The following is a 70687-nucleotide window of genomic DNA, read 5'->3' on the forward strand; positions in this document are numbered from 1 at the left end:
AAAAGAACCAGGATCTGCAATTTGAGGAGATGAATTGAGAAAAGAAGGGGTGGAAGGAGAAACCCTGGGTGAGAGGAAGCCAAGGAGTCAGGAGCTGAGCAGCCAGGTGGAAGAAGTGGAGCTGAGTGGTGGCTCCAGGGACTCAGACCAGGTACTGGAGGCCTGTTTGCATCTGGAGTGTCTGGGGTGCCGTGGGGATGGGGTGCGGGACCATGGCCAGACAAAAGTCTCCTTCCAGGAGGATGTCCCCAAGCCAGGGCTGTCACTCTGGAAGGCAGCTCTTTCCCAGCCACTGGGCAAGTGGGAAGAACTGGGTTAAAAGCGTTTTGATTTCAGAGTTGTGCAGCTCTTGAAGCTGTGAGCTGTCTTAAGTGAGGACGGACCGCCCTCTGCAGGGGAGCTGATAAAAGTGGGGTGCCTGGCCTTATTCACTGCCTGGAGGAAACCCTACAGTTCAGCCTCACAGGAGACTCAAACTGATGACACCACACAGGGGCGAGAGCCCCACCGTGACCTTACATCCTGCAGTAGACTTTCATTTTTAGTACCAGTGATGTGCAGAACAGCTGCAGGGTGAGGGTGTACCAGCGATCGGTGATTTGACATCAAGCTTTTCCCCCTGCAGAGAGAAATAATGGGCTCACACCTATTCGGCATACGTGTGAGCAGCGAGGAGCGGCTGTAGGTCTGGGGGGCAGTGTTCCTTGCTCCTGTGAGTGAAGCCAGGAGGTGCTTTGTCTTGCTGAATCGCTTCAGGTAGGTTTTCTCCAGTGAAGTATTTAAGCACGTCATCATCAAGCAGGTCAGCAAAGTCATTTAAGTCAATGGGGATTACTCTTGCGCATTGTTGTGTTGCATGCATGTCGCTAAGCTCTTAGTTTGCCTGGGTTGGTATTTAAGTAACAGAGTTTAGAATGTAAAAGGTAATTATGCTGTTTCTGGTGACCTGAGCACACTGCGCAGGCGCTGAGGCCACCTAGATTGTATCAGTGCATCTAAAAGATAAAAATTCCCGTCTTCAGCTTTCACAGTACATTCAGTGCAGCCGCTGACAAAGAAGGCAGGGAGGAACCTCTTCCCATATGGAACTGAACTGATAGGCGTACCCGCTAAATTAGGCGGCTTTTAAAACCCAAGAGGCCCATGCAATATTTGAAAAATTATGTTGGAGACTGCTTTTTCTCTCACAGAGTGAAGCATGTGATCTACTGGGGGAGCTCAAAATAAGAAGTCCAGATCTTTCTGATCAGTAACCTGGTGCTGCAGTTTGGTTGTTAACTCTGCACCTCCCACAGATATTTGGGACAGGGCTAACGTACAGCTTACATTCACACGAGTTCATCAGCAGTTGAGAAAGCACAATGTCTTGTTGTTCAGGCCTTTGTATGCACTGCTAGAAAGTAAAGTATCCAAAACACAACACGTACCACTGCTATCCCTGTGAGTATTTCCTGATGGCTGCAATTTTCAGTCTGCAGGAGCTGTGGGGAGTGACCGCGGGTGAGAGAGAATAATGAACTGACTCTCCTGGGCTCAATCACGCAGAAAATACACACTGAGTGCAGTCCCGCGTGCCCGCTTCCAGGCCTGGCCGCACGCTTTCCCTGGGGACTCAGGGGACTGCTGTGGTGAGAGTTGGCATCTGGAGGCTTTTGCTTCTGACAGAGTCTAACAGCTTCTGCTGGCAGTTTCCTGATTAGGGGCTTCCAGCACCTTTTGTCTTCAACCAACTTGCGGAGTGGTGGAGGAGCAGCCCCAGGAGTGCATTAAATGAGGGCAGGGGTGCAAAGGGACCCCAAAACTCTCCTCGGGACAGAAGGGACTGCTCGAGCCTGCAGGTCAGGCACCCTAACCTCAGGTCCTGCAAGGAAAAGGAAGCAAATCCTCCTGGAAGCCATTTCCAAGCACCTGAAGTGGATAAAGGTGGTGAGGAACAACCTACATAGGTTTACCGAGGGTGAATGATTCCTAACAGCTTTCTGTGATGGCTGCCTGATAGCTTCTTTCAGCACGCTGCCTTTAGACCTCTGGCTAGCAGGCTCAGAGCAGAGGTAAGATCTGTGGCTTCTGCAGCTCTGTATCATGCCATCCTCAAGTGCCTTTCGGTAGTGGCTTCATTCAGCCTCAGTCCACCTGATCCTCGGATTGAGGAAAATAAGCCAAAACTGGAAAAAAACTTGCTAGCTAAACAGGACAGAATTTTCAAGAGACTCAAGTTCCCTTGCTCTCAGAGAAGAGAAAAATCTTATTTGTGAAAGCTGTCAAGAATCAGGGGCTTCCACTCACACCAGTGCTGATGAAATCTTGACGGAGCCAGGTTCTCTGTAATTTAAACTACAGAAGAGCTTCTGAATAAGTGCCAAAGCTCCCTTTAAAGCAGAGGTTTTGTAGCTGGCTCGTAACTCTCTATTCGAGTATCTCATAACTAAGATGTTTAACACTGTTCCAAATCCAGGTGTCTGTGCATTCTGGAAAGTGATACGATGCACAATTGATGCACAAAGGATTTATGTTTTTTATTGTTTGCATGAGATGTAAAAACCCATCATGTAATTGTTTCTCCTCAATCATGTTTTTAATACCAACCTTCTCCTGCAGGAGGAGTTAGATTTTATGATTCAGCTAGCAATATGTGGCCAGTGGGAGTACATGTGGAGTGACTTGAAATGCAAAGGAGGCCAAGCAGGAAGTAGATGTAACGTTGTGGGTCAGCAGCTTCAACAGAGCTTTAGCAGAGTCCCATGGATTGCTTTGCCTTCAGCAACATTCAGCAGGTTGTACGGTAGTTCCAAAAGCAAAAGCCGTTTCTCTTTAGTGCCAAGCTGGTGCTCCGCTTATCAGCTCACAGTCTCTTTTTCTCACCTCTTTTGTGGGAAACTGAGTTGATTTGCACTGGTTAGGATGCCATCCTTTGCTAGCCTCCGAGAGAAGTCAGACTGGAGATGATGATGATATTGTGCTAACAAGTACAGAAAATTCACCCTCTGGCCTCTCAAGCCAGTGCAATTTGGAGACCTATGAAGGTCAATGGATACTTTTGGGCAGGTGTCTCTATTATTTTTGTCTGTCACTGCCATATGGAGACAAAAGCGCACTATTCTCATTAGAGATGTTTCAGGTCTGAGACACCAGTGTAATTGTCTGGGATCCCTGGCTGAGAGCGCAGTGTCCATCAGTTAAAGCAGAAACAAGAGTCATCGAGTGCATGTATGCAGAGGACTCATCCTTTAAGTTGTTCCTTTCAAGTCTCACCACTGGCACTGATCAACCCCTGTGAGGTCTGTTCCCATTCTTCAGCACACATACACACCATATTAGATGAGTGAGAGACAGAAAAGCACTGTATGCTGATTTCAAGATCTTAAACCCAGATGCAACATCACCAAACCCTTACTAATGGGGTTAGATTCTCCCCTGCAGTGTCTGAGTGACACCTCTTTCCAGTTTAACAGAAGTCAGTGGGACTTTAGGACTTCTAAACTCGTAGTGAGTTTAGTGTTAAGTTTTTGGTGCTTTTTATACCCACTTTGGTCAAATAAAGGCAGGACAATGCTAACTTGATATATACTGAGCAATCAGAAGAGGGCAGTCCTTTCCCTCTGTACTTGCTCTACTTTATGCTTGAATTAAGTCTCAAAGCCACAAGCTGATGCTGCAGACTTGTGCAGATATAGTTACACTGGTTGGGGATGTGGATAGATCCAACCCCTGAATGACATCACTGCGCTGGAGTAGGGCCCACCGCCAACACAATTCTATCAACAAAGCTGTGCTTTCACCTTACTTGCTATTTTTACTGTGGAGCTGCAAGTATGGAATATCTGTGAGGATTACATTAGTCCCCTCCTGGATAATCACACAAAAAGGACACAGAGCAATAAACCATTCAAGCCTTGTGATAAAAATTAATTGGTTACTTCTGCGGTTAAAGTAGACACATTAAGGACACAAGGTTTCTCTCCTGAGCCTAAATTGCCCGCCTCACTTCAGGCCTCGCATCCTTCTGTCCTTCCATCAAGACAGTTAAGGAGCCCAGCCCCTTGGGAAGAAATATAACAAATGTGATGTCAAGGAAGATGACTCAGAAGGGCAGAGGTAGGGTGCTGTAAATGATCTCTGGAAGAAAGCTCACAGCAGTAAGAATGGTGCAGAAAAAGGTCACTGAGTGTCTGCACCAGACCTGAGAGCTGTGACCACAGCACACATAAATCTACCTGGGTTTAATGCAACTAATACAACTAACAGCAGGGGAGGAAGGGGTTTACCCTGTTTCCCAGCCAAAATGTAGATTTGTTAGGGGATGAAGGCACCAAAAAGGTTGTGGCCTCCCCCTGCGAAGGCTGCTCTGTGTGGTACCTGTTGTCTCTGCCCCAGGTGGTAAGGCAGGAGCTGAGCCTTTCCTTCACAGTGCACTTGCTTCTGCCTCCCACCACGGCAGACAGATTAATTCAATACAGTTAAGTCTGTGCAAATTGCAACCGTACCTTCTACGTGCTGTGTCGCTGTATTAATGGTGCAAAAAGGAGGAGGGAGGAGACGGTCATTGGTCAGGATAAGTGAAGTAGTGTGAAGCAGTGTTGAAGGTGGACCGCAGAAACTGCAAATTGAAGGAAGTGAAGGAAGAGCCAGCAAAGCAAGATGAAATGCTACCTGGTTAGACCATCTTGGGTTTCATCACCATGTCCCTTGGCTGTTCAGGAGCTCAGCAGAGTAGAAGCAACTGATGATCTGAGGTGAAATGGGTCACCAGCCTAAAAAGAGGCTCTAGATCAAAAGCAGAGAAAGTAAAACATAAATTAAAAAGCAGCAAATGCCAGACCTGTTAACATACAATGATAGTTATATGAGTCACCAACAAAGGAATTCATCAGAACTAGGGAGGGGAGGGACTTGTATCCATGTACGCCAAAGCTCCCTAACTGGGACCACTTACAGACACGTATGGATATATGTTTAAGCAATGTCATTCCTAATCAAGGCAGATTTAACAGTGCTGCAAAATGTCCCCAGGAGCTGGAGCTTTATAATCTACGCTGTTAAATTGTTAGCACAATCCCAGGCATAGCTCTGGCTCTGGCCAACTAGCTTTTTCCCAAACAATTGCTGGAGACAGTGTGGGAATTAGCACACTATTCCCAAAATACAGTCTGCATGTGTTTGGATGGTAAAACACTTTAATAGCATGGATGTGGGCTGTTCCCCTGCGAGCTGATCTCAGAGCCAGAGAATAGTCTGGACGCATTTGATTGCAAAAATACTGCCTGAGAAATTTTAAGCAGAATAAATGTAAAAGATGATAGAAGAAAATTACTAGGCAGAAGTAGAATCAAAGTAATGGAGACAGCGTAAAGGTAATTAGCAGTGTTGCTGCTCTAAAGGTGTAAAAGAGGTAAGGTTTGTGGAGAGAAGTAATGTCTTTCAGTGGAATCGGTCTAATCAAAGATACTATTTTTTCACAAACCTTGCCTTGAGGGAAGGTTCTTTACTGCCTAGTTGTTGCTATAGTCTCATAATGTAAATGAGAAGGGTCAGTAGGCTCATCTCTCTGCACGAGGATTAGTCTAACCATATAGTTAACCCTCAGTGCTTTTTAACAGAAATAAAGAGGGGAAGGTGAAGGTGCCAGTTTTTATCAAGCTGCAAAAACTTTCATCCCGAGAGATGGCTCATCTGCCAGTCTGTACTGTAAAAATTTCTGAGATTGGAGGAGGGTAAAAACTAACATGACTGCTTGAATAATTATTTGTATAATATAGCTGCATATATAGCTACATTATCAGTGTATTTATCGGAGTGACAGCAGAGGTGTTGAGGCAGCTCTGTGGAGGGAAGGACAAGAGCCCTGGATCTAGGTGAGTAGAGCAGAGAAGTGATTTATATATTTTTTTAAAATTTATATTAAGAATCAGGGATATAAAAAGCAAGAACACCCAGTCCAGCTCTGGTGGTGTGCCTTTAAATAGGATATTTGAAAAACTGGAAATGTTACAGAAAGGAGAGACAAAATTACCTCAAGAAGGGGGGGGGGGGAGGGGAAAGTCTTCTGTTTGATTTATCAGACAGACTCAGTACAATCTGTAAGGTTTATCATGAGAAAGATGACACAGGAAGTATCTGACTGATTTAGCAAAGAGCAGAACAAGCAGCAAATGATCAAACGTCGAGGAAAAGTCATATGTGAAATACAGCATGGATTTAGAAGAGTGGAAGTGACTTAAGAAAACCATCTTGTTGAATATCTTCAAACTGCGATTGGATGGCTTTTGGGAGATGTGTTTAACTTCAGTACAACCCACTGGCTTCCTCTGCAGGGGAACCCCGGTAAAGGTCAATGGCCTGTACGTGTGGGAAGTCTGCTACAATAATCGAATACTCTCCTGTTGTATTAAAAATTTCTGAATGAATTTGCACCCTGTAGTGAGCGAGCTGTGACACTGCCCGAGGCTGGTCCTGTGCAGCCATGAGAGAGAGCAGAGCCGGGACAGTTGGCTTTACGGAGCTGAGGAATGCCAAGGGCTCCCAGTTGTTCTCTTGGCAACAGCAAAGCAACAACATGGTGTATGCCAAAAGAAACTCTTCTGTGTTGAGCACCAAATATGGTGATAAAAGTCCTCAGGAGGAAGAAGAAACAACTGCATCTCTTGTTCTGTAGCACAGGCGGTTGCATGAATTAGCTATAAATGTAACAGTCACTCAGTGGCTGTATAGTAGCATGAGATGAAGAACAGGCTTGAGAAAGCAGGGTCCCACGCTATATGGGACTGCTGTCCATACAGATCAGACATAAAGCCCCCCTCCTTATCTTAGGATGAGCCAAATTTAGGTTATCAGGTAGAAAGCATCGCTCCCGGATGCTGCTGCCCAGCTGTACGAGACCAGGGTTGTATTAAGGCATGAAACAGGGCCCAGACCTTGTCTCCACAACGACCTGTCGCTTCAAGAAGGTTTGGTGGATTGAAGAACAAATGGAACTGATACCAAAGAGCTGCTGGGAGAAAACACTGGTGCAGAAGGAGCAGGTGTACTGTCTGGAAATAAAAGCTCTCCCTCCCATCAAAAAGCATTGCTGGGAGTTTTACACCTTGCAGCCCTGCCAAACCCCATTCCCTGGGCTGGAGGTTTTTCTCTTCTGGGATTAATTACAACACATCTTTCAACCCAGTCACTCTTTCACAAGGAAGCGTTTTGCAGTATATTTCAGTAAGGCGTTAACTGTTCATTAGATACGTTGGGCAAGATGTCTAAAAACCAGTCTAAAATGACATGGGTTTACAGTGATGCTGATTTATGCCATTCGGGTATGAAGTCTGGCATTTTTAAATGCCTTTAATTTGGGTTATTTTTAGCCAGGCACAAAGCCATGACCTTGCATGTTATTTTAGCAATCTCCTTTGTTTATAGGTGCAGCGGCACATTATTCAGAGATGTTTCAAAGCCATCACAGTCGTGCTGACGGGGGGCAAAGCAGCAGAATATGCACTTCATGACAGGCCTCAAAATCATTATTAGAAGAGGAGGTTTTGATTAAGTGGGCTTATATATTTATTGTTGCAGTTACTATAGCAACTCTGCTTCTTTTAGCTGCACAGTGCTCATTCGTACATCTAACAATTTAAATTGTGTTAAGTGCCAGCAGAGAATTAACAGCCTCACAATTTGCAACACTGCAAAGCATATCAGCGTTTGGGCTAGAGAGGAGTCGAACGAAGTCTCAGATGAGCTGAGCGGTCCCGTTTCATACCATCCCACCTTCCCTCCCCAAACACGGCAAAAGCTTAGCTGGGGAAGAGTATCGTTTCTATTAAGAAGGTGAGACCAGTGTTAGGACAGACAGCCCTACGTTATTTTGAAAAGTGATGCTTTTTCAGACCCCGATTCTTTTCTGGGCCTGGTAGTTTTAGTGCTGACCTGCAGCATTAGCTGCCTCGACGTCTTCTGCCCTTCAGGCTCTGTATGGCAACACACGAGACAGAGGTTAACTCCTCAGTGGTGTTACTCAGCGTGTTTTGAGGAGCCCTAATCGGTGTAGAGGATCCAGCCCCAGCCATTGGGAAGCAGCATCTATCCTGTGTCAACTAGCTATACCCAGGGGGGACCCTGTCCCCCTGCCACCAAGAGACCTGCTCTCTGCTGTCTTCCTCCATCTTTGTCCTCCTCCCCAGTGTGCCGCCCCTCAGGAGCCGCGGCCCCCTGCCATCCTGGGTGCCACCTGGCCACCCTCACGGTCCCCATCCCCTCACGGTTCTCAACCCCTCATGGCCCCAGCCACCATCACAGTCCCTGTCCTTTCATGGCCCCAGCCACCTTCAAAGTCCCCATCCCCTCAGGAGCCCCGGACACCCTCATGGCCCCCATCCCCTCATGGCTCCGTCCCCTCACACTGCCCATCTCCTCACACTCCCATCCCCCTCATGCTCCTGGTCCCCTCACGCTCCCTGTCGCCTCAGACTTCCGATCCCCTCAAGGCCCTGGTCCCCTCACACTCCTTGTCCCCTTATGCTCCCTGTGGCCTCACACTTCTAATCCCCTCAAGGCCCCAATCCCCTCACGCTCCCCGATACCCTCAAGGCCCTGATCCCCTCACACTCCCGTCCCCTCACACGCTCCGATCCCCTCATAGACCCTGGTCCCCTCATGCTGCCCGATCCCCTCATGTTCCCCAATTCCCTCACAGGCACCAATCCCCTCGCACTCCCCAATCCCCTCAAGGCTCCGATCCTCTCACGCTGCCCAATCCCCTCACGCTGCCTGATCCCCTCAAGGCCCCGATTCCCTCACACTCCCCGTTCCCTCAAACTCTCCGGTCCCCTCAAGGCCCCGATCCCTTCACGCCCCGATCCCCTCAAGGCTCCGATGCCCTCGCACTGCCCGATCCCCTCACACAATCCATCGCCCCGCCCCCTTTCTCCAGCCCCGCTCCCCGGCGCCAGGCTCCGCGCCCCGCCCCTCCACGCTGATTCGCTGTCGCCCCTGGCCTAATTAACATATAACAGGCCGCGCCCTGCCGCGTCTGGCCCGGTTTCACCTCTGTCAGGGCGGGGAGCCGCGGGGAAGAAAGCTCATTGGCCTAGCGCGGCCGTCGGCCGGCGAGGAGGCTTCCCTTTCATTGGATGCGTCGGTTGTCAGTCATGGGAAACGCCCCGCCCTCCGGGGTGTCCCTCCCTGGTGCCTCCTTGTTTGCTCCATTCAGTGGTGGGTTTCTAGGCGGACGGAGCTCCGGCGGATGGGAGCTGCTGTTGCACAATAGAAACAGGTCCTCGGCCAGCATCACTCAGAGGGCAGCAGCCGCAAGAGGAGGTAGATCCCGTTCTGGTAACAATTTTACAATTGCAATGGCGTGCGAAAGGCCTCTGTCTCTTTACAAACCCGTATCTTGGGGGCGTTTTCTCCAGAGCCTCGACCCTTGCCGCCTTTCCTCCTCGAGTGCCTCCCCCCTTTGAAACCTCTCCCCCCGCCCCGGCCCTGCCGCCCGCGTGTTGGCCGGCGGAGGAGGGGGCGTTCTCTCCGTGCCCGGGCCGGCTGTGCCACCCAGCCGTGCGGTGGGCACCGGCGGGGCCGGCCGGGCCCGTCCTGCCGTGAGGGGGCACGAGGCCCTCCCGGCAGCGGGGAGGGGGATGGCGGCAGCTCTGTGTCCCTCGCTCCGGTCCCCTGAGCCTGATTGAAGCCGCACCAAAGCGGCAGCTCTCCCCCTTGCCTTGTATGTGGGGAAGCCCCGGGGCTCGGCCTGCTGCCGGGAGATCCCCCTCTACCTCCCCGGGGGCCGCCCGCCCGCCTCGGCCCTCGGCCCCGGCGGCAGGTGGAAAACACCCCGGGCGGCTGTTTTGCTTCGGAGGAAACAGGACGTGGGGTGCCCAAGCCCTGCCAGGGGCGCGTGTTTACCAGCTGTCAAAATGGGTGACAAATTCAGCCGTCACCCTGCAAGGACAGCCCCCCCCCTCCTCGGGCCGAGCTTGGGAGGATGCTTCTCTCCCCACCCCCCCCCCCCCAACTCCCCAAATTCAGGGTGCAGCGGCTGCTCCAGCTCCTCAGCGTTGGCCGATGGTCCCCATGCCGGCATTCAACCTGCGGTGAACTTTCATGGCGTGGCCCTAAGAGTAAAAGTTGGGAAGTAGCAGAGCTGCCGGTGCGGCGTTGGAAGAGGAAACACCGTCAGGCTGCCTGGTATTTTTAGAGCAAGTCTCTGTGGTCCTTGGGGTTTTGCCTCTCGGCTATTTGTTACAAGGAGTGGCTGTTTGAAATGCCGCCATCGCAGGTCCCGCGCTCCTCTCGGCCTCGCTGCACCATAACGTTAAATGGTACAAGAGACGCGTACCAAGTCTGAGGCACTTGGTGTGTGTTGTGTCATGGCACAAATCTCTTAACTGCTTGAAGAAACCCCGAAACTTAACAGCAGCGTTGATAAAGGGCTGATAAAAAAGGACAGTTTGCAGCCAAGCAAGCAATTAATTATTTGGTATCTTTGCGTTCTTAATTTCAAAAAGTTAGTAGTGAACGGCAAAGGCAAATTTTCTGTACATGTGTGTAAGCACGCGGGTTATACAAAGAGCTAGGCAGAATATGAAACTCTGCAAGTAATCCGTGTGTGTGTGCAGCTGGCAGTGTCTAACGTGACATTGGCTCTATTAGATGTGGTCAGGTCTATAGAATTTTAGCCTGAGCGTGTATCTTAAGGAAAAGTGTGTGTTACAGTCCCAGGACAAAACTTCTGATAATCCTGTGTGGTAACGTTGTGAGTCAGCAGTGTGAATGCAGACAAGATTGCAAGCTTTTTCTTCTGCAAACTAAGGAAGAAGCTGTCAAAATGCGTGGTAGTGTGCCGTGCCTGAGTGAGTACTAATTGAATGTTCATCTTCACTACCGGTGGCAGCACCTTTATTGCAACAGAAGGAGCACTTTGATGTTACTTCGGCTGGTAGCTAATTGCATATGGATAGTTTTTCAGATTCTTATGTAATTTAAGCAGTTTTGTTTTCTTTTAAAGTCCTAACTGTAGTGCACTCCAAGGTTTATAAGTGGTTGACAGGCTTATACTTCACCTGATCAGTGCTAAATTAGCAAGCAGCTCAGTTTCAGCACTTGTTGAGAACATCCTTGTTTCTCTCTCAGCTTATAGCCAAAAAAGTCCATATTTTTGAACTGAAGAAAACAGCTCTAATACAGAGATATACCAGTTCTCCAGCATAAAGCAGCAGTGGCTTTCTGTTTATTTCTGCAATCTTGATTCTGCAGGATAAGGCAGCCTCCCCAGTAAGACAAATGGGGTAAAATCAAGAATGTGAATATGTCTTGTCAGAGTAGGCAGAAAATACTGCTGCTGTGGTTTCCACATTACAAGGTAATGGACTTCCTGATGCTTAAGAGAAATATTTAGGTCGGATCCATTAATGTATAAGAAAAAATATTGTGTGGTAAGAGCTTTTATGAACCAAGACTCCAACACCAAACAGTTTAGTCCTACTTCCTAGTTGTGCTGTGAGAAGTTTTCTAATATTGTAAGTTAAAGTAATTCAGAGACCATACACTCTTTTTACAAAGCTGTTCTGAAATTGTCCTCATTTGAACTCACCTAAGCATGCTTTATTTGCTGAATGTTTCAAGCCTCAAGTTGTGAACTTACTCTACCTAAGTACATAACATCTAACTTTTCTCCTTGGTTGCCTCAGAATAAGAGGAAAGAAAAGTAGTTTCTATATGTTAAAGATCTGCTTCCAAAATGACCCGCTTACCACTGCCAAACACGTTATTAGTAACACCTCCCTGTATGATTGTTCCTTTTAATCTGCAGATCTCAAGGTACCCTAGAAATGTACTTTAAAATGACGGCTCAGGAATTTGCTGGAAGGAACCTGAAACTTTATTACCAATATTTCTATTAACTTCCCTCAACAGCATTTGGTCAGCTCGGGGAGTCGGAGGTGCTGAGTTGCTGTGCAGAACTGCATCTCCCAGCCTCGTCTCTCCGCTCCTTCTTCCGCATACATATGCGCTGGGGTGCTCCCAATGTAAAATGGAAGTGCCCCCTTTCCGCCTTCCTCTGCAAAGCACCGGCTGCAGGGGGGTGGGTGCAGGGCAAGCTTGCTTTCTTTAAGCAAAAGTCTCATTGGGAGACACATTTATAGCTGGTACTTGCCTAATGTAATAATTTTAGACTGTTTTATCATTACTGAAGTGATGAAGCCAGCTAGTGTGTGCCTGGTTTGTGTCACGCTTGGGTAGGCAAGGTTTGTCTGTTTATTTAAAAAAAAAAAATAGAGTGCAATGGTGCATCCATCTACACCAGACTGGGGATAGTGCAGACTCACCGGATAGATTGCTGTGGGTATATAAGAGAAAACATTTGTTCGCCCTAGAGCAGTAGTGCTTAAAAAAAAGCAGAACTGAGTGAGGCCAGAAAGATTGGAAACTGCGAGGACTGTATGGTCTTGAATTAAGAATGCCAGCTTGTGTTATCAAAACCAAGTTTCTGTTAGCACACAGGTCTTGGTAAATTCTGTACGTGAAAGACTGGAGCTGTTCATTTATGCAGTATTTCAGGAATACTTGAAATATATTTATGTTTAGCCATCCTTCAAACTGAAGGAAGACTGCAGAGTCGTCAAGTGTAAGTTGCTGGCCACTAAGAGATACTCCTCCTTAGTATTAAGGTATAATCCACAAGTCAGCCAGCCTGTGCAGTAATTGAAGCAGACCTTGCTTTAAGTGACACTGAGCTTCCTGACTCTCTGAGCAATGTAATTGTACCTTTTAAAAGTATGATGAAACTTTCCCTTGAAAGTAGCTTTTGCAATTTAACAAATCCATAATTGCAGCAGCAAAACATTTGCTCCTAGATAAGGACACTTGTGCAGTATTGGTAATTAGTTTGACCTGGCCAGATGCCTCCTGATAAGGCACAGCAGAGAGCTGTCATCTGGTATGCTGAAGAATTTAATTCTCCTAAATTGTGACACAGCATGTATATGGTAATTAATCAAAAGTTACCACTTGTATTGGATTAAGTCTAGTGGTGCGTCACAGTCTTGTTTAGTCCTTACCTTTGTCAAGTACTAAAAGAAGGAAAGAAATCCTTGTTCTGGTTGCGCTGACACATGTTTTAGCAGGAATTTTATTCCTCTTTCAATTCCTCTGCTTTCTTCCTAATTCCTCCTCACAGGACATTGCGCAACCTCAGTCCTCTCTGTATCTGTTTTCACATCACTGCAACCCCCCATCTTTCCCTCAGTTGACATCTTTCCCCCTTCTCTATCAGCTTTTACTGTCAAAATCAGCTCTCCTTTTTCTTATGGTTAAAGTACCACCATCTCAAGACGGACCTCTCTTTAGATACCACTTCTACAAAATCCATCAGAACCATTTTAAAACCTTCCCATAAAGCAGCACAACCCAACCTTTTCGTGTCCTTGAAACCAGGTATGGGTTTGGGGACCTTTCTTGCAGACCTGTCCTTGCAGCTTGCTCCCTGCCCGAAACAGGGCTGGTAAATACGAGCCAGTGGGCACATCCCTTCTTCCTTTCCCTGGACCATGCTGCATTTAAAGTATTTTTATTGTCTGTTGGTATCCTGTATCTGGGAAGCCGTTAGCTGTAATCCCAAACTCTTGGTGTGAGCTGATTTTATGGGTACCCCAGTGCTGCATCTGGCTCAAGCCATCCCGTGAGCCTCAGCTGGGGATGAGCATTAAACTAGTGGCACGTATAGACATAGCCTTGATTTTTAATCCTAAGGGTTACTGGATTGTCATGTGCATGTATTCTCAAGGAGGAATTAGGACTTCTAAAGCAAAAAGCCCTGGGCGGATGGGTGGCTTGTCCTTGCCGTGTTGGTGGCCAGCAGAGCCAGTAGGAGAGGGTAGGTGAGTCCTGGGGGGCCATAGCCACATGGGCAAAGCACAGAGCTCTTGGCACTCCTGCAGAGGAGTATGGACAGGGGATGGGGAAGGACGATTGCTTTGTGGTTTCAGAGTAAGTTATGTTGAGTTCTGGAGGCAGATTCTTGCTAAAAAGGGTTTAAAAGTCTGTGACAGGAGGAGTTAGAGATGTGCAACATGGGAGATGAAACAGAAATAGGAAACAATTAGAAGAACAGGGGAAGGAGAGCTCAGGACTGAGTAGCCAGTCAGGTTTTATGCTGGATCATATCATATATAGTATCATATCATATATCACATAGTAACTGGGATCATGTCTCTTGACTCTGAAGAGAAGGACTGAGTGGAAAACAAAGCCCGATTACTCCCACGTGCTGCATGTGTCTGAGATACCTCCACCAAGAGAATCATTTCAGGTGCCGGTATGGCACCTCAGAGGAGACGAGCAAGTTTCCTCTCTCACAGCGGAGAGAAGAAAGTAAGATTTGAATCACACCCCTGAACAGTCTGTGTCTGTCTGTGTCTCTGGTTGATTAGAGAGTTAATTGACAAAGTTAGAAGAAATCTGGGCCACAATCTTGTTTGGTTCTTAAATGCTCGTTAATTGCAACAAAGTAATTTAAGTTTAATTAGAGTGAGATAAGGTGTGGTGTTTGGCCTGGTTTTTAATTCCTTGTGTAAGGTATTTGCTCATGACAGATGGAAGCCGCCCTAACACCAGACTGATGGGATGCGGGTTGAGGTTTGCTGCAACCCTGTAATATCAGATGGTTTTTAGCTTCACGTGCATGAGGAGATGTACTCACAATCATGTAAGGATGGCAAATGAGCAGTCAGAATTAAAAACAGTTAAGACTGAATTTGCCATTCCTAAAGGCTGGTTGTTTTGCAGCACAAATTTAATTTTGCTTATCTGATCCTGATTTTCAGCTGCCCTTAGTTCTGGCAGACCAGCTGTTTAGTCCACTGCTAGCTGGTTTAGGGAGGAATTACCATGTTAAAAGCAACATTTGTTTGTAGTGCTGGCAAGGCTTCCATTGGCCCTGTCTCCACACAGTAAATTTATGTTCTTTACCACGAAACAACTAAACACATAGGGTTTGAGTGGGACTTTTTTCAATTGCAAGGCCTAAACAAACAAATAAAGGATGAGAGAAAGGGATCCTGCTGAATGTCAGTGCTGCTTTCCTCTACGCTTTACAATGGGTAGAAGAGAAATTCCAATATAGCTGATGATAAAAAAAATATTAAATGTTTGCATGTTCTTCTAATGCTTGGAAAGATTTTGAAGAAAATTCTCAGATTGTAACTTATAAGATCAGTCTACCATCTTAAAAGTTGATTATGTGTAAATTTGATTATAGAATGGTCTTCTAAAGTGTTCAGGCTATATTTAAGATAATGAAGTTTTGTTCCTTAATCTAATTTTGGCTGCCATCTGGAAGAAATTAAAAATCCAAACCATGCATCATTTCAGTCCTTAAAAATGTCTCATACCTGCTTTACTGTCCTTGCCTGTGGCTTGGATGTGAACATACAGCCGGTCTGGGGGATGATGGAGCACCAGCTTCACGGGTTCCCTGCCATGCTGACCCTGGATCTCTGCCTTCCTCCACTGGCCTGTTGCTAAAGGGATCAATTTTTTCCTCTCCCCGTGTCAGGATTCTGCACCCGAGCTATGTACCCTGCCACCTTAACGTGTCTTCATAGAGGCCGTGGTCCTGTGTAAGGTCTTGCTGTGATTGCTGTTGTCTCTCTGTGTTGGTGAAATCATGTTTAGAGATGAGTCCAGTACACATTCCCTGCTGGTACTGCATTCTACAAGCATGTAATAAACAATAATTTCTGCTCCAAAGAGCTTGCAGTTAATAGTTGAATAAAAAGAGTTTAAGAATGTTTATCACCTGGTGAGATTAAGAACTAAGCTTTTGAGTGGTACTAACAATTTTTTTATTTTGTTAGGGAAACATACTCTGTATTGAAAAAGATATATTCTCTCTGAAAATAACCTTTATTTTAGGTTTGGAGTTTTAAAAACCTAAGCATGGAATCTAGAGTTAGGTGAATTTTTGACCGGTTTAATTCTACATTTTGTTCTAATCTAGTTTTAACATGCTAATAGACATAGTTTCTTTCCTTTCTGTTGCCCAGCCCACAAGATTTCATTGTCAGAAAGTTATTGGAGAAACTCGGCTTAAATTTTTCGTGCTGCGCTAGCCCCAAGTCATTCTGTCCTCCCTGGTATTTGCACTGGTGCCAGTTGCATGGGTCACCCCAGAAGGTTAATATTTGCTAATGGCAATTCTGCTCTGGGTTTATGGTGCAGCTGTAAGACAATACCTGATGAATGCTGGCTGACTGCAGCCCACAGCACAATGCCAGCTTACAGTGGTGTCCCCGTGTGCTCTCTCCACTCATTCATGCACTCCTGTTGTTGTAAAGCCTTCCTCCTTCTTCTTCCTTTTCTCTGCCACAAGGCAATTTTGAGTTGTTATCACGGTGTTAGAGCAGAGAGTCATGTACCTATTTCTTTCACAACAGATGGCCTACAAATATGAACATGCGTTCCACTGCCTCTGTATCTGAATTATTTTCTTTTCCTCTTCCCAGGTGCGGTACAAAAGAACCCACCATGTTCTCCCGACTACGAGTAGCTGCCACTCCCTGTGCGATGGCATGTCGCAGTGCACACACGAAAGAAAAAGGCAAACCACTGATGTTAAACCCACGAACAAACAAGGTTGGTAGTGTGTGATTATCAAATATCTTATCTTCATCCGGTAATCATCCAATGGACCTTGTTCCAGGGTTAAACCACCTCCAGGAGGTGTACTGGGCCACAGCCAAAAAAGGGCACAGAAGATGGAGGAGTCAGTGATCATTTCAAGTTTACTACCTGGACACCTACAGTACAAGGACTTCCAATAACACCTCCTGCTTCTATCAGCCTGTGCTTCTCCTGGTTTGCTGTGGTTTACACAATCAATACTGCTGCTTCCTTGTGCCAAATAGAGTCGCTGATTCTTGCTGTTTGCTGGCTTAGTTTTTGGGCTGGCTGAATTGAAGTAAAGCTTTAGCAGATAAAGAGTCTTATTTTGTAGTTTGCAACAGTTAATTCTGAATTCAACTTGCTAGTGATAGAAGGTGTTAGCCTCTCTATCCTAGTCCTGGCTTTTTCCTGCAAGACTGTGAATTGGGACCGAGCCATATCAGTAAGAAACGTCCCTCTGCAGAGCCGGACAGAGAGTATCTAAAAATAAGCCTTGAATGGAGCTAGCTGGGAGATAGAGACATTATATTAATTCCGTGATTGGGAGGAACTTCTCCTAAGAAAGTAGGGTGGTTTTTTTTTTCCTTCACAAACATGTTCCTATTTCCATAACCCCAACCCTGATCTCTTTTTTTTTTTTTTTTTTTTTTTTTTTTTTTGTTTCCCAGAGTAGTAACAGCCTTCAGGAATATTGAAGCAATTAATGTGTAAACTAAAACTAGTAAGAAATGAGGTGAGGGCTTTTGGTAGCTGATCCAGGATGTCTAAAATGGCCAAGAAAGGTGACAAATCTAGATGCCTTTGACAGGGTATTTCCTGAGCAATGAAGCTATGGAAGTTGGACTTCCATAGTTTTATACTATGTATTTAATGTCTGGCTTTTCTCCTCTTCCCCATTCTCTGATTTTACTTTATTTTTCTCTTCCTGTAATGCCAAATATCCCCCCTTCATTATATATTTCCTTCCCTTCCTTTTCTGCCTGTGGCCCTGACTCCTTCTCTCTCTCCCCCTGTATTCTTAGCTCCTTCCCATGTCCCCTACTGCTTCCTAGATACAAATGAGCACGTGCTGTTATAAATTGGCCAGCTGGCAGGCCAGACACATAACCCCGAGCCTTTCTCTCAGCAGAAGGGCTAGACTGTCTCTTTCCTCTGCACAGCAAAATCTTTTTTTCCTTCTTCCTCTCTTTTCTTTGTCCCTCTCTTTTTGTCAGAATTAGAAGTTGACCAGTGGGCTTAAAATATCTGGGGAGGATATCAAGCTAAGAACTGCAAGCTGCATCTCCTTGTGTCCTGCCCATAACTTCAGGGGGAATTGCTCCAGTGTGTCTTTTGGCAAAAGTGATTCCTGAGTGTCCTGAAAAGAAAGGAAGAAGACAAAATACAGACCTGCAGTCATGTTTCTTACTGTTTCTTGTACAGTATAGTGTAGTGTGAGATGCCTTGATACTGCATGAATGCAGGTTGCGTATATAGCGAGAGATCTGTAGAAGTTAGAGACTGGCTGACTGCAAAAATAAAATTGGGATTGCCATGTTGGGGAAGGACAAAAGAATAGATTGGGGTGATTTGTCAAGATCAGATTATCTTGAGACTTTTCTGAGCTATAAACACTTTGGCGTGCCAGTGGAAATTATTTCAAGCCCTGTAAGCTTTTCCAAGTGCTGATTATGCAACTGTGTTCAGAAACAAAAACAATAGGTCATTTCTTATTGTTTTTCTAGCAGTAATATTCTAATTTTTAATTTTTTTAAGCCTGGATTTCTCTGGTGGGCTGAGCACAATGCAATATTTTTTATGAGTTTTTTTTTGAGGAGGAGGAAAGAGGAGAGAGCTGCTTATTAGTAGCAGTTTATTTTTTTATTATTATTTTTTAATGTCTCCAAGAAATTATACTTGTGAGAGGGAAAAACTTTCCATGTTTGTTTGGCTCTGTTGTTAAGGCTGGCACCTGTTTGAATGGATCTGTAAGCAAGTTAGGTGATACTGCTTGATGTTGGATGCAGTATCTGTATAGAAATGTATTTTGGAAATTCAGCAGAGAAAGAAGTGGTTCACTAGATATGCAAGGTACTTTACCCTTTGTGCTTTTCTTGCCCACAGTGTCTCATATGCGCATACATACCATATACAGGCACAGATAAAGGGCTTTATCTCTTGCTGACAGCTTGTTGAGATCAGCATTTTGACTTGTGTTTTAGTTATTTATGTTTAGTTTTTACAGTCCCTATCAACTCCACAGAATATTTGGTTTCCTCTAATACACGTGGGCCCTAAAATAAGAACTGCAAGGTGGCAGCATCACGAACAGAAAACCAGCCCTTCCCCTTGTGCAAATTACTCTGCTCCTGTTCTATGCCATTGGAGTATTTTTTTTCTCTTACCATTTGTTTTTTTTTTTTTCCTTTTCTTTTGCATCCTTACCTGTCCCCTGCAGGTATGTACTACACCTACATCAACTGGTTTGGGTTTTTATATTTGAAGGCCAGCTTTCAAGTGTTTATTGTCATGGCAGCTCGGAAAAGGTCGTGTGCTATATCAGTAATGCCCTTGCTGTTGCAGCCAAACAACTGCAGAACATATTGTAACTGCATTGCTGGCATCCATGTATATTTACAGTCCTCCATGATGTTTGATTTCTGCTCTGTGACAGGGATTCAAATTACAGTTAATTGTCTTCAGGACCTTTTATTCTGCTGGAGATCCTTGCTGTGCCAAAGCAGCATTTTAAGCTTGTTTAGCACTTAGAACGCTGTTAGGACAATCTCATTTGTTTAGTACTGGCAATTAAACTGTTATTTATATTGTGGTAATGCTTCGTATTCTCACTCAAGGGCCAGAATTTCTTCTTCCAGCACAGAACAGATGATGCATGAGTAGATGATCCCTGACCTTGGCAATGTCCATTCTGCCATGCAGAGTGGCATCAGTGTGCCTTAATCTTCACTGGAAATACATGACCTGTAACATTATTTGTATGTTTGCTTTCTGTGTGCTTGCAGCAAATTCATGACTCTGAATAATTTATGACTCTTTCTGTATTTTAGTTGGTGATTTTTCTACCTTGTGGCATCAGTTCTTCTTGTTACTCTCTAACAGCGCAACTGTGTGTTTTACAGTTGCTTCCATTACCCCTTTTTCTGTCACTCTGTTCCTCAATATTGTTTGGTTATTTCATTCTTGAATGTCGTTCCCCTGTACTGACAATGCCTCCCAAATTTTTAGCTTCGGCAAATATCTTTAGGACATTGCATTAAACACACACATGCATGCACACGTATTTGTATGTATGTATACGCCTGGGCACATCTGCATGGGAATACATGACAAATTTTAAAAAAGAATTCATTGACAGTGTCACAAGTGGCAGTTTAATCCCAGATTGATCCCTGCGGAACTGCCCCGGTGTCTTATGTTCCATATGGGTGGTCGTCTTCTCATATATTGTATTTAGCTACACCATTAATCACAGTTTCATCTGTATTCATTCCAAACTTTTTCAGCCCAATTTATTTGCATCTATGCCTCAGTGAATTCTTCCAGAAACTCTGGAACCTTTGTTTCAAAAATCAGTTCTCTTAACAAAGATGTACCCGACCTCACTGACTTCTGGCAAATATACCAACTGTGTGTTTTCAATTCAGAATAAAAAAAAAAAAACAAACAAAAAACCCCAACTCAAAATTAAAGCTAGTTGGACAAAATAAATAGGATAGGACAAGAGAATGTGAAGAAAGATAGTATGAACTTGAAGATCTAAAAGCAGATGCTCCCTTCCCCTTCCGCTGCCTTTTCTCACCGTGCTGAGACATTTGGTTTCTTTTATTTTAATACTTTTTAGACTGTGTCAGTTGAGTTCAGCAGCCCAGGGTGTGGAATACTCAATGCTTGTCTGCCTTCCTGGGGAAACCAGGATAAACAGGATGTGGAGATGTACTGCAAATGGTAATTGTCATGTCATTGAAAAAGGCAGTGCTTGAAATACCACCAACAGTTTCTGATCACTTGGGAAGAAAGATCCTAGAAGACAGGAAAATGATAGAAACTGGTAGTTTCCTTATGCACACACCCAGCCCATAAGTCCCACCGCAGGTTTTGTGTCCTGCCCAACTGGTTTGGAGATGGAGGGATTGTTGGAGGTTGTGTGGCTGTGCTTCTGCAGCTTTCATCAGCTTCCTTGATATCTGTATGCTTTTAAAAGGAATTAAATGTGGAAAGATGGCACTGTTTAATCTATAACCAGCTTTTATCATCTGTCTGAAAAGGTGCTGTAAGTGCCAAAGGTGGTAGGTAGTATTGCACCTCATTTAACTTAGATCAGCTATTCTGCTCAGGACTCGTGAGCTGCTGGGATGGTGGGTGGAGGAAGGAAGGAAGCTGTCTTGGTTTTTTATTTTTTTCAGTTTCTTTTTTTTTATTGTAGGATTAATGCCATTGAAGGAGAACAAAAGCAATGGCATCTGCTCAGTTAGAAAAATAGCAGTTTAATGAAATCTTTCTGAGGTGTTCAGTGATGCTATGTGGTGTAGATGAAACATTTCAGCCATCGTGGCCACAATTTGCAATGTACAGCTTTACCATAACCATTAATGCTTGGAAAGAAACCCTAGAGAGGCTGGATGACTTTCTTACTGGTGTGTAAAGGCTTTCTGTTTCTGACTTTCTCCCATTTTATGCAGGGTAATGCGTTCAGTTGAAGCCACATCACTGGTAAAGGAGAGCTACTGCAGGTTACCTAAGTATGGTTCAGCAGCCGAAGTGATTTACATCTGGTTCCGCGCTTACAGAGGCGGTACAAGAACTGGTGGCATCTTTGCCTGCAGAGAGACTAAGGTCTTTGAAGGCTTAATAACCTGGGGAAGGTCTGGGTCATTTCACAGTTCAGCAGGGAGTAGATCTCTGTGCTGTGTCAGCCGTACCCTCCAGTATATGTACTATGCTGTTCTAGAAGAATAAAGATATGAAATTGAGTTAAAAAATGAAGGAGGAAAGAAATCAAAGGAGATTTCCTTATTCTACACTATTCTTGTAAACACAGAGAAACTTTGAATCTATGGTTGAGATAGCAACTACATCTTTGATTCATATGAGTGAACTTTATTAATTTGCAGCAGAGACATGTTGTGCAACACTGAACTTTGTGATTTAGCAAAAGAAAGCAGAGTTAAGAGAAGCAGCCCACAATCCAATGTAAAATTACTTTATTTTAAAAACATTTATGATGCTACTTCAAAGCCTACAATATATGGCTGAATATGTTATAATGATTAGAAGTTACATGAAAACCACTTGATTACATCTTCCCTGTGAAGTAGACTAACTCATTTTCCAAAGAGTGCCATGTTTGGATATATTTTGCATTTACATCTTTATCAGGGGCTTTAAATGGGTTATTTGTTATAAACTGTACAGGTTTTCAGAATGCTTGATAGTATTTATGACATCAGGTAAAAGTATCCCCTCCGATATATATGCCTGCAAGATTTTGCAGGTGAGGAAAAAATTATCATCACTAGTATTTCTCTGCTTAGAAACCTCTCAGTATTACTTGCTCAGTGGTGCTATAAAAATCAGGCTTGCAGGATTCAAGTCTCCTGTTCACCTTCATGCAAAGTAGGCAACTAGAATTTTTATATGTTGGTATTTATAGCACCGCTCGCTTTGTGTAGTAGAACTCAGTTGTTAGGGCTAAAGTGAGGACCCAGTGCCAGATAATTTGTGGATTAAAGGCACAGTATGTAGTGATTCAATGTGAGCTTGTCTTAACTAAAAAAACTGTCAACACTTCATTTTACTTGCCTTCCCCCCCCCCCCCCCCCAGCAGTACGTTAGTTTTGTTGCAATAAATTTTTCCATGTGTGTTAATTAATTCATTTGTGGTCTTTGAAATGCGCTGGGTTTTCTCCTGGATGCGCTCCCTGCTTTGCCTGTATTATCTTAGAAAGGGCACTTGTTTTTTCTGAGCTGTAAAGAGGATTAAGGAGACTAATCTAAGTGAAAGTCAGTGGATAACACTCGGAGAAAGGACACCTAGCGCTGTGGGTCAGAGGAAACCAAAAAGTGATTCCTGTGACTTAAGCCCAAATCATTACGGTATTTAGGCATTTAATCCCAGTGGACACCGGAGGGAATTTGGCCCTTAAGTAGTCGCTGGGATCTTAAGGCCTTTGGGAACATCAGTCCCAGTGCTGCAAATTGTTGAGTGTCTCCTGATTCACTGGGAACTGATCGCTGGTTCTGTCAAACCACACTGGGGCTTACAAAATGAGGGAAAAGGGTAGGAAATCTGTAATACTGCAGCTCCAAGGCACGTTAGTTTAAGGCAAATCTCCGTCCTGTGCGGTGCTGTATTGGGAACAAGCTGCAATCCCAAATCCAAAACAAAGAGGCGGCTGATGGTCATGGACAAAGATAATGAATGGGAACACAGCAAGTGTTGGAAGGGCTCTGAGGTTTTTATAGTGCTGCTCTGGACTAAACTTGTTCTCTTCCAGTTGGAATGAGGATTGAATGTCTGTATAGAGGTTGATGGCATTCAGATTCCTGAGTTAGGCCTGGGCAAAAATTAAAGCATCTTTTAATGTGGTGAGATCTAATTGTCACATAAATAAACAGCTGGAAGTACTTTGTACCACTTAAAGAATTCACTGTGTTTAATGTCATTGTAACTCCAGATATACTGAAAAAAACAGGTTGCCTATAGACTGGAAAAAATGTGAATAAACTGAATGAAGATGGGTTGCTGTTCTGCTTAGTACTAACCTGAGGGCTCGTTTGATGTTATTAAGGACCCAGATAGTTTAAGGTCACTGGTTTCACTGTACAAGGAAATTAAGGAAAAGCCATGTCCCAGTGTCATGCTAATAGTGGAAATTAGGAATTAGGTAGGCTTTATTTTTAAGGGACTTGAGAGTTTCTCATGGGGAGGATGTGAGTTTTGCTAGTGAGATATTTCAGCTAGTTTAGAGTAAAATGTCAGTGTAGCCAGTATGGTACCACTGAAGGGATTCTGGCCTTTGACGTGCCTTAAACTAGTGACATTAGTGACTTTACTGACCAGTGTTTATATATCTTCTGAAAAGAGACTAAGCTGTTTTTTGGTTGGTTTTTTTTTTTGTTTTTTGTTTTTTTTTTCTTCTTAATATCTTAAGTCTTTTGGCATGACTTGTTTTTGTAGTGCCTAAAGTAATAGTCAAAATACTACAGATGTTTACCAGCTGTACTCAGTTTCCTCTCCTAAATCACTTGTGCTGCAAGTACAGTTTGTGTTGAGAAAGGGTTGCTTAAAAAAGGCATAAACTGCTGATGGTAACAAATTTTGGGGTAATTAAGGAAAAGGGGAAGATAGCCGAGATGTGTGTTTGTGTGGTTCACTTCCATGCAGCTTTGGAAGATGCATTTACATTCCCAGAGAATCTTTCAGTATTTCTTGTGAAGTATGTAGAAGTGAAGCTAAAGGAGATTCTTTGCAATATATATAGGAAAAAAATAATCAGGCATTCGGTGCTGCTTACATGATTGTGTTCTCAGTGGAAGTTTTGGATTATTCAAATAATTTTTTAGAAAAATTACCACGTGGCTAAAGTGACTGTTACACCCAGCAAAAGACCAGCAGCAAGGGTAAAAAGTTCAGGAATAAGCCGTCATCTAAAATTTATTTACAGGCAATATTGGAAGAATAGTTGAGAATAACAATGGTTGGAGAAAAAAAAAGGTTTGCAAATGACTCTTAGATAATAGAAAAAGGATAAATTAGGTTCAGTATTTTATGTCAAATCTGTGACATGGAAGGTTGTCAGAAAACATCAGTCTATTTTAGGGGTAAGTACTTACATTTTTTTGCAAACCCTGAAGTTTTTAATTCTTTTTTTTCTTGAAGTAGAGTAGCTTGCTTTTTAACTCTTCAAATATTTTATTACTTTAGAACAGTGTAGAATTAGTACAGAAAAGCAGGTGGACTGCTTAAATCTGTGTAGCCAAAGCAACTGATATTAAATGTGATTTAAATAAGCGAAGAGAAGAAAGTATGTAAAAATATTAATTACTTTAATTATGTTTTTTTCCTAAGGAGTAGTCATATTGGTTATAAACCATTCAAGTGTGCTGAATTACACTAAGCATAGACTCTAAATTAGAGGGTTTTGGTTAATGGGTATGTTTTCTACAAATACCTGTGAAAGTCTCATCAAACATAAGCAGAGGTGAAAATATATACATTCTGATCTGAATTATGTCTTTTATTTGAAAGTGGGAAAATACTAATTTTTTTCTTGTGATTTTTCTGATTGCAGGAGGAATTTGGAGTGTACTTGCAAGGAATAAAACGAACCCTAGAAAGCTTTTTTTAAAACCTTTTTTTTTTTTTTTAATTTAGCAGTAAGAATCTGCTTCCAGCGTGGGGAAATTTGAGAAAAATGTGCTCTTGTTTTTTAATCTAGCTGCTTTAGTAAACAAAGGAAGTGGTGTTTGTGAGCACAACTGATGTTTCTTGTTTCTCTTTCAAACATTGCAACTAGCAGACCTTTCCTTTTCAGATTCTGCTTTCACTCACACGAAACTCACGCTTAGCACGGCAAAGGCTTTCCTGGGATTTCAGCTCCTGCATTCGCAAATACTGATTTAATCATTCACTGAACTGACCCAGTTGGATAAACTGGAATAAGGAAAGTTTATCATTGCTCTTTTGGAAGTGGCAAACGTAAAAGTGGGGTCGGTTGTCAGAAATGGGGTCAGTGCTTTGAGCCAGGTTGGCTGTGAATCTGAACTCAGATCAGTTAAAGTTTTGAAACGTTACGCCTCGAGTTAACTGCCCTGTGAAGATGTCTCCAGTAGCAGGTAGCTCACAGCAGGCTGTTACATGTACTAAGTGAAAAGCCAGTTTTATTGGATGTCATTGTTAAATAATTCAAATTAGTATTTAAATAACAATAAATTAAACTCTTCATCCACCTTGGAACAGTGAAGAATGGAAATGGTGGGATATTTTTCTGGTTTAACTCTTCTGAAACTTAATTTATTATCAATGTGCTTTTTGGTAGTAGACCGTTACAGTTTTCTACAGGATGTAGAAAAAAGCAGCAAGTGGAGCAATTTAGAGAAAGCTCTTTGGACTAAATGTGATGTGATGTCTGTGATTGTAGGGACCAGACTGGGTGACCCACGTGTTCTTGATCCACCTTATGTTCCTGTGAAACAATTCAAGAAGCAGCTGTTATTTTACTTTTAAACCTTAGCCTGTCCGCAGTGGGATCTCTTAGCCGTTCTCCAGTTTCACAGAGGAAAATGAAATCTGGCAAAAGGTTTAAGGACTGAGCACTGTGGAAAAGCGGTGGTCAAAAGCGATACCCTCAGAGGATGAGGAGAACCCCAGCAGAGGCAAATATATACAAACCCTGCCTGCTGTGGCACCTGCCGTGAGAAAAGGATGCAGTGGATAGTCTGAAATGGCCAATAGACATTATAAATATAAATGCTAGAGAAAGAACTGCTAATTATTTCTCACCTCTCTTGTTTTCAGGGTATGGCCTTTACATTACATGAACGACAGATGCTTGGGCTGCAAGGACTTCTACCTCCTAAAATAGAGACACAAGACATTCAAGCCTTACGCTTCCATAAGAATTTGGCAAAAATGACTGACCCCTTGGAAAAGTAAGGAGTGCTCTGGCCTTGTTTTGTCATGCAAGTAAATGGAAATTGCTGTAAACTATTTCATGGGGATAACAAAACAAGGTTTCTATGCCTCCTCTGAGTCTTTCAGTTGTTGGAGGCTATTTTCACTTTTGCACAGAAAACAGCTTTCATCAATCATGTATTCATCGTGCTGCTAAATGATGTTGGGGAGCTTTTTTCTTATATTCTGTAGTCATAAGGTCATGAAAAAGAATGTGCACAAAATAGCTAGTAAGAACGCTGCAAGCCTTGCTGTAATATATATTTCTCTAATATGTGAGATTTGGGTGGCAGGTTGTTAGAGCACAGAACTATTGGAGGGGGGAAGGGGCAGCTAGCGCATGCTAGAAAAATACATGAGAGTGAAGGTAAATTGAGGGTTTGATAATTAGGTATGAAAAACAGTGTTTATCATACATACAGTAGTTACTGCTAGAAAGGAAATGCAAGGTTAGAATTTTGAGTCTCATAAAGGGTAATTTTTTTTATATCAATCTTTTTTTTTGTTTAATCCCCTGGTTTGGTGAAAAAAACATGCAGGATTTTGATTAGGGTTTTTTTTTAAATAGCATGTTTTTAGCATCCTGTTACTGTTTTCCTATAAGCTTCTGTCTATCTGCACGTAAAAATATGCAGTCCCCTAAAGGCGAGAGGAGCATTGGAATGGTTTGAGGCTTACTGGACCACATCAAAACTCTTTTGTTCTCGTGAAAACCGAAAGATCCACATCATGTCACTCGCTGATCTGAAACAGTCATGTCATCTGTATTGGCAAAGTGCCTGGTTGCTGTAGCCTAAGATGAATTGTTAATTCATCTAATTCATTATCTTTATGTTGTGGGGCCAACGAGACTGAATATGAATTGATACACAGTGGATTGGTGGGTAAATTTGCAAAAATGCAGGTTTAATTTGCACACCTAGGTAAGTCCTTCAAAATGAACTTTTTGTTAGGAGTTAATTTGTTTTACAACTGTGTTAATGTTAGGATTAACAAGACCTTACTGTCAGGATCTTACTTTTTTGGATGAAAAATTCTTTCACTGGTAATTTATTTTTTTTTTTAACAGTAATGAGACTCTCAGCTGCATCCTGTAATAAATCCATGGGTTATCTTTTATTGCAATGCATGTTTGTGCATTAACTTGTCAGCAAGCGTAGTATGTCATATCCAGTATTTTTACTTCAGCTTTTTAAGTACTGCTACTCTCTCTTTTCCAACTTTTATTTAGCGCTTAAAGCCCACTTGAGTGGAAGCAGAAATTTCATTAAGGAGTAATACGAAGCAAGTTTGGTTTTTGCTTTTACATTTTTCACATTGTTTTAAATAACTGTAAATGTGAAACGATAAGTGATATTATTTTTTTTTTCATTCGCTTGATTTCAGGTATATCTACATAATGGGAATCCAAGAGAGAAATGAGAAGTTATTCTATAGGGTATTACAAGATGATATTGAGCGGTTAATGCCAATTGTATACACACCAACTGTAGGCCTTGCCTGCACTCAGTATGGACACATCTTCAGGAGACCAAAGTAAGAACAATAGATATATATTGTTGCTACTTTTATCATAATTTTCTTTGTATACTTGCTTGAGGTTTGGAAATAGTTTATCTCATTTTCATTTGGATTCAGCTATACAAGAGTTGTGCCAATTCAGGGCAGTAAAGTTACCCCTCTGCTCGGGAGGGGTAAATCACCATTAAACGTACCCCTGCCTGTGCCGAGAAGCAGGAACGTGAGTGCACGCACAACCCCACAGCAGATTTGCTGGAGGAAGCTCCGGCAAACCGCAGCGCTGGCAGAATCGAAGCTGTGACCAACATGTTCCTGCTGGTGGCAAAGTGTGACAGAGCTGGAGAGATTCTCACAATGCTCCCAACGTAAGAAGGACATGGACCTGTTGGAGTGGGAACAGAGGAGGCCATGGAGATGCTGCGAGGGCTGTAGCACCTCTGCTGGGAGGACAGGCTGAGAGAGTCGGGGGTGTTCAGCCTGGAGAAGAGAAGGCTCCGGGGAAACCTTAGATCCCCTTCCAGTCCCTAAAGGGGCTCCAGGAGAGCTGGGGAGGGACTCTTGATCAGGGAGGGGAGCAACAGGACGAGGGGGAATGGCTTTAAACTGGAAGAGGGGAGATTTAGATGAGATATTAGGAAGAAATTCTTCCCTGTGAGATTGGTGAGGCACTGGCCCAGGTTGTTCAGAAAAGCTGTGGCTGCCCCATCCCTGGAGGTGTTCAAGGCCAGGTTGGACGGGGCTTGGAGCAACCTGGGCTGGGGGGAGGTGTCCCTGCCCATGGCATGGGGACTGTAACTAGATGATCTTTAAGGTCCCTTCCAGCCCAAACGTTTCTCCAATACTATGATTCTATGCTCTGCAGAGCAGCACAGCATGACATCTTGGGTGCAGGAGCAGAGGCCAGCGAGCAGTGTGTGAAAAGAGATGTTGGCAAAGCAGGAAGGGAGAGGCTTGACTCATGGTAGCTCAGCAGACTCCGTTGGGTGCAGATAGTCCCTGTGTTAAAGCTGTGCTACCAGGAGTCAGCTTTCAGTTACTCTGAGACAGTGAATGCACTTGGCTGAGATCTGGTTTGGGGTCAGCAGTGACTTCAAAACGACCATTCAGGTTATTAGCTGTGTGTTGAGGAAACCAGTTCAGACTGGCAGTCATTTCAGCTCATTTCCCTGATACTCTCAGCTGCAATTCAGAGAGTATTATTTCTAGAGCCCTCTCGCTTGAAGGTCTTAGTGCTGTGTGGAGGAAGGGCTAAGCCTTTGCTGCAGTGAGCACTCCAATGTGCAGTGCAGCTGCTGTGATAGAGACAGTAAGAAACTCGTGATTTTGCTTCTCATCTGGGACAGGGGATGTGAGAGATGTACTCTTAATTCTCACATCCTTTTCCACTTCACTGTATGTATTAGAGACGAGTTTGTAAACTGTCCCTCGCTAGAAGTTGTCTGTACGAGAAAGAGCAGCATGGGCAGGAACTCATGCTGTGCTCCTTTCTTTCCCAGAACCAGCACTTCCCAAGTGTTAGTAACTTCTCTGTTACCACCTCTGCTAAGCTTTTCGTGCCCCCTTTCCTCCTAACCACAGAGGGCTTGCTCGAGCAGAAGAAATACAGACACTTCACCTCTGCTCCTTTCTGCTCCTTTCCCTCCCCTCCCACGTTCCCACGGAGAAGCACTCAGCAGTGGGAAGCACTATACTCCTCCTGGTCTTGGAGAAGACAGCTTCCTTTCTTTCCCTTCCCCTCACCTTGTGTAATGTCATGAACGGCGATTCACTAAGGTAAAGACAGGCTTAGGATCATGTTCCCTTCTCATGTCCTTACAGGAGAGCGTAGATCCTGTCATGTCTGACGCTAACACCAGAGGTGTTTTGTCCTAGAGCAGTATTAAAGGTGAATATCTGTACCGATGTAAAATCCAGGTAGCATCACGAAAAGCAATTTCACTGTGTTCTCATTTTAGAGTGTCAAAGTAGACGAAGAGACTTGTGATTGATCTCTAATAGAGATTGGCCTTTGAGTGATTTATGCCAGTGATTGCAGCGCTTTCAATTTTAAGAAATTTTACTGTTTGACGTTTAGTTTTACAAAGCGAGGTGAAAATTCTAATTGCCACCTGTAAAATATTTCTGCTTTGTTTTTTCTTTCAGAGGATTATTTATTTCTATCTCAGATAGAGGCCACATAAGGTCAATTGTGAACAACTGGCCAGAGAATGACGTTAAGGTACTACCACTGTATAAACTTTTATCTAGTTGTTATTTAATCTCAGTTGAGCTTCTTAAAATTCGTTAGTATTTGATGGAAATGTAAATGCTAAATAATGCATCTTTGGCAGTTTTTTGACAATGGTGGCAAAATACAGCTGAAGAAGATAATACGTATCTTGAAGAGAAGTGTTTTATCCTAAACAGGAGGTTTATGGTTTGCATAAACAGTGACAATGAGAACTGGACTTGCCAAACTTCTTGTTTTACTTCATTGTTCTGCCTTTTGGGGAGGTGTTGGGGGATGTGCCTCTGGGTCTTACTTATTGTGTTACAAAGCAGTAGGAGAGGTGGTCTTGTCCTCAGGTTAGGACACAGAAGTGGTAGTTGGGAGACCCAGATTTTGCCATTAAAACTTGCGTGATCCAGTTGGGTTGAGAACTACAAGGGAAGATGAGGTGAATGATACTTACCCGAACTTTTTGATGTCTGGATTTGCAAGAAATGATAAACCCAAGTTACAAGCTGCAGTTCCACAGGGCAGCTTGGATCCTTCCTACATAGCTTTCAGGGATTTAAGCATTGGATTTCAGCAAAGAAAAAGGAGTATAGCAGTTTCTAACATTAAGCATTATTGCTTTGAGTAAAATAATCCTTGTAATCTATTCTTTGTTTGACTGTACAAACGTACCTGAATGTTTGCCTGGAAAAAACACAACTGGTATTGCGCTAAACTTTATAAATCTCAGCAATCTTATATAATCTCACCTGCTTTTGTTTTCAGGCTGTTGTTGTCACTGATGGAGAAAGAATATTGGGTCTTGGAGACCTAGGTGTGTATGGGATGGGAATTCCAGTAGGAAAACTGTGTTTGTATACAGCCTGTGCAGGAATACATCCAGATAAATGCTTGCCTGTGTGCATCGATGTTGGAACTGATAATACAGTGAGTATGACTGAACCTTGCCTGCCATAAGTTATCCCTATGAAAAGTATTTATGTAACGTTATTTAGCACTATAAGCAGATTTTTATTTGAGCACTTTTATTTAAGATAAAACCAAATATTTTATGTAAGGTTAAACGGTTTGGAATTCACTATACAGTTACATATCAGTGACTGAAAAACGCCAGTTAATTTGTCAGTGAAACAGTGCATTTGGAAGTAATTTGAATGCTAGAACACTGTAAAATACAGTCAGGTTGACCTGACTTTAAGAAGCTGGAGATGTGAATCAGATTTATTAAAGCAGTTTATTGTTCACAGTATTGATTTGTTCCATTTTAAAAGCAGCCATCACCAACCTCAAGTGCCAGCTGAAATTACTGAACATCGATATAGACTAGAGGCAGTTACAGTGGCTATATAAATGCAGTATCTTTGGTGTGAAATGTGTTACTGTGAACTCTGGGAAGTGTATATTGAGGAAGTGATTCATCCTGCTGCTGTCTTTGATTTATTCTTTTTCAGACACTCTTAAAAGATCCATTTTACATGGGCCTGTACCAAAAAAGGGATCGCTCACAGGTCTATGATGACCTAATTGATGAATTTATGGAAGCCATTACAGACAGGTATGACTGAATATTTTGCGCTGAAGTGTGGCCAAAGCTGCTGGCAAAAAAAAATCCATAACACACTGTCCTTGAAACAGTCATTTAAGGAATAAGGATAGGACTAGAAGTCAAGAAACATGGCTGTATTTCTGGCTCTGTAGTGACTGTCTTTGTGACTGGAATATGCTGCTTGTAGATATAGACTGGAGGCAGTTAGAGTGGTTATATAAATGCAGTATCTATATCTACATCAGCATGTATCTGTTAAATATGCCCAGAACAGAAATGGAACTGTTTTAAGCAGTAAAAGGCCTGAGGACATCATCTGTCCAAAGATAATTGATTATGTGCAGGATTTGTTTTAAAGTTATTTTATTTATGTGTCTAGTGATAGGAACATTTGCCATGTTCTGTAGGTATGGCCAGAACACACTTATCCAATTTGAAGACTTTGGAAACCACAATGCATTTCGCTTTTTAAGAAAATACAGAGAGAAATACTGTACCTTCAATGACGATATTCAAGGTATAGCCTTCATTCACGTTCCTTAATGTATATGCAAAAACCTTGCCTAAAACCATAATCTGCCATGTAGATCTGTTCAGCTGTCCTTAGATTTGTACTGCTTTTACAGGGACGGCTTCAGTGGCCTTGGCAGGACTGCTGGCGGCACAGAAAGCCACTGGTAAACCACTTGCAGAGCAGAAAGTGCTCTTCCTTGGAGCAGGAGAGGTGAGTTCTCTTTACGGCTCTAGAACAACAAGAGGTTTAACTGTATATTTTCTGGTTCTCTAGGACTTGTGGAGATTCACATTATCTGAATTCCATTGCAGAACTTTTTATATAAAGCCAGCTGAAATACATAAACGGAAGGGACTACCTGCTGAAAGACGATTATTTGAAAGGTTTTTAACACATGCAAGGACTCCAGTTTTTCTCTTTCTTACATGGATGTAAAAAAAGCATCAGGGACTTGTGTGTAGTTGAAGGAGAATTTACTGTAAAGTTATGATTTAGTAAGAAAGGGGGTAGAGCATCTGTTAATTTTTATAGTATTGGAGATAAGTACACGGTGGTTTTCTTAGCAAGTGGCTGTTTGCAGCAGACACTAGTTAGTTACTGGGGCTGCAGTGTCAGGACCAGTACCGTGCTTCTTGGTGTATCAGCAAAATTGCTTCTATGGTGCTGACAAAATAACTTAATTACCAGAAAATTTCTCCAGCTGGGGAAGGTCCAGATTGCAGTAATTGGCCACTGGTGTGTTGTTGCCTGAGCACCGAGATCTGCTCTGCGCTTCCCTCTACCTTATTGCTCCTGCCAGACTTAGCAGCGTGTGCAGCAAGCCAAGGAAAGGGACGTGGAGGGGAGCGCTGCCAGCATCCACTTTCTGCCCTCTTTCTGCAAGGCCTTTATCACGGGCAGCGGGAGCAGAGAGAGGTTCAGAAAGCATCTGGGCACAAAACACTAGGCCGTGGTTTCTTGACAGGAGGGCTGCAGCACGCACTTGTTCTTATTGTTTGCTTGGGCTGCTTTGTTGTGGGTGCCGAACTGGTACAGGCAGGGTGGCACAGAACCCAGAAGAGCTGCCTCTCTTATCCTTGAAGACGTGACACTTGATCCCAGGAGTCTGCCCCATCTAGGCAAACATTTGCTTGTGTTTCAGAGCTGACTTACTAGATTATTTTTGTGGGGATCTTCAACATGTGGTGTTTGTGATGTCAGAGCTCTTTTGTGACTTGTTAAAAATTGAGGTCCTTTTATCCACAAGGCCGCCCTGGGAATCGCAAACCTCATTGTTATGGCTATGATGGAAAGCGGTGTTTCTGCTGAGGAAGCTTACAGGAGAATATGGATGTTTGACAAATACGGTTTACTGGTTCAGGTAGGGGTGCACCATGTCTTGGAATACCACAATACAGATGGCCAGTGCTTTCCGTGTCCTTCTCACAAAAAGAATCAACTTTTTATCTACAGGGCCGAGAACAAAAGGTGGATTCCAATCAAGAGCCATTTACGCATCAGGCTCCAGAGCAGATACCAAAGACGTTTGTAGAGGCAGTGAATGTACTTCGGCCTTCAGCTATCATTGGTAAGTAAGGTTATTTTTCTTTTTGTGTTTCCATCATTTGGTTATTTGCTGCATTTAATTTGCTAACGTGGCTCCAAGGAGGTTGGTGACAGTGATCTGCATTTCTGCCGGTGTAAATTAGATGAAAATATGATGTCAGTTTTCTGCTTGAAAATATACTGAGCTGCAGGTTAGCTTTCAGTGCATCCTTCATTGTAGCTGTGGTGCGCTTTCTGCATCTTGTGTCCTTGTTAACTGCTTCCACTAGCCCTTGTCCAGCTGACGTTGGACCTTTCTTAGAAAACTCTGAGCCTGTTCTCGGGGACTGCATGGTCACAGTGAACTGAAACAATAATGAAGGGCACTAAAAGTCAGGAAGACAAAAATATAACCTTTTTTTTCCCAGACCCAGTGCCTACACCAGCAGCAGGGAGAGAGCAGTCACAAACACTGTATTTTCTGCTTTACGGGAGTTCCCTAACTTGAGAAATTTTTTTTTCCTGACCTTCCTTCCCCCAGTCAGCTTCTCTAGCCAGAATCTGCCAGCGGCATGGCTTGAAGGAGCTGTTTCGTACCGCAGATCACCAGTACCTATTAAGTCACTGGCATATGTAGGTATTGATTTATAACTGTGGCTGTCTGCAGAGGTCAGATGGGATTACCTGTAATAGGTATTTCCTGATACAACTTTGCAATTTCCTTTGTACATGATTTATTTGGAAAATAAAAGTTTTTTGGCCAAGTAGCCACCCTGAAGTTTGTAACCGGTGTATAAATGTACACCATTTTATGTATTTGTACCTATGTGTTTGGGTGTGGTCAGAAATACCGATATCGAGGGAATGTGCATTGCACAGTTACCAGCAGCTAGAATGAATCATCTGTGGAGAGCCTGGAGTTCCCACTTTCTTATCCAGGCCAGTCATAAGTGTTCTTTACACAGATCTATAAAAAAAAACATGTAAAATAGGCTTTTGGAGCACATTAATTAGAAGTTCCTGTGAAAATGAGAATTTTAAGCAACCACTAACAGAGCAGTGCCTGGTTTCCATCTCCTGCTGCTAGAAAAGCCTGCGATGCTTTGCTCTGAGCAGGAGACTTTCAGGGGTGATATGAACTTAATCTACAGTCACTGTCATCTGCCCTGAGGCAGTCAAATATTGATTCTATTTTTATGTGTTTCCATTACTTCAGGAGTTGCAGGAGCTGGGCGGCTCTTCTCTCAGGATGTGATCAAAGCAATGGCCTCTATCAATGAGCGACCCATAATATTTGCACTAAGTAACCCTACGGTGAAAGCTGAATGCACAGCAGAGGAAGCATATACGCTAACAGAGGTTTGTAATGGTTACGAACTTTGACCTATTGGCACTTAGTGATAGAATTCTTTACTGAGTGTGAGAATGCAAGAACTCAAATTATTTTATTATTACTTGAACATAATAAGGGAGTTCTTTCTTGTCTTCTGGCAAAAGTAAATGGAGGTGATTTGAAAAGAAGTCTTGATTTTTAAATAACGACATTTTGCAAAGCTTAAAATAGCCTAAATCATGTTACGTTTCAAAAGAATGACCACTAGGTACTGCTTCATAGCTTTGATCAATTCGCTGTTTCCCACCATGCTTTTGAATTATTTCGGTTCTTAAAGAAACATCTTATGTTAACAGCATAATAGAGACTATGTGCAACCTTTAAAATGTAAAGCAGGTAGCATCCTTGCATCAATCCAAGAATTCTGTTTTGCACTCATTCATTTCCTGGTGTTTGCAGGACAAAACTTGTATCATTAACGGTGACCTGTGCTTCCAGTGCAGGACTCCGGGGTGGCCCTCTGTCCTTGCGTTCCCCTCTCGCAACGTCTCTGTCTCATACACTGGCACCACCAAACGTTGAAATGAGTGAACCGAGAATAAACACACCTCATTCTGGGCTGTTACCTCAAAGCTATTACAGTGGGGGGGGGGGGTGTTGGAGGTTGAGGTTTTGGGTTGTTTTTTTTTTAAATAACACTATCACCAACGCATCCAGACCTTGGTTTTGCCTCTAATGAAGCAAGTCTTTTATCCCTCTGCACAACTTTTTATATAAAAGTAATCATCTTTTAAGGGAGCCTGAGGGGAAGGAGGGCAGGGGAACAGCATCAGGCAGAGTGCTAGCTGTAACACTTTGAACTGGCTGGTAATGCCTTTCCTTTACATTGTAGACTCTCCAGCTTGCTGTGATCTCACAGGGCCTGCCTGCAGACTTCAGGGGTGGGTCTTGTGAAAAGACTTCAATTTTTCTTTTCTTTTCTTTTCTTTTTTTTTTTTTTTAATACAGTTCCAAATCAAATTAGTCATATGTGAAAATGAGTGGGTGGAGATCTTTCCTTGTTTCTTGATGCAGAACTATGAAATCTTTCATTCCACCATTAGTGTGGCTCAGTTTTCAGCTTTACAACCTCAGCGGTGTTAGCTTCCCAGCAGTAGGGGTTAGAACTCCGTCGTCTCTAGGTGGCACCCAGATTCTCTTCCATGTTACTGGGCCTGTCAACTCAGAGGGAACTCCTACTACAGAGATTGGCAGGTCCGGAGTGAACCCTAGGCAAGAATAACAGCCTCTGGATAAAATCTAGACCTTAGCTTTTAATAGTAAATGAGAATGCTTTAAAATGAAGATGGTTTAATATCTCTTGGATATCTTTTATTAGCCAAAATAGTGAGTTGGGCAGTGATTCATACAGTATATAAAATAAAATTCCAATATCTTGGATAGAAAGTAGACAAGTTAGTTATACAGCCATCTCTGGTGGCTGAAGGAGGCCAGCAGCACTATTAGAGGGAGAATCAGCCCAACTTTTGCTTGCACGTTTTATAGAATATCAACAGAGCAATAGATGTTTCAAGGGAAGAGGCTCACTTGTTCCCCATGGCTGTGTTGAGTCCCAAGGAGTTGGACCTTAGGGTAGTTGTCGCTATCAGATGCAGAAGCAAGACAGTGCTGGTTAGATTAGGTGTGGTAACATGTCTTCACTGAAGTAGCCATGTAAGCATAGTGCTATTTAAAATGTTTGTGCCAAATGGAGAGAGAATCTTTGGGTTTTTTTTTCCTGTATTGGATCCGTATGTCCTTTCACTCATGATTTTCCAGAAGTTATTATCTATGGGCATGGGTTATTTTGACAATTAAATGTTACTGGTCAGTAAATGAACGGGTGTAATTTTGTTCCAGTCCTTATTAATAAATTTTGTAATGTTTCTGGCCTTTCAGACTTTTTTCCATATCTAATGTTTGTTTTCATAATGCTCTTAAGTTGTCTGAAATGTATTGAATTTACCCATAGTTTGCCCTTCAAAATGTATAGTATTTTTTCCTTCAAGATATAGTAATTACCTAGGAAATCCTCTCTGACTTTACGTGCTTTGCCGTTTAACTAAGAGAGTTTGTCAGGCAATTAGGGATCAGAGCTGTCAGCCCCATGTGTCTCCTGGCCTCGGGAATAGCCTAATCCTGGCTGATGTGAAATTTTAGGCTAAACTAGGAAGTCAGTAAGGAAACAAAAGATACCATCACTAGCCTTCTGTTCCATACTCTTTTTCCACTAGATGGCAGCTGTAAAAGCCTGAGGATGCTTTAGTGCCTTCTGCCACTGTGTACTGTGTGGGCTTTTGTTGTGTTTTAATTCTCATTGTCTTTTGGTCCTGTCCTCAAATGCATCCATATGTTTTGCTCCCTACATAAAAAGGCTACTGTCATGGGTATGCCTTAATGTTCATAGTTCCTGAGTCTTAGCTTCTTTGGTAATTTATTCTCAAATGTCGTGGTACCAGGGAGCCTTAAATATTTTAAAGTAATGTTATTAAAGCTGTTACTCAAAAGAAATTTAAGATTTTTTTGCTTACAGGGGTTTTACTGCTTGAGGAAAGTGTCATTTATTTGGAGGGCGTATTTCGCATTCCAAACTGTGGATTTGTTTTAATATTTTGTGCAGATTAAAATCCTTTTCAAAGGAAGGATAAGCAAACTGCATTATTACTCCTCTTAGAGCTCTCAGCAATAAACTTGTAATGCAGCAGTCCCTCCCTTCACCCTCACACCCATCAGCAAACAAGTGACCTTTTATTACTGTCCTTCCATTTCGGTCTCCTTTTGGAAGTGGCCATTATTCAGCTGTCTTTGTACAGTCCTTGCAGTGGTGGGTCCTGGCTTCTGGCCGTGGTTCCTGATAAATGGTTATGGTTATAATAATGGTTAACACACAAGTACTTTTATTTTGTGTGCGAGTAGTTCCTCTAAGTCTTTGCTGTCTTAAAGAACAATGAATGATAAAACAGATAGATTGCTTCTGTTCCTTAGAAAGCTGCACAATGCAATGTGTATGCTTGCCTCTTTTGCTTTCCAGATGTTTGCTGCAGAAACATTGCATGTTCTGCGGCTGCAGAAACATGCAGATGCTTACTGATTCTTGTATCTCTTCCAGACCCTACTGGAAAAGGGTGGGTTTGGTTCCTGTCATTCTGGGATCGTAGAAATTGAGGCAGCAAGGGATTTAACTATGCGCTTTAAGTATCTTGCGTTCAGTGGGGCCTGTTGCCTTTTTGCATTTGGCTGTGTGCTCGAGTACCTTCCTGACTCAGTCCTAGAGCTGTAGGGCTCTGGTGTCCCTGTATTTCATAATGACTGGATTGCTCCATACTGCTGGCTCTTTAGGAGCTGCCTAACTGGGATTATTCCTCTATTTAACAGGGACGTTGCTTGTTTGCCAGTGGCAGTCCCTTCGAGCTGGTGACTCTGAAAGATGGAAGAACCTTCAAACCAGGCCAAGGAAACAATGCTTATATTTTTCCAGGTAATAAATAAAATTTTCTTCTTTTAATCTTTAAGACTAGGCTATTAGCACATCTTCTTGGGTTCCTTTGCTGCACTAGGCACAGTTAGCGAAGCAGCATGAAGAGGTGTTACCGTTACCAGCTTTTAAAGTTGAGAACTCAATCAGAAGAATGAATGAAAGCGAATCGGCTAAGGATGGATGTTAGGCATGTGCAGCTACATATGTGACATGCACACAGTGAGCTCACCCAACTGGCTATTTCTAAGAGAACAAAAGGGTGTTATTAAAGGCTTTGAAAGCTGCTGCGTAATGGGTTCTTCTGCTTGTTGGGGGGGGGGGGGGGGGGGAGAAAATAAGTGTCAATACTTTCCTCTTGAAGTTATGTCTGCACAAGTGAGGATACAAAAGAAGCACTAGGGATATTTCTCTGCCTTCCTCTTTCTCTCCCTTTCCTCCCTGAGCTCCTAAGTTCCAGCCCCTTGTCAAAAGCCACCTATTACAGTAAATGACTAGCATGCATGGTAATAGTTTCGTGAACATGTGTAGAAAGTGATGGGAATATTTTTAAAAATAACTTTCTAGGTGACTCGCAGCTTCTCAGCAGCAGGCTGCATATTTTAAAATGATGTGGCCCTAATTGGCAATAATTTTATTGTAGGCGTGGCTCTCGCTGTGATCCTCAGCAGTGTTCGACATATTAGTGATAAGGTTTTCCTAGAGGCTGCTAAGGTAAGTGTGGAAGCAGAGTAGGCTGTGGCTTCTGACATGATGGTGGATGTCACAATGGGCAATTTCTCAAATCTTGCTGAAACTCTGTGGTTTCCTGTTTGTTTTCTGTTGGTTCTATGCCTCCCCAATAGAAAAAAAAATGGATTTTGATCAAACAAAATCATGAAAAATACCAGCTTCCACGGCAAATTTAATTTTTCATCCAGAAACCAAACACCCAAATAGGAAATCTGTCCATGTGTAAATTGCTTGCCAGCCTTGTAGGTCTGGCAGCAGGCCTACCTCCACCTCCTGCCCCACTCTGCATTCCACAGCTGGTGGTGTGGTCAGGGATGCCGTGGCCCCCCGGGCCCTCATCCTCTCCTGCCTTTCCACTCTGGAGCAGGAGCACCTACCAAGTCGGAGTAACCACTGAAGCAACTGGCCAAACACATGGGCAGTCCTGCAGGCGTGTTGCGCTCTCCTAATTGCCATGGTTATGTGTAGTTCAGCCTCCAGAAAAGTAGGATTTCATTTTGCTAAACGCTTACAAGCAGGATTTGCCAATACGGGCACAGATTGCAGACTTGATCTTTGAGAATCTGGAGATTTTGACTGTAGTGCTTATTGTAGTGCTTTGGGAGCACTCTGATAGTAAGAACACTGCAACTTGTTTCTCTCACGTGTTTTAGCATGTTATTGATCCCATTTGGGATGCAGTAAATTGAACTTGTTTGTTTCTCTAACTCAGGCATTGACGGAACAGTTGACCGATGAAGAACTTGCACAAGGAAGACTTTATCCTCCACTATCTAATATCAGGGAAGTTTCTATTTATATTGCTGTCAAGGTGAGTATGAAGCATAAAAGTGGGCTGTACTAAGAGTCATTGATGTGTACATTAACTTGCTGAATTGCACAGTGTGACCCTTGAACACTAGGTGCTTGGGCACAAAATACCCAGTTCTTTGTGCCTTTGATAAGAGAGACTTATAAAAATCTTGGGTTTGTTGGATGCTTCAGTTTGGCAATGATGATGGGCCGAAATTACGGCCCTTTGATTTCTGAAATCAAGTTTTCAAATTCCTGGTAAGGCATTCAGGAATTATAAAAAGACTTTGATGTTTGTCTTTATCCAGTTTGTGAGTCCTAAACATATTGCAGTGGAAGCGTGGATGTTACATGTATGTAGTAAAAGGCACAAACTGTGTGGTGATTTAACTTTTCAGGTTATGGAATTTTTGTACGCAAACAACATGGCTTTCCATTACCCTGAACCTGCAGACAAGAATCGTTACATTCGATCAAAGGTTTGGACCTACGAATATGAATCCTTCATGCCAGATGTGTATGACTGGCCTGAATCTAAGGTTCACTGATGCATCAGAAGATCGCACTCCTCAGGCAGTATCTTCTACTCTGCAGGGATCCCTTTTTCAGACCAATTTAAGTCATGATCTTTGAGTCCTGTAATTTATTTTTGCTCGTTTTAATGTCTTTTTTCCCCTTGTACCCTGTTTTTCACTTGACGCAGATCTCTTCCTCACTCTCCCAAGTACCCGATAAACTGTATGGATAATGGCATCTGTCACAGGAATGAGAGAGCTCTCCAAAATTAATTTAAATAATGGCATTGCATTTCTAGCTTAGAACCTGCATCACACTAAAGAATTCGATTAATGATATTTTAGCTACGTGCATTTGATGATGAACTATAGCTCTCTCATCACTGCTGACTTCCAGAATTATTTATTTCTGCTTTTAATAATCAGTCTTCGACTTGTCCTGGTGTTGTCACACTGCATTATCTGTGACATCACCAGAGAGCAATTTGTCAAAAAAAAAAAAAAAAAAAAAAAAAAGGACAGCTTAAAACAAATTTAACAGTCTAATGGGCTTTCTGTTTTGTCTGATGTTTAAAGATGCCCATGTCCAGACTTCTTCCTTGTGGCATTAGCAGCTCTCTTTCTTTGAATGCGCGTTGAGGAGCAGTGTGGTGTGCACATGTGGAATCTGCAGGAACGTCTGTATTTCATGTTTTCATCATTGTGTGAAATCTGTTATCAGGAAAAATGTGAGCTAGTTAAAATAATCCTTGGGAATCCTGAAAGTAATATTAATCACTTAATAGCTTTTAAATAGCTTTTAAAAGCAAAGCTACGCTGTGGCATAATAAATTATATCATGTAAAAGCAGGATCTGAAGTAATCTACAGAAATCTTTTAGAGATTTTTTACAAGACTTTCTGCAGTGGACTCCAAGATGGTGTACCAAGGATTTTTGTTTTGTTTGTTAATTTTTTCCAGGTTCTATTTCTTCTAAGCTAAATTGTTTTCTCTCTTGGGTACCGTTTTTCTCACAAAAAGACTTGTGTGTGGTGTTTTCATGACATCACTGACTCAAAAACTCCTAAGTGGTCTCGCCACTTCAAACAAACCCCCCACATGCAGCTGATGAAGCTGAAACAGAAAGTGGTACTGGCAGCTATTGACACGCACATTTACAGAAGTTTGACTGAACGTTTCTTGTGGTCTCAGTTTGGTGTATTTAGTTCAGTTTGAATACAGGACTCGAACAATCTAATGATCTTAGCAGCTCTAAGCTGATCACTTCCATCTTCCTCACTCTGTTTACAGGGTTAATTTGTCAGGGGGGTTGAATTTTTTCTTGCGGAGAATATTACTGCACATTTGATACAGATACCACAACGTGCATTCCTTTTCCTTTTGTTCATATCTGGTTTGCGTGCCCTCCATTGCTTTGTGTTAGCAGGCAAGATCACACAGTGATAGTTACAGCCAGTGACTTCTCTAAATCTGGTCTCTGTAACAAGAACAACAGTACGTCAGGAACAGAAATAAATATTATGTGCTGTTCCATAGTTTGCTGCCTCAAGGCAAAAAAGGACAAAAATAATTAAATAGATAGATGTAAAAGGGCTATACTGGCAAACTTGAAGCCGGAATCCAAAAAGATGAAGTAAAGCTTGCTCAGGATTTACCGATGGCAAGCACCGCTCTCGTATCCTCATTTGTATTGGGAAACTGCAGTCTCCACAGAATGGGCCCAAAATAGAACAGGGAAAATAGTTGCTGAACCCCCTTAGACACAGTCTCTGTCGCTTACTGCCTAGGCTCTGATTTTGAAATGGAAGTTCATGTGATAGGTAAAAAGAACAATAAACTTTGGGAAAGCTTTACCTAAGGAAGGAAAGAAGACTGATTATATAAACACAGAAAATAGCGATGTGGGGAAAAGCCTGCGTATTCAAACTGTGGTAAAGTGCTGTCTGCTGGGGCTGGAGATGCTACATTGCCAAGTTGGGCGACGTAACGTGGTTTGCAACTTGTATATGTAAGTATATGTACAAAGAAGACCAACACACACATATGATGTTTTTACAAAGATTGCTTTTTTTTCATCTATTTTTGCTATGCCTGGTTTTTATTGTATTTAAATTTGTGATCTTACTGAGAAATTATTTATTTAGTGTACAAATTATTTTTACCTTCCGAAAATTCAACTCTAGCTGAAGCCTGTTGCAGTGTCAGTGGAGTTCTGCATCACTGGATTCAAGCATATTGGGAACGCACACTTCCTCACTTCTGCCGACACACTAATTAGGCAGATGAGTAACTAAAATATCCCGTGCACTGATCTTGTGTCCCCGATGAGAATTATCACAGAGGCAGAGCAATCAGTCCGTAAATATAATTCTGTCTTACAAAATAAAGACCTGCATGCATCTATTCAGTCTGATTATTATATTTTTTTTCAGGCAAGTAGTGCAGTCATGGTCCCTAATGAGTGGGCATTGATAGTACTCAGGAAAACCTGGCGCTTGGGAAAATAGCATTACCTGCATGCAGTAGGAGCCTGACTTTGGGCAAGCGGGATTTCGGTTGCCAAAGGGAGCTCCTGTGCAGGAAAACGGCAGTGGGTGCTGTCAAGCCGAGGGAAGGTGCCTGTTTCATGCAGCGAGTCCCTTCCCTCCGTGCTGTCTTTAAGCAGATGCTGAGAGGGATTGTTCAGAACTGGCCACCAGTGGGATTTTCCTAAGGACCAAATGTTCCTGCAGAATTTTTCTGGAAATCCCACTGCACAGGTGAGGAAAAAACAGTCTTTAACTGACTCAGAGGCCACGGTCACAATACAGCCCTGCCCTGTCAGAGCTCTGGAGTAGAGAGGGCCTGACTGTCTCTCTCTACCCTGTCCCAGTTAGAGCAGCTAAGTGGTACCAGTTAGACGTAATCTATGCGTACACACCTGTGGACATTGTTTAATTACATTCTGTGGATCATCTATAGCTTGCGATATAGACATGATAGAATTTTACCTCTAATGTATAGCCATTGTTTTCCGTTAGCAACAGCTAACATGTCAGCTCACAAAGTTTTAAGTGCGTTTCACTCTCCTTTTTATCTTTTTCATTGTCTTTTTAATAAAACACAGATTCATCTTCAGTTTTGTGTATTCTTCAGATGGAATTAATTTTTTAATTAATTGCAACTGCTGATCTTGCCACTTAGTAAAGAACCACAGTATACTTTTTTGGTATTCTACTTAACCTGATTTTTTCTGTTTGCTGGCTTATTCAAAAGCATTTACTGATCTTTATTTATACAGAAAATTCTCTTATGCAGTATGCAAAGGGAAAAAGGTGTCACCAGGATGCGTTCTGTAATGCTACATAGCGTAAGTTAAGCTTATACTGTTCTTTAAAAAAATATGTATCACCTAAAGGATGACTAGTAGGGTAGCTCTTCAGACAGCCCTGGTGACTTTTGCCCTCTGAATGGTATAGATGTCCGTCTTTCATGTCTCTTCTGTGACGATACTATTCTGGATATACAAAACGCTTCTGAGAGGATCGGAAACTCCCACCGAGGTCTTTTCCAGGACTGGTCCAAGAATTGCTTCCTTAAAATCAACAGGAGCACGACTGAGCCTCTTGGCAGCAAGGAGAAGAAAGGTAGCTAAGGGAGCGCAGCCTTTTTTTATTAAAAATGTGTGTTCTTGCTCAAAGATGTTACAAAGGTTTGTATGTTCCTGAAGTGTGTGCCCGCATGCCAGCAGTTGACATGTGGAGGAACACTATTAAAATCTTGTGTCTGATAGATTTTAAAACCCAAATGTGACTCCTTGCAGAAGTTCTTGGTTATGTTTGTGAACAGTGATGTTTCCTGATGATGTGTTTGTTTTCCGAGCCTAAAACAAAGCGACACTTCACATACAGGTCGGTGTTTAACAGGTTTCCTGTGGTAGGTGTGTGTCTTCTCTGTACTGTTGTTTCCAGCACGCTGTTTGGTGGGAAGGGGTAAAGTAACCCTTTGTCACACTCCTCTGGTAGTAACTGTAAAGACAAATTAATACACCTTTTAGGTTTTTTTGTTAGCGGCCCTATTTGGTGACTATTCTTGTAGGAGAGTGGGAATCACTATTGTGCAGCTACAACTGTGAATTTTAGTTCAGCTGACTCTGGGTCTCAGTAAATCAAGTTGTCGTATTTCATTTGCTCTGGGTCTTCTTGACTTCCAAGGTGCAGGTTTGAGCACCTCCATCATCGAATTAAGGTATGTACAAGACTCTGATTGGACTGCAAGAACAGTACAGTTTGGACTCCCGTTCTGTCTTGGCTATCAGTGCTATTCCTGAGTTTAAGAAAACCACTGTCATTTTTGGACTCTTTTTAAGATGATGCGTACTGCTATGCTGTTTCATAACAGCCGTGCATAATAGGCAGGCACTGGTGTTACATTGAATACTGGAGCAAGGAGAAAATCTAGAGCAAAGCTCTAATTGCACCCGCTTGACAGCTGAATTTAAGCAACGTAATTCATCTGCTGCTGGTGAAGGGACATCTAATTCTGTGTGGATCTACCTTGACCTACCTGCCTGCTCCCGAAATACACATTACCATGGCATTGGAAAGCCTGCAGCTGTCCTGGGTGAACTGGGAGGAAAATCCAGCATGCTTTAGATCTCTACTTCCGACCGTCGCTTTCCGAATTGCAGCAGTTGGTAAGGACACAGCTTACTCGTGCCTTCTCCATGTGGAGATGTGCCGGCAGCTAGACGGTACGCTGTGAACCCGGTGCCATGGTGGACCATGGCTATGGCTCATGTCAAAAGCTGTCTCCCAGTGCCAGGTGTGTTCCCTGCGTGGGGCTGGACTCGACTTCGACTTTACCCATCCATTACGTAGAAAAGGGAAATAAAAATACTTTTAAGACTACACAAACACAGTAAGATGGCCTGTTTGTCAAAGAATAAAATGTCAAAGTAATTTACATTTATTTCTGTCTGAATGATATCGACCCTTACACAAATAAACACCAGTCTACTGGAGTGCACGTGAGAACAGTTCTAGCGGGACCTGTCTGGGGTGTGACTGTACCTGGGAGGGGTCATTGCTCAGCTGAAACTAAAATTGTATTTAAATGTAAACTGGTTGGGTTTTTTTTTTCCTCCTTTATAATGTTGTAACGCTATTGAAATGTGTGTTCCGGTCTTCTATTTTCTTAGTAAAATGCATTCCCTTTGCCTAAATTACGTTTGGTTTTGTTTATTGTGAAAAAAAACCCAAACCTAAAATATATCTAAATAAGGCTTGACCTATACCGAATTGGTAGGCGATTGCCTCAAGCACCGACGTTATTTGTAAGCCGGGCCCCGTCCGGCCTCCCCCGGACCCTCCGCACGCCCCGTCCCCGTCCCCGGCGTTGCGTCCCGCCCTCCCCGGCCTGTGAAGGCGCGGAGGCGGCGGGGCCGGGCCGGGCCCTGCGCGGGCTCCGCCTGCCGCCGCACGGGGGAGGTAGGCCGGGCCGGGCCTCCGCCTTATTTTCTGACTAAACCCCGGAGCCGCGTCCCCTCCCCGCGGCGTGGCGGCCTCTTCCGTGTCCCCGGCCTCCCCCCCCACTCCTCCCGGGCCCCGCCGGGGGCCGTTCCCCACAAGCGCTGCCGGGGGTCGGCGGGGGGAGCTAGGCCCGGGGCCCGGCCCTGAGGTGCTTCGGGAGGGGGTTAGGCCTCTGTAGGGCTCGGCATGCCGGCCTGCTGGCACGGATTCACGGCGTTACGCCGAGGTCAGTCAGCTGGGGAGGTATTGATCTGCTTTTACACTGAAGAAAAGGCAGCAAAATGTTTTATTTCTGCCTTTTGGGGGGTGCGATGGATGTTTATTAGGTGTTGCGCCTCGGGAGGGCCCTGCTAGCCCACCAGCGAAGAGGACTGCTCTCCTTTGGGTGGTTGTGGCAGCTCCTCGAAAAGCAGCTAAACCTGAGAAATTGTTAATTCTTTTGCTTGAAAGGTACCTGGGGCTGCTGAGGCACCTGGAGGTTGAAATGAGGTGGGAATACATCTGACAAGGCGGTAGGAGCTAATGTCTGGGAAGATTGAGGCTGGAGACAGCACGGCCCGAGGCAGCGTCGCAGTCGCACACGTGGAAGTTCTGCTCCCAACGCGGCTTTCCGGAGGTTGTCCTGCTCCTACAGACCAGCCGGGCTCCACATCCGGACAACACCGCGGATCCATAAACAACTGGGGTATGGCAGCTGATTATATAGATCCTTCTGCTGCAATAGGTGTCCCGCGATCTGTCACGCAGCCCTTCAGGCTACAGAAAGGCCTGATAGCTGTTAATTTTTCACTTCATGCTGGTGAGGAGTGAAAACACCCGATTGCTTTCAAAGATGCCATTGCAAAGGCAAAGTACATCAGGTCGCATCTGCCTCTTGTGGCCTCTGAAGTTGTTTAGAGGGGATCGAGTCTTTCCCCTCTGCAGTGGTGGGCTGCCCGCTCCTGACGTCCAGTTAACAGTGTTTCAGCATCAGCAGTGGCTGTTCGGTGTTAGTTGTACTGAAAAGGCTGTTGGAGAAAAGCGCGTGCAGGAAAATTCAAATTTTAAATAAAGTGAAGAAGAAAGAAGTAATAGTGGGTTTAAAGATTAGAGCATTTCCAACTGGATAGGGCTATTTCTTTAAGTAATGAACAAAGCTCTTCTGTTTGGGCTGAGCGTTTGCAACCTTCCATTGACATAAAAAGGAAATTTGCTTGTAAATACCGTGTTGTCTGAAAGTCATATCCTCCTCCGGGGAAGTTTTATTTTCTAAGAGAAGGGGAGTTTGATCCTCACTCTAAAGTACAGAGGATGCCTTTATTTAAAGCAAACCAGTTTGTTTCTTTCCCAGAATAAATATTGAATAAATAAAGAACAAATATGTTGAGTGGCTCAAAAAAATCTCTCTTTCAGGTGGCATACGGACATATTCAAGATGTCGATGGATATAACTTTCCTGGGCACAGGCTCTGCATATCCCTCTCCAACAAGAGGAGCGTCGGCGTTGGTGCTTCGCCGGGAGGGAGAGTGCTGGCTCTTTGACTGCGGAGAGGGAACTCAAACCCAGTTCATGAAGAGCCATCTCAAAGCAGGTTTGTGCTGTGGGAAGGTATTGTGATGAGGGGAGGGGAAAAGTTTCATGAGGTCTAAACAAAATACTTTGTTCTCGTGCTCACGGTATTTGAATACGTACTAAACATGCACGAGCGTCTGAAGGTGCCGCGTATGGGTGGCAGTTGCTGAACCTGCTGTGCAGTAATCCTTGATTGCCCTTTGGGAAAGAATTGTGTTCGAGAACCAAACTCTCCTGAATTAATTGCTTGGGCTTTGTAATTTCAAACGTGGACCACAGACCAGCTTTAAACTGGCACAGTTTGTATTTGTCTGAAGGCAGCTCTAGACAATACCTGCTGTGAGTCTCCCTGTCAATAAATATTGTGCTTTTGTTTTCAAGTAAAGTTCTGTGTATTCGTGGTAACATTTACATTTTGGCAAATAGAGTAGGAACCAGACTTACCTTCAGACACTGTGCTTTTGCAGTCTACAGTGGCAAGAGCAGACTTCAGACTCTCAAGTTATAAAGACGGAATTATCAATTATAAACAGAAAACCAACCTCCTGCTCCTAAAAAACCTGAAGCTGTCAGGGGATTTAATGACCAAGTGAATAGACTATTTTTTACTGAATTTACTGATTTTTACTAAATTCTTCTTAAATCAAAACAAAGAGATTCTGCCCTTCCTATTGCCTGTTCCTAACAGATTCTGGAGAAAATGCCTTATCGTGAGGAAGTAGGAACTCAGCTAGCAGAGGAGACTGAGGCAGCCTGATTGAAGTATGCATGTCTGTCATGAGAGAAAATTCTGGCCTTTTTTGATCTAGCAAGGGCAGGGCCCAGTGCTGGGGAGCTGGAGTGAGACAAACTCAGACACGAAACGAAGCCCAAATCTTTTAAGTGCAATTTTTCATCTGTTCGAAACAAACCAGTCAGGAACCGTGGGGTTTCTTGGCTTTTAAAAAACTTTGAAATCAAAACTGGATGCAGTTCATGTCATGCTAGATTCAAAACTAGATACAACAGAAATTCCACTTTTCCACTTTATTTCTTATTAGTCTACAGTTTCCATGTAATGTATGAAAGCACAACTACTTCCCAGCACTTCTGTACGTTTTAATATGAAAGATGTCACCAGTCAATTCTTGTCAATGCTTGTAGCATGTTTTGCGTAGAATCAACTAAAGCTTTTGTCTGGGCAGTCTTTTCTTGACAAATCAAGCCAAAATAAAACTTGTGTGAAACTTATTGCTACTGTGGAAAAAAAAATACTTTGGGGTTTGGGATTTATTTCTTAAGCACTGGTTTTATTTTAATTTGCCTCCTTCCTTATTTCCTGCTTCTTGCCAAAAGGTGATTATGGTGTTCATTTATTTTCCTGTCTTTTCCTGGTTTGTTTTTCTTTTCCTGTTGTTCTAATCAATAGGCAGAATTACCAAGATTTTCATAACTCATCTTCATGGTGACCACTTTTTTGGACTTCCTGGCCTGCTGTGTACACTTAGCCTCCAAAGCAGCCCTGACCCAAACAAACCTCCTGTTGATATTTATGGACCATTAGGACTGCGAAACTTCATATGGCGGAGTATGGAGCTCTCCCACTCACAACTTCTCTTTCCCTACACTGTTCATGAACTGGTACCTACACGGGACCAGTGCCCTGCGGAAGAATTTAAGGAGTTTTCTTACTTGGACAGCGGTGAGGTATCTCCCCAGGGAGCACAAGGGAGAATACTCCACCTGGATCCCGTAGAAAACTCTTATTTGCTGGTTGAGGATGAGCAGCTGGTTCTGAAAGCGTTTCGCCTATTTCACCGTATTCCTTCCTTTGGCTTCATGGTAGAAGAGAAGCCCCGGACCGGTAAACTCAATGTGCAGAAACTGAAAGACCTGGGTAACTATTTTGACTTCTTTTTCCTCTTTTTAATTTTTTAAATGCCTAAATGCATGTGGTCAAGCTGAATAGTGACTCCAATTTTCAGCAAATGTAGCAAAATCGGGTTCACAGGCAGTTGAAATCTTTTTATGGCCACCTTTCTAGGGGTTCTAGCAAATTAGAGCTGCTGTATCTCTCCTTAATCCATTTTAATTCAATTTTCCACTTTCTATTAAAGGCATTTTAATACTTCATACCAATGCAGCAGTCTGAAGGGGTGTGTAACACTAGTGCCAATCAATATTGCAGGCCGTTCTCACACCGGGAAGAACAAACAAGTTCAGATGTTAAAGTTTAAAAAGCATAATGTGGCTTTCAGGGAAACATATGGCCAGTGTATTTGGATGACTTTATTGACTTTAATATGAAGAATATAGCTTTTCTTCAAACACACTTCCTGCTAATGTTACAAGCTCTTTATTTGTGTGAAGTAGGTGAAATATCAATTGGTATTTATATTGAGGTTGTATTTTTTCAGTGAGACAGCTCTATATATAGTGTATCTCTTCTTAAGTGATTTTTTTTTTTTTTAAACCTGACACTCATCATAATACTTACAGACTTTTTTGCCTTTATTTACCAGGAGTTCAACCAGGTCCTTTATATGGGAAACTGAAGAATGGAACAGCAATCGTTCTGGAAAATGGAGTGACAATTTCTCCTTCAGATGTCTTAGAAGACCCTATTCCTGGAAGAAAAATTTGCATTTTGGGGGATTGTTCGGGGGTGGTTGGAGATGCGGCCAGGAAGCTTTGCTGTGAAGCAGATGTACTGATACATGAAGCCACGTTGGATGACACCCAAGAGGAAAAGGCCAGAGAGCATGGTCATAGCACTCCAAAAATGGCATCGGAATTTGCAAAATCATGTAAAGTTAAGAAACTGGTTTTGACGCACTTCAGTCAGCGATATAAACCAGCTGCTCAGAGAGGTGAGGGGGATATGGACGTCACCGAACTGAAGAGACAGGCGGAGTCAGTGTTGGATGGTCAAGAAGTAACACTAGCTGAGGATTTTATGACAATAGAAATTCCAATGAAAAAGTAAAAACAGTATCACAGAATCACAGAATGACAAGGGTTGGAAGGGCCCTCTGGAGCTCCCTCAGTGCCACCGCCCGCCAGAGCAGGGGCACCTCCAGCAGTGGCACAGGACGGCGTCCAGGCAGGTTTGGAATGGCTCCAGAGTGGGAGACTCCCCAGAGCGGAGCACTGGATCATTTGGCTTAATACAGCCCTCGGAAAGGTTTGTGTTCTGCACCAGAATTCAAGATATCTTGCCTATTACGAGCCTTTGAATAACATCTATTTCAGACTTGTACACAGTATTTTGTAACTGTTACCCGATTGCTGTGTAAGAGGACTATTACACTGAAACTAATAAAGTATTTATAACTCTGGCAAGTGTTTGTAACTGGGGGTGTTGCCATGCTCAGGTTGAGGAGCTCTTCTAATTCTTCCTTTGCATATGATGTTTTCTCATAAATAAATATAGTTTAGGCTTCCTGTCAAAAGTGAATTGCTCTTAACAATTTGATTCATTTAAAGCTCTGAAGCGTGACCTGTTCCCTGCATCAGTAAAGTTTTGGAAGTACGCTCTGGAAGTCTTTAGGCAGGTGACAAGTAGTCTTTCCTAAAGAGTTCCTCCCAGTGCATTTTCAAAGGCAAAATATCCTGATAAAAAGCATATTTCTCTTTGTAGAAATACCCCTGCAGGAGGAATTTCACCTGTTTCTGCAGCGTCTTTATTCTTTCAGTTGAGGGACATGCAGACCAACTTTATCTCCTTTTCTTGCCACCTCAAAACAAACTAGAAGTTGGAGTTTCCCAAATTTTAGCTCAGTTTTCTGGTCAAAAGTAGAATCAGTGTTTTTGAAAGATCTACCCTGAATATGTTTCCGCAGCATGGATTCCTGAAAGCTGCAACACTTCATAGCTTTCAAATAAACGCTGAAAACTCCGGCAGGTTTGAGAACGGCTGTGAGAGTTTGTGCTTGTACTTTCGTTAGTCGATGGTAAAACAGATGGAAAATGAATCCGTTTTTAATAGACCATTTCCCTCCCTGCTTTAAATACCGAATAACAAAGCTCCAAAAAACAAAACCCCTCCCGCTTTTTAGAGACCTCTCCCTTGTAAATAGTGCACGGCTCGAAGGTGGTTTGTGTAACAGTGGTGATCCTCACGCAGCCCAAACTGGTGACGTGAGGATGGTGAATCCCGCAGAGCATTTTTCTATACTCTTCCCCTTTTCTTTGCTAAGAGCATATTTGGCTGTAATTAAGCAGAAGTCTTCAAAGAAAAAGGAGTGTGATTTCGTAGTGTTTGATTAAACAGATGGAATCGAATTGGATGTCTTATCCCCACCCTTCAAACAGACTGTCTTACCTGCGGTTACAGTAACACCGAACTGAATCACACCAATATTAATATTTTGTGCTTCAAATGTAGAGGAAGTCTTTGATTTCTTTAAAAAAAAATACTGGGGAGAGTCGCAAACTTGAAGAATGTGACTTCTAGAGCAGAAACTCACCCATCTCTACAGCTTCTCTCTTAAAAATGCTGTAAGCGGGCAGAGCCTACAGGTCGTGCAGTGGCATGGTCTTTTCCCCCGTAAATTGTTTTTCTTTTGTAAGATAAAAATTCAAGGCAGGCGCAGAGATCTTGATACCCCGCTCTGCTTTGGTGTAGTCAAAAGCTGAGCAGACTCCAGCAATTCTATGTTTCTACGCGAGAACAACTGTCTTCGTTGTCCTGACCTGCTCTGCTACGTCTGCTCCCACACTGAAACATCCCAAAATTCCTATTTCTAACCCCCTCGCCAAGTTTAGGGAACAACTTCAAGGCTGGAAATAATAACAAGGGACAATCTGAAAGCCTGTGCACCCCGAAATGTGGGCACCCGCCGCTGCAGCTCATCTCCGCAACTGGGTTACCCGTCCCGGCGGTAAATACATTTTTGCATGCGTGTGGTTAGTTAATTGCTGTGAATTCAGGAATCTCTTCGGTTCCCATTCAAATGACGGAGGGCGGGGGTAGATGCGCGAGATGAATCGATGGGACTTTGTCGCGCAGAGTTGAGGTGTTAGTGCATTTTTTGGTGGCAATTTATCGGGCGCGGACGATCAAGGGGGGAAATGTTCGTTTCATAGCGCATTTTTTGGTGGCAATTTATGGGGCACGGATGATCAAGGGGGGGAATGCTCGTTTCATCGAAGGGGAGAAGAAAAGCCGTGAGTTGCCTCGTCTGTAGTGAAGGGTGGATTAACTTTATGGCCGTCCTTTTTTTAAATAGTTTCTTTTTGGTGTGTTGGTGAATGAGTGCACAGTTAGTGCTGGAGTGATGTGAAATTCCTGTATTTTCAATTTGATATATTTTAATATTTATAATCGAGTTCTAGTTGTCTCTTTCTTAGCAGACCCTTGTGTTTTTGCTTACCGTGGTCCACTCGTCTAAGTCTGGATACTAAATTACTCCATAAATCTGACTGCTAGTGAGACTTGAATTAAATTAATGGGAACATGTGCGCCAGTAAGAACAGAAAAATTTGGACCATAAATTGTCTATTTTCTCAATGAGTTTATCTTTCCATTAACCATTTGTTAATTACCAGAGAACAAAATTCCTTTGCATTAAAATATATTTGCCTGAGAGCATTTCGTCTGACAGCAGGTAAGGGACTCCAGTCTGGTCCCGGAGGGACCGGGAGGGTGTTTTAACAAGTTCTGGGTATGTAAATTAAGATTTTATTTTTTTTTTTTAGCTTTGAATAATTCATTTTAAAAATTATTCTGCTTTCCTGGAAGAGTTCCTCTAAGTTTGGTTCCTTTTTTAGCCAGTACCAGAGGAGGGACTTGATAAACTGCGAAAGAAGCTTTTTACGTTACGGGAAAGAGGAGGAGGGAGGAAATAAGACGTGAAGAGTTTTGTAAGAGCAGAGACGTTCCTGCGTTCTCCATGTAGCTGCAAACCGAATGGATGAGCGCGGATCAAAGGGAGCGAGGGTTAATCTTCCTTCCGCTGCCATCGGCGTGAGCTTGCAAAAAAGGTTGAGAAATAAGTCTCACCTGCCTGCCCTGCGCGTGGTGCAGTCTCTGCCGAGGATGGAGAGCTTGAGATCGGGTCTGGGCTCGAAATCCAGCTGGGAAAAGGCATCCTTGATGCTGGAGGTGGCTCAGCGTTTGGGATCCACCTCTCCTCATGTCCCACAGTGGGATGCTTCATCTGTCTGTGTGGAAGAAACACAATCTTTGTTTGACAGCACTTTTTTTTCTAAACAGACTTTTAAAATAATTTGCTTTTACTGAATTATGTTCATTTATAAGGAAAAGGATATTAATTATTTATCTCGGATGGCTTCATTCTAGAAATCTAATTTCTGGCGAGGTGGTAGGACTGATCCAGGTCTCACTGAAATCGGTGGTTTGGCACATAGTCACTAGAACAACTTAATGTATTTTTTATTAAGAATAAAAACATATTGATTGGGATCTTGAGGCAGAACAAGCTACAGAAACTTGATCAAAGTAACATTTTGGAGGTGGGCGGAGGGGCAGGGATGGATGCTAAACCACAACATGTTAAATTGGTCCTGCTCGTACCGGCATTTGATATTTGAAAAATGTTTGAGTTCAAGGGTGTTTAGGTGGTTGGAAAAAGTCCCATTTTGTTGGGCACGGTATCCCCACAGCCTTTCAAAATCACCTGAATGGCCTACAAAGGTCCTTCCCAGGACAAATTTGTTTGGGTTTGGATAAATATGAGGTGGCAGCTCAGCATCTTCCCTGGGGAAGCACCTACCTGGTGGTCACCCCTGTCCGTTACAGCTCCAGGGCAGTCGTGTGCTACTGCCGCTGCAGTAGCATAGAATAGAACCGTGGAATGGTTTGGGTTGGAAGGAACCTTAAAGATCATCTCGTTCCAACCCCCCTAACGTGGGCAGGGACACCTCCCCCCAGCCCAGGTTGCTCAAAGCCCCGTCCAACCTGGCCTTGAACACTTTGAGGGATTCACCCCGTGTCCCCAACAGCCACCATGCATGGAGGTTCGTGGACACCGTGCCGAGCTTGGGGCACCGGAGACCAACGTTGAGACTGGCTCAACGGCTTGTGCACCCCCAAATTCCACGTGTCACCGTCTGGTTGAACAGGACGTTGTGACAATTTCTTTATGAACCCCAAAACAGACATATGTATAAACACAGAGAGTTACTGCGACGCGTACAGTACTTTTAGGATACCCAATTCCGATCCTTTCAGATTTAATACATGCCATAGAAGTGAATTAATCACACTACCCCATAACCCAGCTGCAGAGTCATCGTTGGGGATTTCCATGTTGAATTCGCAGCTTTTTCACACCTGCTTGTGAAATAGGGTGGGAGGTTGCACCGAATTTCCCCACACCCTTTCATTTCCACCCTTAAAACCAAAGTTTTGTGTAAAAACGCTCTTGGGAAGATGCTTAAAACGCAGTGTTAGTGCTGACAGATCGTGGCATCCCAACGGGATGTGGTTCATGGTACGCCTTGGAAGCAAACTAGGGCTATTGCCAACAGAAGGAGATTTAATATATTATATTAAGACTTATTATTTGCCATTATACAACCAATAGGAAATCCAAAAATTTTACTGTTTGGCGCTCGGCATGAATTTTTTACAGCTTTCATCCCCATATTTGAGCAAAACACCCCTCTGGATGAAGGGCTGCAGCAAATTGCAAATTAATAAATTATTATTATTATTATTATTATTATTATTATTATTATTATTATTATTATTATTAATAATAATAATAATAATAATAATGATATACCTTTGAGAGGGAGGGGAAGCGCTGGTGCGTAACTTGCCAGCGCAGAGGCTGGTGTAGGCAGCCTGGATTCGCTGTGCTGTGGTCCATGCGCCCTGCACGGGACAGGCTCTCATCTCCCATCCGTAACACTTCAAAAACTCTAGAAATAGATAATTTGCAACACGCTCAGCAAATCCCGGTGCGAAGAGGCTTCAATTACATCTACCCAGGAAAATATGCCAAATATAGCAGCATTTTACATTGCTTTTCATCCCTAAGATCTTCTTAAGGATGTGGAAGTGACTATAAATGACTTAATCACGTGAGGAGGAAATTTTGGTATGGCAACATAACAATTTTTAAAAATTTCCATCATTCTTAGTTCTTCCCGGAGTAGCTGTGAGAGCAGACCAGCACCTTGCCAAACACCCCACTTATTTAGCAAAAATCCATGGCGTTCTGCAGCGGATATGGTATTTCATGCAGCTTTTCCCTTCTATTTTGTATTCCAACGGCGGCCAAACATCCCAAAGGTAGAAAGATGTAACTTTCTAGTTTTTTTTAAAAAAAAAACCACAATCTTTTCCTTTTCAGCTAAATTCCTTTGGAGAGTTTGCTTTTGCTGGACGAGGTGATGAGGAATGCGAAAAGCGGTTGCATTTGCGGGGCTGTGAGTTTGGTGGGGGTTGCGTTTGCAGGGCTTTGCACTTACGGGGGTTGTATTTCCCGGGCCATATATTTACGGGGGTTTTATTTCCCGGACCGTATATTTATGGGGGTTGCATTTATGGCCCTGGGCGTTTGTTGGGGTTGCATTTGCGAGGCTTTGCACTTTTGGGGATTCCATTTGTGGGGCTGTGTGTCTGTTGGGGTTGCGTTTTGCCGGGTTTTGCCCTCATTGGGGTTGTATTTCCCGGGCCGTACATTTGTGGTGGGGATTGCAGTTGCGGGACTATGTGTTTATGGGGGTTGCATTTGAGGGGCTGTGCATTTGTCAGGGATGCATTTTTGGGGTTTCACTTTCTGGGGGTTGCATTTTGGGGGTTTTTGACTTGTGGGGGCCGCACTTGTGGGACTGTGCGTCTTTTGGGGTTGTGTTTGCAGGGCTTTGCTCTTATGGTGGTTGTATTTCCCGGACCGTATATCTATGGGGGTTTTATTTCCAGGACCATATATTTATGGGGGCTGCATTTGTGTCCCTGTGCATTTGTTGGGAATGCCTTTTCAGGGCTTTCACTTTCTGGGGTCTCCCTTTGTGGGGTTTTACACTTATGGGGTTTGCATTTATGGGGCTGTGCGTTTATGGGGATTGCATTTTCGGCTTTTTGCACTTACAAGGGTTGCATTTGCGGACCTGTGCCTTTGCCCGGCTTGCATTTTTGGAGCTGTGCCTTTTTGGGGCCGCGCTTGCGGTCCCAGGAGCGCTGCTTGCTCTGCCCCGACCAGCGCGCCGCCGCCGGACGCCAACCGCACAAATAAACCCCGAACGCGCCCGCCCGCCCCGCTCTTCGGCTGCCGGCTGCGCGCCAACCGCGGGGCGGGCGGACGCGCAGGCGCAGTGGCGACGCGGCGGCGGCGCTCGGCGGCGGCGGCGGGGGGTGTGTGTTACCCGGATGTCGCGCATGCGCGCTGGCGGCTGGACGTGTCGGCGGCGGCCGCGGAGCGCGAGCGGCCGGAGCCGCAGCAACAACAACAACAACAACAACAAGAAGGCGGCCGCGGCTGTCACAGGGCGGCCGGGTCCCCCCCTCCCCTGTGAGTGTCACCCCGCCGGCCCGGCCCGGCCGCAGCCCGGGGAGGGGAGGGCGGGGGGGCGGAGGCCTGGCCCGCTCCGCCGCACCGGGGCCGGCTGAGGCGAGGGAAGGCTCCCCCCCCCTCCCTCCGCCGCCGCCGCCGCCGCCGCCGCCCCTCACCGCAGGCCGCGCCCGGAGAGCGGCCGCTTCGCCGCCGCCCGCGGCCCAGGTAACATCCGCTCTCGGCTGCCGCCCGCCCGCCCAGGCCGCCCGCAGCGCGCCCCCTCCTCCCGCCCCCCCCCCGCCCCCCCGCCGGGCCGCCGCGCGCCGCACCGGGCAGCCGGGGCAGCGCCCCCCCCCCCTCCCCGCCCTTCCCCTCTCCCGCCGCCCGGGGGCTTCTCCTCGGCCCTGCTGCTCCGGGTTCCCCTCCCCGGCTCCTTCCCCACTTCCCCCGCTTTCCCTCAGCGAGAAAAAAATACCACCCCCCAACCCCCCCCTCCCCGGCCCTCAAACTTTTATTATTATTATTAATGATTTTTAAATCTGGGTGCCCTCTCTAAAGGCTCCCCCGCCGGCCTGTCGCCGGTTAAACTTTCCTGCGCTGCCGGTCGTTCAGACCGCTCTTTTCGTGCTCTCTCCCGCACGCTGGAGAATGCCCTGCATGGTTTTGTGTGAGCGGCTTCGCGTTTAGTTCTCCTAAATCTGCCATCTTATTTGCAATAGCAGCGAAGGGTGCTTTTAGTTGATTTTCAGACAGCGCAGGGCTGCTCAGCACAAGGGGTGTTAATTAAAGACTTCCTTCTTTACTGTTTTTTCCTTCCCATCCCCGTTTCTGGGGGTGTTGAGATTTTGGGGGAGGTTTGTGACTTGCTGCATAGTTGAATCCTAAAGGTTTTACCACGGAAGGCTGGTTAATTTATGGGGTAATCTAGTTGTGGGTTAGCTGTGTTATTACTTAGAGCCTAAATTGTACTACTGCAAACCAATTGTTGTCAAACACATATGGTCGGAGTAGGATCGTGGTGTCTTTTACCACCGCTTCTCAAATTATCTTGGTTAAGAATGGTGTGCCACTGTCAACAGGCAAGAGTGATTTCAGACTCTGCAATAGCTGTCATCTTTTAAATTGTAAGACTTTTGTACTGTTCTTACTTGGAGGTCATTCCATGCACTGTTGTTGAAGTAGGTATACTGCCCCATAAAACTAAACATGTTTTTGTACTCCAGCGTCATGATAAGTAGGCAACTTGTCCTTCTGGCCCTCCTCTTATCTTGGCTGGGTTGCTACTAGAAGGAGTTTCTTCTCGTTTTGCATTTATGAACCTCTCTTGATTTGCTTGTTGCATAAGCATGCATGTTTAATATTGATATAGAAACTTTGTTTCAAAGAGCTGAAGCCTAAAGAGAAGCAGTAAGTGTCTCAAACTGATTAGAATTCCTTTTCTAAGTAGATGGTTCTTTACATAATGCATTCAAGCGCAGCTAGCACAATAGGGATGTGAGTTTTGAGAGGTATCAACAGATTTAGTGGAGAACAAAGGTGCTGAGAGCAGATCGGTCGATCCTGGTGAGGAGCAGCCTTTGCCGTGCTGTTGTTAAGGTCCTGCTGAAATTTTAGGACTGTTTTCCTATGTTGTTAACCTTGTGAAAAACTCTACTTTTGGTTGGGGCTGGAATTTTCCATGCTTGCTTTGCCCAGAGGTGATTTTTTTTTTTTTTAAGCTTGAACAAATGCAGAGAACATTATCCCTGTGCAGATTACAATAAAGAACAGATGTTATCTAATACACCTATTGCTAGGGTATCGAAACATTATGTACAAGTGAAAAATCACACCACTTCTGCCTGAGCAAGGCTTGACTCTTCCTTTTATTGCTTGGCGTAGCCACAATTGTTTCCTCTGTTTGTGAGGTTTTGACACATTACTATTTGTCCTTGTTGAAGGAAGCCTTCTGCAAGAAGGTGGGTCTTGCAGGATACTCTGAGGAAGAGTTCAGTTCAGATTTGCTCTGTCGTTCTACAGCAAGGACTTACACCACCTTCTGCTTTCTGAGTGTGGTCTGTCCTGTGGTTCCCAGGTTTTCATCCCCTCCTTACCCACCGGTGCTGGGATGAGGAGGGGATGACCTCTTGGTGGGACACCAAGGGTGCCCTCTCAAAGGTGAGGTGGTGTGAGTTTCGGTGCCTGGATCTGTGTTGTAGAAATAGATGCAGTTGCAGAGGAGTTTACTGCCCTTTCCACTCTCGTGGCGTAACGTGCAGTGGTCTTCCTTCTCTGACCATACAGAAGCCTGTATTGAAAAGAGGAGTTATTTTTTTTCAGCTGAATGCTTTCTCAAAAATAAAAAGTATAGAGAGGGAAGGGGAACCAAAATGACAAATGCAGCTTTCTAGGAGTTAAAATGTGTACGTATGTAGTCACATCAGCATAGTAGTGCTAACTTTTTCATTGTGTCCTGCCGCCCACGCATTCAATGACAAGGTAAGGGTTTGGATGGGTTTTTTACTGTTGTACTAGTTTCTTGAGTTAGATTTAAGAAACCTGGAACCTTGTGCAGCAGCAATGTTTGCTCCGTTTGCAGGATCAGTCTGTTGCATTTATAAAGTGCTTTTGAAAGCAGTTGAAGTGCACAGGTGGAAGCTGAGAGGAGTAAAGATGCTGAGAGCTGCAGTTGGGCAGCTATATCAGATCAGTTTCTTCCACAAAGAAATGGCTGCTTATACTTTTTAACTGTGGATTTATGTTAAGATGAAAGAGTTGCCACTCAGAGTTGTCTTAAAACTCTTCTCCAGTTCCTTTTATGCTGTCATGTGTCTTAAATTTTTGTAGCTACTGACAGCGAGATGAGCAGAATTGATACTGATGATTCAGATACAGGCACAAAAATAGTATTCTGGGGAATGTTAGCTCTTACTGTACAGAACAGTGTGAGTGCAGTACCTTCTTAGTCCTCTTTCTCTTGCTCTTAAATGCTAATTGTTCTCATGTCTACAAACATTTTGTTCCTGTTCACCCTTTGGGCAAGTAGATAATAGTCTGATGTGCTGGAAAGTATCTGCAGTTTAATCACTTATTCATATCTTCATCAAATCACGAGCTGCCTTTTGTTTTATTGGTTTATGGATTTTTCTTTATCATGTTTATCATAAAACTTCTACCACTGCATTATTAAACAGCAAAACTCTGTAGTAATGTTTTGGTGGTTAAAAGCTCTCAAATGTATATGCTGCTTTTCTGACATCTTTGTGTTTGTCTAATTTTGGAGGCAGCAGCTTATGCAAGAGCCTTTCTTGTCCTTTATTCGTGTGAAATGTTCTAGCAAGATGTCAATTTGTACGCTATTGTAATTAGCCAGTTCGTTAGCATCACGTTACTGCCTGCTATCAAAATGCTGGAAATCTGTGACTGGGGTGGCTGTTACTGGTAAGTCGTGCTCCCAGAGCATCAGTGGCAGCTTCAAGCAAACAATTCTTATTTTTTCGTAGATATTTTTTCCCCAAAATTACCTTTATGTTTGCAACTTGGAAATACTTTTTTGGTTTAATTTTTTTTTTCATTAATTAATTTCCCTTCTTGCCCCAGTATGTGATTCCCCAGAATTTCAGGCTGTACATCTTTCCCTCCGACATCATACAGCATCATAGGCCTTGATCTGGCTGTGGTCTTTCTTTGTTGCTGCAATATACATGTTTTTATTTTCTTTTTTGCTTGGAAGCTCAGACAGTAGGAGCTTTAGGAGCTTTTTTTTTCTTGAAGACCATAGTGGTAATATTCACTTAAGTCATAGCTCATCACAAAGGATATTCTGCCTGCGAATTTGCTGACTTGCTTAGACCCTTCTACGATATGTTACAATGGATAATGGCCAAGTTATCTTAAGATTCATAGCATAGATAGAAATGCTGTATTGTACCTGGTGAATGCCATTAGACACACTTACTTGCCTTATGTTATTATCATTAGCGTCCCTTTACATGTTTGTAACACCAGCCCTTACACGGATATATCAGTACTAAAAACTCTCAGGCTTATATATTTACGTGCATCATAGAGCATTTTTGCGTAACTGCTGCTAAAAATATGTGTTCATATTATTTAGAATAGAATAGTTCAGTTGGAAGGGACCCACAAGGATTGACGATCATTTGACATGCTCTAAGGTGACACAGGACTGTTGTCTGATCAGTTGGTACAAAAAGATGGCCAATCTCTCTTCCCCTTGCTGTTTAAAGGCTCCCTGAACTCCTAATTTGTCATCTGATACTTAGCACGTGTAAAATTTTTTTTTCTTTGATTTTTACCTTTGCAGACTGGTTGGATTTCCATCACAACTGTTTATTTCAGCCTTCTTGTGCATGCGGTTGCAAATCCATCTTGCATTCTTCATTCATTTCTGATGTGTCGGTGTATGCTGCGCGTTCCCCTGCCTCCCTTGTTTGCCATGTTTATCAGCCTCCCCACCAGCATCTCTGGACCATCAGCACCCTGTCTGTATCTGGATCCTCTTCTGAGCTGACCTGCACGACTGCTTCCCTTTCTCCATCAAAAGCTTTTCAAAGGGCCATTGCTGCCCTGATACTTGCAGGAACTATTTTTGCAGTTGTGCCAAGGCTGTACTATATTTTTTAGCCTTTTTTTTTTTTTTTTTTTCTTAAAATGCAGCACTTCACAAGTCTTAGCATCTTAGTTTTTAAAACAAAGTGTTACTTGATCACTTCTAATCACCGTACTTCTCACATAGGTTGTCCTGCAAAGAATGAAGTCTCCAAGAGTCTCAAGTTGTCTCGTATTTTGAAAATATCTAGTTTGCTGCAGAAACTTAACAAATGAAATATATGCTAAGAAAGTGACATGGAGGAGATTTTGGCCTTTTGCCCATATCTTAAAGTAATTATCCAGTGGCATTTGGGCTGTCACATTTTTAGACTGAGTTTCTTGGTGAATCTGATCCCTCCGCAGCTGCGATTGGCTTAAACCCTACTGTAAATGAATAGGGTAGTGTATCATATCAGCGTCGGGCCTGGATTAACCGTCTTGCCTGAGCTGTTGGATTGCTGATTGCCTGGATCGTATTCCTTTGGGTTACGTCCCTGACTTCCAGCTCCATCCATAACCGCCTGGTTTGTCTGTGTAAGCATACTATTTCCTTTTTCTGTTTGGGCTTGATGGTTCTCCCCAAATTGCAAAGTGTGGCTTTTGTGGGAGGAGAGGGGAAAGATAAGCGACTTGTGAGCGTAAAAAGTATTCATTTAAGGTTTTTCTTAATACATAGAAAAGAAGGTGAGTTCTTTTTAAGAAATCTGGATTTGTAATTTCTCAGCAAATTTCAACTGCATTAGAGCATTGGAAATGGGAATTGTTTGGAGGAAGGGGTTTTTCAGACAAGTATCAGATTTGCTTGTCTGAATGTCTAAGGCACGTTGACGGGGGTTTAGATGAAGTCTTTGTATTTTTTTTTTTTAGCATCCCCTGCCCTTATGTCTCAGTTGAGCTTCTGTACGACTGTAGTAATACCTCTGTAAAAGCAAGGGGATGGAATCCGTGTGGGTTTTTTTTCTAATCATCAAAAGCAGAGAAACTTTTTTGTCTTTCTAAAACCCTCGTACCTTCTTCAGACCGTGCATCTGTGTCTGCCTATGTCTATCTGCATCTGTGTGCTTTTTTGATGAAGAATTTCGAACTGAAACGTACCCCTGCAGCTCTCGGGTCTCGTGCGAGGCCTTCCAAATGATCGTATCTCTTAAATACCTAGTATGCTGCCTGAGGAGTTGCTGCAAATGTTTGGAAGTCGTGGCTCACGCTGTTTTTGTTACCCTTGGTTTTTGGCATGTAAAAGCCCTTGTTCTTAAGCCGTGCTAGCTTATAATATTATCTTGCTGGTGCAGCTGAAGAGATACTGGCAAACGAGTTGGAATATTAATTTTCTGTTCCATAAATGCATCCATTATCCCTTTGGGTGAGATCTCATCTGCTTGTTGTACTTTCCTCATTTTTTTTCTGGGAGCACCGTGCTTCCACAAACGGGAACGCTCCCCCTGCAGCTTTTGCAGAAGATGCTGAACTTTAAACCCAGTCTCCGTTTTCTAGTTGCGCTAGTAAAAACAATCACTGTTTTGAGAGAGAGAGTGTAGCAGTTGATCTGGGAACAGTGGAATCGTTTGAGTCAGTACGGTGCTTATTTTGCTCTCCTGCCCAGAAGATAAATGTAAGCGCATTGAGGGCACTACTGTGAGAGCTCGGTAATGTTACTTCCACGTAGATAAGTCAATAATATGTTTGATTTTAGTCATATGAGATAGCATACTATTATAGATGCCTGTGTTTTTTAGAATCTATTTATATTGTTCAGGTAACCATTTCTGGCAGAATTATCCACAGATGTGAAAATGAGGCATGTGGCACCAGTGTTGCATTTTTAATTTTAGACAGCTGCTTCATGTTTTGAATTTCATTGCACAGGCTAAAAAGATACATCACCCTTCAGCAAGGCAGCCATGGGGGAGTAGGATGTACAGAAGAATTATGGTATTTGTTCGAGTCTGCATCAGTCTTGAAGGAGGAGTTTCAGTTAATGGTTACTTATCAGTTCTCCGAGATAGTAAGTGTTTGCTACAGATCATGAAAGGTGTTTTTAATTACCTGGCAATCTTAACTTCTTTTGTCTTGCAGATTTATCTCCTCTTCCGAGGATCTTACTTTTGTTACAATGCTTAGACTATCACAGGACACTAGTTGTTCACTTGTTTCATAACATACCTGTTACTGAAATAATTTTGTTTCTATAACATGATGAGGTACTTCTCTATAGCTTTGTAATTTGTTAGCATTTTATGATAGCCTGTCCCATTTCCCCCTCCCTCCCCCCCCCCCGTGTTCTGCTGGCATCACAGTACAGCAAAAGGGAGAGAAATACCTTTTTGTTCTTCGGTAGGCGAAGCTGAGAGCTTCACTACAAGCGCTGTCTCCTGCTGCTGCTTTTCTTGTGTCCCCTGTCTCTTCTCTCTGCCCCTTTTCACCCCGAAGCACTCTCTCGCCCGTTGCTGTCTCCGTAAAATTCACGGGTGGGGGGAAGTAAGAAGATCTTTGCTCAGAATATTTGGCCCTCCCTACTCCGCTGTAAATCTAAGCTTGAGCTGTAGCGTGGGATCACCTACTTGGGCGGGGGGCATGCTAAGGAACGATTTTGAGGTTTCATGCTCGCATCAAATAAACGTTAAATCACACAAGCATACCGTTGTTTTGCAGAACTTAGCACTCCGTGTCTGAGGGCACGCTGGAACCTTATCTTCAAAGGCTATCTTCTAAAAATATAACGCATTAAGATTGCATTTTGCTTTTATTTGCACACATGAAAGTAATATAGTAAGAAGGTGTTAAGGCACCTCTTGAATGTGTGACTCAGTCAAAGATAGGCTTGTAGAGCTATTGCGTGAGAAACTAAATTTGTGGAACGTAAAAACTTGGCTCATCTGCAAAATATACTAATGCTTCTGGTGCTTCAGAAGAACTATGTCACCACATTTATCAATATGTGCCTGGTTGGTAGCCACTGGCTACCAATTTTGCTGGGGATTGAAATTGCAAGATTAAACCCAGGATTTCTGTAGAGGGGACTTCTAAAGGAGGGCTGCCGAATTACTGTGCAATTACGCGCCGACAGTGTGTAACAGTATTCAAAATCCTAAACAAGTGGCCGGGCTTTCAAAAGTGCTGAACAGTCAGAAGCTCCTATTGAGCACTGTGGCAGCTGAGGGGTGACTCAACATTTCTGAAGATCGTTCCACTTAAATAAGGGTTTATTTACTTGATCTTAGACTTCTGAAAGTCAGCAAGCAAAATTCTCATTCATGGTTTTAGGGGTGTAGAAGATAGAGCTGCATGTCTAATTTTAAGCATCTCTTTATTTAAAGCTCTTTTGGCTAATAGCTTTATCTAGTCATTTATGATTATTTATGCATATCTATCTGGGGTGCTGTTGTATATTTAAGGAAAATTATGTTCTATTCTGTTTTAGCTGGCAAGCTTTTATGGATTTATGTGAGTGCGGGTTGCCATGGAGAATGACTGGCAGGTTAAGCTTGACTTTTAAAAGAGGCTTATTGAGTTGAAGTGCAAAAAAACCGCTAGAGTTGAGGGAGGAACTTTAATAGCTAGGTGAAATGATCTTACTCAAACTTTTAGATAATTGTTTTCCTTTAGGAGAAATTAGGTCCAGAAGCATCCTTACAAAAGAAGAAACCTGTTGAAAACGGAGGGGGTGGGGGGAGGATTTAGGATGTGTTTTTCCGAGTATACCAAAGCATGCTGTATTCAAGTTGAAATTGGAGAAAATATTAAATAGGGAAGACTTTGTTTCCTTTTGTAATTGTGCTGGATCTGTGTTACAATATTCCTTTTACAAGAAGGGAAACCGCGCATGCACACTGTAATTTGTGTGATGCCTTACTTTTCTAAATTAACATCCCACTCTTATTTTTGTGCAATGCGTTTGTTTCCAATAAATAGCTGCTCCTACTGTACCTCTAATAACATGGAAAATTCCAGTGCAGTAACAGGTCTTTGACTGGATGTGTTCCTCAGATAATGTGAACAAACTTGTTTTCCTTAACTATTGAAATCAAATGTATTTTATTTACGTTGCTTAGAACAACTTGTTAGTTTCAGAAAGGCTTATTTTTTTAAGCTTACTCAGAAAATGTAAATGTAGTAAAATCACTTATTTGTATTTGCTGCCAGTGTCTTAAAGTCAGACCATGTAGTTGGTAGAATGGTGTTGGTGGATGACTACCTGAAGCCCCAGAGGTGCTTGAAGAACCAAAGCAGCTTTTTGACCACATTAGACTCCTTTTCTGTGAGTGCATAAAACCTGCTGGCCGATGTTTCTGGATAAAGCAAGATAAAGCGTAGTAATTAGCTCATTCGGAATTGAGAAAATCAGGCCAGCTCTTCTTCTAATTTGTGAAGTAAAGGAAACTTCAAAAGGATGATGTCTGCTGGCTTTGAGAAGAATGACTTCATGATCAGAAACCACTGCAGGTTCTTAACAAATGGAGTTGAAAGGCCAAATGTGTTAGGACGGACTTATTCCTTATCTTATATTTAGTGTAATTAAGGCAGTTCTGTTTGAGACAATTTAGAAGTGCTTTTTTAGTGGCTTCAATTGATTTGTCTTGATCCAGAAGAAGCTGGATGCAAACAAGTAAAGGCAAATGTGCCAGTTGGGCTTTTTGTATATAAAGATGCACGCACTACTAATTTACATAAATCTGTATTACGCTAATGACCAGATACAATTTTTGCCTTTCTGATTAGCAAAGAGAAATAGACTTAGTCTGAGGTCAGAACGTAACTGAACTATTTGGACAGGATTATTAAATAAAGATGACGGATGATTCTGGTGTGCATTCATGCTTCTTCGCTATTCAAATTTTGTTTAAATCAATGCCCCTTGATTCCCAGTCAGTATTTTTACTTGTTTTCATCCTACCAGTATAAAACATAGGAAATCATTGTCACCGTTCTCCTTTTCCTGATTCAGCTAATAATCCCTACCTTTCTATATGTACATACTATGTGTACATGTATATAAATGATAATCTTTATTTAAATATTGTTACTAGGGGAAAAAAAAAAATCTTATCTCTAAAACCGTGCAAGCAGTGTCTTAAGCATGTTTTAGCTATCATGGGACAAGCAATGCAGTTTTTTCATGTGCTTTTAATATCCTGCACTTAGCTTGAAAATAAAAGAAGCAAAAAGCCACAGACTTCCTTAGAAACATGATCTGCAATTTGTTAAAAACAATTCTAATGTAGATATTTTTTCCTCCTAGGTTTTACCAAGAGACAGTACATCTAACACTTAACTTGGATCATCTCTTGTTCATCAGCTTGAAAATCATAACAGCCCCCAAAACTGACATTTGATCTGAAAGAAAAAGCTGTGACAAATGGACAATATGTCTATTACTAACACGCCAACAAGTAATGATGCTTGTCTGAGCATTGTTCACAGCTTGATGTGCCATCGACAAGGTGGAGAGAGTGAAACTTTTGCAAAACGCGCAATTGAAAGTTTAGTTAAAAAGCTAAAGGAGAAAAAAGATGAATTGGATTCTTTGATTACAGCTATAACCACAAATGGAGCTCATCCTAGCAAGTGTGTTACAATACAGAGAACGCTGGATGGGAGGCTTCAGGTTAGTACAAGTGAAAATCAGATGTTTTCCTCCTAGTGAAGCTGGAGCAAAAGTGAGTGACGCAGGATCCTAGAGTGTTGAGGAAGAGTAGCTCTTCTCTTGCATCCCCCATCTGTAGGCATGTTTTGTGGCTGGAGCTCTGGACTGCTGCAGTAGTTGATTATTTTTTTTCAGAAGGAGCAGAAGGCGTTGGGATCAGCCGTTCTAAAAGAGTGTGTGTGTGGCAGTAAAAAGCAGGGTCACGTAACAAATTCGGCTGTTTATCCTGGTATTTTCACTACAAGCTTCTGTTAGCTCTGTGTTGGTCAGCAGTGTGAAGAAAGACCTATGATCCCTTGCTAAGGTACTCCAAGGAGTCTGCACTGAGGATTTATGTTAGCCTTAGATCGTCAGTACTCAGTACCTGTATAGCTTGGGCTGTGATTTCCTTGTTCCAGGACAGATGTCCTGTTTGCTGGCTAGCTTTCTGTCTACCCTAGAAGCAATTTTTTTTTTTTTTTTTCAGTATAATGGATTGGCATTCTTCTACTTGTAAATTCCTTATAGCGTAGCTTAGTGCCTCGTTCCTCTTCTTCTGGGGCAAAGCATCATCCATGGTGGGGAAGGTGGCCATACATACTACATTAAGCACAAATTCTGCTTCTGCCATTTTATATCCAGTATTTTTTCTTAAGAATCACAGTGTTGACTTAACTGTAGCAAAACCCTAATAGAATTTTATTTCTGTTTGAGTACAGAACTTGGGTAAACTGTACACCATCTTTTTTTCATATTTTGATGATGGAGAGAGGTTGTGTTGTTGTTTGTCCTCTTCCAGCTTTGCTCCTCACTAAAAGGGAAATGTCTTGCTACTTTCCCAATCGACTTTTGTGTCTAACTTTTTAGGTGGCTGGTCGCAAGGGATTCCCTCATGTGATTTACGCTCGTCTTTGGAGGTGGCCTGATCTTCATAAAAATGAACTCAAGCATGTTAAATATTGTCAGTATGCTTTTGACTTAAAATGTGACAGTGTCTGTGTAAATCCTTACCATTATGAGCGTGTAGTATCGCCTGGCATCGGTAAGTAGACTCTTGATTTAAAATGGAACAGTGGGAATAGAATGTAAAATGTTTTCCTTTTGAGTGTAGAAAATAAGGGCTTAAATGAGAAGCATTAATTTTTAACGATATAATTATAAATTACTCTCATACACTCGTGTCCATCTTCTTAATGGAATTCTTTTTTACCTTTATTCCAAATTTGAAAGAACAGTTTGTGGCTTTTGTTTAAGCCTTTCTGTTGGCTTTGCACACAGTTCTTCCAATTAATGTGTATCTTAGGAATAACTTAGCATTGAGACTTGTATTGTGATGGAGGGGGTATAATATGTAGAGTCTGTAATACTGATTTATAAAGGCATATAAACTTAATGTTCAAACATCATTGAAGAGCTCTGTGTATATAAACCTCCACACCCCCTTTTCTTTTTCTTTTTCTTTTTCTTTTTAAAGATCTCTCAGGACTGACACTACAGAGTTCTGGTAAGTATTTCTGTTTACTGTTGCATTTCTGTGGGCACAATCTGTGTTAAACTCTTCAGCATGTACACAGTTTATTCCTGAGTATCTCCTTGGGAGGGAGGATAGAGAGCAGATGGAAATGCATTTGTCTCTCTGGTTTTGGAAAACCAGCTAAGTAGCATACGAGAGGCAAGTATTAATAAATTCCTTCAATTGAGGCTTCAGCTCAGCTTGTAGGTATGTTTTCTTTTCATTGCCTGTGACTTATAAACCCTAACAAAAAAGAAAAACAAAAACCTCGCTGTCAAATGCTGCTAATTAAAAAAAAAAAATAAACGCCCAAACCCGTGCGCAGCTGTATGATACACTAATTAATTGAATTGGGAATAATAGATGCTTATGATTTAATAAGTAGTTTAACAAGAAAATAATATAAATTCTGTAATTAATGTGCAATTGAATGAAGCAGCTCTCCCTGAAACTTGAGAGAAATTGGACATTAAATGTCCAATGAACATTATACAGAATTCTGTGGCTGTGCAGCTAACTGCTTTATTTCAAAACTGAATTTTTTTTTTCCTTCTAGAAGAAATTCATAGAGAAGGAAATTTGGATAATCCAATGTTTTTAGCACACTGTTACAAATATTCAAGCAAAAATGACTTAAAAAACCCCAAACAACCCAACAAACTGTTAACTTCACAAGCTTTAACTTGTGTGTTCATCTCTGCTAATTTGCATTGTTACCTGTGTCTTCTGGAAAATGGTCCTTTTGTGCAGAACCAAAGCTTACCAGCCAGCAGTTAAATACTTAACAAGTGTTTCCTTGTCGTGCTACTGTTTTTGCAGCAGGAAACAGAAGATTACGGTCAGATTTTAATATGTTTAAGGCTGCTTTAAAAATGACTATGGGAGCTAATGTAGTGTAAGAGTTTTACTTGAACATGCTCAATAGAAATAAATATAATATAAGAAAACAATAAGTAATAAATATAAGAAAATAATATATAGAAATAAATTCTCGTAGTGGCAATGGTAGTGATTTCCTTACACTGTGTGTGGAGTATTCTGAATTAGTGGCTACAGTGTTAAATATACAATAGTGTTATATTATCTTTGAATGTGGATGTGATGTTTCTAGTCAATTTGGATGGGAGTTGCTTAAAATTGCTTATGGGATGCATGAAGTTTTTGATGTGCTGTGTTCATGAATTGCATTTTTCATAGGAGCTTTATGTATGTTCTTTCTTCTATGGTAGGAATTGGTTTGTTAGCTACTGCATTAGCATATATTTAGGTGCTTCACAAAAAGCATGTTTTTCCTTTTATTAACCGTGTCCGATCGCACAATGGTGGACTAGAAAACAAAGCGCTATTAGAGTCTACTACTGCGGGACTAAACTGCTTCTTTGGTAGCAGTAAGCAAAACAGTTTGCTTTTCCATCTAGTTAGGCTGCAAGATTTCCTGCTGCTGACTTGGAGTGTTTATTTGTAATTTAGAGGAGTGCTTTAGCGATGTTTATATAGGTTAAATCCTCCCCCCAGTAGTTTTAATAGCATTGTTATTGCTTGAAAGTAGCAGTGCAATTTGTAGTTAAATCCTGAAAACGGATTTGCTTTGCGTGTTTAATAACTGTCTGCTTCTTCACAGCTCCATCAAGCATGTTGGTGAAAGACGAATACGTTCATGACTACGAGGGGCAGCCGTCATTGTCTTCTGCTGAAGGCCATTCAGTCCAAACCATCCAGCACCCACCAAGTAACAGGGCATCTACAGAGCCTTATAGCACCCCAGCCATGTTAGCTCCTACTGAGGCTAGCACTACCAGCACCACTAATTTTCCCAACATTCCTGTGGCTTCAACAAGTAAGATCATCGAGATTATACGAAATACTTCACTGTGAAAATGAGAAAGCTCAAAGATAACCACTGATTTTTTTTCCAAAGTAGATCTTACGTTGG

General features: G+C 42.9%; 3 protein-coding genes across 4 annotated transcripts in view; all 3 read left to right on the forward strand.

Annotated features, from left to right (window-relative positions):
- Positions 1-9224: 9224 nt before the first annotated feature.
- Positions 9225-42125, forward strand: ME2 (malic enzyme 2). Its single transcript, XM_082497918.1, has 16 exons — positions 9225-9297; positions 16479-16608; positions 26156-26289; positions 27698-27847; positions 29975-30050; positions 30816-30977; positions 31502-31605; positions 32004-32113; positions 32223-32320; positions 33357-33470; positions 33563-33677; positions 34851-34993; positions 38382-38484; positions 39125-39195; positions 39926-40024; positions 40404-42125. Exons 2-16 carry the CDS (start codon positions 16501-16503, stop codon positions 40551-40553), a joined length of 1737 nt encoding a protein of 578 aa, XP_082354044.1. The 5' UTR covers positions 9225-9297; positions 16479-16500; the 3' UTR covers positions 40554-42125.
- Positions 42126-46193: 4068 nt separating this feature from the next.
- Positions 46194-50876, forward strand: ELAC1 (elaC ribonuclease Z 1). Its single transcript, XM_082497757.1, has 5 exons — positions 46194-46256; positions 46481-46715; positions 47423-47601; positions 48991-49458; positions 50084-50876. Exons 3-5 carry the CDS (start codon positions 47445-47447, stop codon positions 50545-50547), a joined length of 1089 nt encoding a protein of 362 aa, XP_082353883.1. The 5' UTR covers positions 46194-46256; positions 46481-46715; positions 47423-47444; the 3' UTR covers positions 50548-50876.
- A 16051-nt stretch (positions 50877-66927) lies between these two features.
- SMAD4 (SMAD family member 4) overlaps positions 66928-70687 on the forward strand; it is a 15154-nt gene continuing 11394 nt past the window's right edge. For both annotated transcript variants that reach the window (XM_082497729.1, XM_082497730.1), the window contains exons 1-4: positions 66928-67223; positions 68109-68283; positions 68716-68745; positions 70376-70591. In XM_082497729.1, coding sequence (XP_082353855.1) covers positions 66975-67223; positions 68109-68283; positions 68716-68745; positions 70376-70591 — 670 coding nt within the window. In that variant the 5' untranslated portion in view covers positions 66928-66974. The remainder of the gene's footprint in view (positions 67224-68108; positions 68284-68715; positions 68746-70375; positions 70592-70687) is intronic.

Source organism: Vanellus vanellus (assembly GCF_965231255.1).
Source record: "Vanellus vanellus genome assembly, chromosome: Z".
In the NCBI taxonomy this organism is placed as follows: Eukaryota; Metazoa; Chordata; class Aves; order Charadriiformes; family Charadriidae; genus Vanellus; species Vanellus vanellus.

Excerpts from the sequence above, each read along its gene's own strand:
- ME2 (XM_082497918.1), top strand. The coding sequence starts at position 16,501 with ATGTTCTCCCGACTACGAGTAGCTGCCACTCCCTGTGCGATGGCATGT. Across the intron at positions 38,485-39,124 it reads CAATGCTTATATTTTTCCAG|GCGTGGCTCTCGCTGTGATC; the intron begins GTAATAAATAAA and ends ATTTTATTGTAG. Across the intron at positions 39,196-39,925 it reads TTTTCCTAGAGGCTGCTAAG|GCATTGACGGAACAGTTGAC; the intron begins GTAAGTGTGGAA and ends TCTCTAACTCAG.
- ELAC1 (XM_082497757.1), top strand. The coding sequence starts at position 47,445 with ATGTCGATGGATATAACTTTCCTGGGCACAGGCTCTGCATATCCCTCT. Across the intron at positions 47,602-48,990 it reads GAAGAGCCATCTCAAAGCAG|GCAGAATTACCAAGATTTTC; the intron begins GTTTGTGCTGTG and ends TCTAATCAATAG. Across the intron at positions 49,459-50,083 it reads GCAGAAACTGAAAGACCTGG|GAGTTCAACCAGGTCCTTTA; the intron begins GTAACTATTTTG and ends TTTATTTACCAG.